The following is a 69,717-nucleotide window of genomic DNA, read 5'->3' on the forward strand; positions in this document are numbered from 1 at the left end:
TGCCTTGGCTGTCTCAGTCTCTCCGAGCCAAGGAGAGTTAGTTAACCGTTGTCGGTAATTAAAGGTCTGAAAAAACCCTGGAAAAACCTTGTGCTGTCAGGATGTGTTTTCAAGGCAACACTCAGCTAATGTTTAAGGTCTTCTTTGGAGGTTGTGTGGTTTTTAGACATCTCTCTGCGTATCCCCTCCCCCCAACAACGACCCTCTTTTTCACAAAATAACTAACAATGACCTTCTGCAAACAAACATGCGTTACTGAGATATCCCAGATTCCTGCGCTGCTGCGGTAAACACACACAAGCGGCTGCTGCCGAGACGTTCATTCAGTGCATTGTGAACACAGCTCGGTGTTAATTGCACAGATGACGGTTGGCTTTGAGCCGTGCTGGCCTGCCAGGATGGAGGCTTTTCTTCAGCGAGCCAGCGAGAGGTGCAATTAGAGCCTGATCGATACCGATGCTTCCTTCAGAATTTCTCTATCAATTTCCAATGGAATACACACAAACACAGCAGCCTTGAGCTGTCAAAAGAGGCCCGTTCACTCACACCACTCCAGGCGAAGTTGTTTACGTCACGTAATTGATTTTTTATTGTCTTTCAGTAGAAAGTCTGTAGAAGCGACTTAAGTGGACCATTTCACAAAACAACACAACACTGCTGAACATTACACATATACATGGTGTTGGTGCATAAAGGACTCAGAGAAAAAGTATCTCAAGTCTGTCTATTCATATTTAAACCTTTTCACCAAACTAAAACAACTCAGTGAAAAAAAAGAAAACCCTTCTAGCAATGGAGGCTGTGCTTTTAGACGGACACAAACACATATTCAATGCAGAGTGGCTTTCGTCCATGGCAAGAGGTCAACTTCTACTGTGGTCTAAGTGGGGATCATGTGCCTATATTATTATGACTCACTCTAACTCTTGGTGTTGTGTGGTCCAGCCACAGTGTGTAGTACTACATACAGTGCATTCAGAAAGTATTCAGATCCCTTGACCTTTTCCACATTTTGTTAATTAAGTTACAGCCTTATTCTGAAACGGATCGAATAGATATCAATCTACACACAATGCCCCATAATGACAAAGCAAAAACTGTTTTTTAGAAACTTGCATGAACATGTTTAAAAATAATAATTAAATAGCAAATTTTACATAACTATTCAGACCCTTTACTCAGTACTTTGTGAAGCACCTTCGGCAACGATTACAGCCTTGAGTCTTCTTGGGTAGGACGCTACAAACCTGGCACACCTGTACTTGGGGAGTTCCTCCCATTCTTCTCTGCAGATCCTCTCAAGCTCTGTCAGGTTGGATGGGGAGCGTCGCTGCAAAGATATTTTCAGGTCTCTCCAGAGATGTTCGATTGGGTTCATGTCTGGGTTCTGTCTAGGCCACTCAGAGACCTATCCTGAAGCTACTCCTGTGTTGTCTTGGCTGTGTGCTTAGGGCCATTGTCCTGTTGGAAGGTGAACCTTCCTCCCCGTCTGAGGTCCTGAGCACTCTGGAGCAGATTTTCATTGAGGGTCTCTCTGTATTCCGCTTCGTTAATTTTTCCCTCGATCCTGACTAGTCTTCCAGTCCTTGCTGCTGAACAACATCCCCACAGCATGATGCTTCCAACACCATGCTTCACCATGGGGATGGTGCCAGGTTTCCTCCAGATTTGATGCTTTGCAATCAGGTAAAAGAGTTCAATCTTGGTTTCATCAGACCAGAGGATCTTGTTTCTCATGGTCAGAGTCCTTTAGGTGCCTTTTGGCCAACTCCAAGCAGGCTGTCATGTGCCTTTTAATGAGGAGTGGCTTCTGTCTGGCCACTCTACCATAAAGGCTGGATTGGTGGAGTGCTGCAGAGAAGGTCATCCTTCTATCTCCACAGAAGAACTCTGGAGTTCTGTTAAAGTGACCATCGGGTTCGAGGTCACCTCCCTGAACAAGGCCCGTTTCCCCCATTGCTGTTTGGCCGGACGGCCAGCTCTAAGAAGCGTCTTGGTGGTTCCAAACTTCTTCCATTTAAGAATGATTTTCCCCCAAAAAAATGTACCTCTTTTTAACTAGGCAAGTCAGTTAACAACACATTCTTAGTAAATGAGGCCATTGGGTTTTTGGGAACCTTCAATGGTGCAGATTATTTGGTACACTTCCACAACAGATCTGTGCCTCGACACAATCCTGTCTCGGCATTCCACTGACAATTCCTTCGACCTCATGACTTGATTTTTGCTCAGACATGCACTGTCAATTGTGGGACGTACAGTGCCTTGCGAAAGTATTCGGCCCCCTTGAACTTTGCGACCTTTTGCCACATTTCAGGCTTCAAACATAAAGATATAAAACTGTATGTTTTTGTGAAGAATCAACAACAAGTGGGACACAATCATGAAGTGGAACGATATTTATTGGATATTTCAAACTTTTTTAAGAAATCAAAAACTGAAAAATTGGGCGTGCCTAATTATTAAGCCCCCATAAGTTAATACTTTGTAGCGCCACCTTTTGCTGCGATTACAGCTGTAAGTCGCTTGGGGTATGTCTCTATCAGTTTTGCACATCGAGAGACTGAACATTTTTCCCATTCCTCCTTGAAAAACAGCTCGAGCTCAGTGAGGTTGGATGGAGAGCATTTGTGAACAGCAGTTTTCAGTTCTTTCCACAGATTCTCGATTGGATTCAGGTCTGGACTTTGACTTGGCCATTCTAACACCTGGATATGTTTATTTTTGAACCATTCCATTGTAGATTTTGCTTTATGTTTTGGATCATTGTCTTGTTGGAAGACAAATCTCCGTCCCAGTCTCAGGTCTTTTGCAGACTCCATCAGGTTTTCTTCCAGACTGGTCCTGTATTTGGCTCCATCCATCTTCCCATCAATTTTAACCATCTTCCCTGTCCCTGCTGAAGAAAAGCAGGCCCAAACCATGATGCTGCCACCACCATGTTTGACAGTGGGGATGGTGTGTTCAGGGTGATGAGCTGTGTTGCTTTTATGCCAAACATAACGTTTTGCATTGTTGCCAAAAAGTTCAATTTTGGTTTCATCTGTCCAGAGCACCTTCTTCCACATGTTTGGTGTGTCTCCCAGGTGGCTTGTGGCAAACTTTAAACAACACTTTTTATGGATATCTTTAAGAAATGGCTTTCTTCTTGCCACTCTTCCACAAAGGCCAGATTTGTGCAATATACGACTGATTGTTGTCCTATGGACAGAGTCTCCCACCTCAGCTGTAGATCTCTGCAGTTCATCATCTTCACAACAGTATCACGGGACTGCCTGGTGTGTTCCTTGTTCTTCATGATGCTCTCTGCGCTTTTAACGGACCTCTGAGACTATCACATTGCAGGTGCATTTATAGGGAGACTTGATTACACACAGGTGGATTGTATTTATCATCATTAGTCATTTAGGTCAACATTGGATCATACAGAGATCCTCTCTGAACTTCTGGAGAGAGTTTGCTGCACTGAAAGTAAAGGGGCTGAATAATTTTGCACGCCCAATTTTTCAGTTTTTGATTTGTTAAAAAAGTTTGAAATATCCAATAAATGTCGTTCCACTTCATGATTGTGTCCCACTTGTTGTTGATTCTTCACAAAAAAATACAGTTTTATATCTTTATGTTTGAAGCCTGAAATGTGGCAAAAGGTCGCAAAGTTCAAGGGGGCCGAATACTTTCGCAAGGCACTGTATATACAGTTGAAGTCGGAAGTTTATGTACACCTTAGCCAAATACATTTAAACTCAGTTTTTCACAATTCCTGACATTTAATCCTAGTAAAAATTCCCTGTTTTAGGTCAGTTAGGATCACCACTTTATTTTAAGAATGTGAAATGTCACAATAATAGTAGAGAGAATGAATTATTTCAGCTTTTATTTCTTTCATTACATTCCCAGTGGTTCAGAAGTTTACATCCACTCAATTAGTATTTGGTTGCAATGTCTTTAAATTGTTTAACTTGAGTCAAATGTTTTGGATAACCTTCCAAAAGCTTCCCACAATAAGTTGGGTGAATTTTGGCCAATTCCTCCATACAGAGCTGGTGTAACTGAGTCAGGTTTGTAAGGCCTCCTTGCTCGCACATGCTTTTTCAGTTCTGCCCACATATTTTCTATGGGATTGAGGTCAGGGCTTTGTGATGGCCACTCCAATACCTTGACTTCATTGTCCTTAAGCTATTTTGGCACAACTTTGGAAGTATGCTTGGGGTCATTGTCCATTTGGAAGACCCATTTTTGACCAAGCATTAATTTCCTGACTGATGTCTTGAGATGTTGCTTCAATATATCCACTATATTCCTACCTCATGATGCCATCTATTTTGTGAAGTGCACCAGTCCCTCCTACAGCAAAGCACCCCCACAACATGATGCTGCCACCCCATGCTTCACGGATGGGATGGTGTTCTTCAGTTTGCAAGCCTCCCCCTTTTTCCTCCAAACATAATGATGGTCATTATGGCCAAACAGTTCTATTTCTGTTTCATCAGACCAGAGGACATTTCTCCAAAAAGTACAATTTTTGTCCCCATGTGCAGCTGCAAACCGTAGTCTTGCTTTTTTAATGGCGGTTTTGGAGCAGTGGCTTCTTCCTTGCTGAGCGGCCTTTCAGGTTATGTCGATATAGGACTCGTTTTACGTGGATATAGATACTTTTTTACCTGTTTCCTCCAGCATCTTCACAAGGTCCTTTGCTGTTGTTCTGGAATTTACTTTCACTTTTCACACCAAAGTACGTTTATCTCTAGGAGACAGAACGCCTCTCCTTCCTGAGCGGTAGAACGGCTGCGTGGTCCCATGGTGTTTATACTTGCGTACTATTGTTTGTACAGATGAACGTGGTACCTTCAGGCGTTTGGAAATTGCTCCCAAGGATTAACCAGACTTGTGGAAGTCTAGAATTTTTTTCTGAGGTCTTGGCTGATTTCTTTTGATTTTCCCATGATGTCAAGCAAAGAGGCACTGAGTTTGAAGGTAGACATTGAAATACATCAACAGGTACACCTCCAATTGATTCAAATTATATCAATTAGCCTATCAGAAGCCTTTAACATCTTTTTTTCTGGACTTTTCCAAGCTGTTTAAAGGCACAGTCAACTTAGTGTATGTAAACATCTGACCCACTGGAATTGTGATACAGTGAATTATAAGTGAAATAATCTGTCTGTAAACAATTGTTGGAAAAATGACTTGTGTCCTGCACAAAGTAGATGTCCTAACCGACTTGCCAAAACTATAGTTTGTTAACAAGAAATGTGTGTTGTGGTTGAAAAACAAGTTTTAATGACTCCAACCTAAGTGTATGTAAACTCCGACTTCAACTGTACATTCAGATGTGTGCCTTTCCAAATCAAGTCCAATCAATTGAATTTACCTCAGGTGGATGCCAATCAAGTTGTAGAAACATCACAAGGATGATCAATGGAAACAGGATCCACCTGAGCTCAATTGAGTCTCATATCAAAGGGTCTGAATACTTATGTAAATAAGGTAGTTCTGATTTTTATTTTGAATACATCTAAAAACCTGTTTTCTATTTGTCATTGTGGGGTATCGTGTATAGAATGATGGGGAAATGCTTTTATTGAGTCCATTTTAGAATAAGGCTGTAACATAACAAAATGTGGGAAAAGGCAAGGTCTGAATACTGTCCGAATGTACTGTATATCTATACTATTGTGTTGTATGCCAAGTGGATGAGTAGGGAACAATACAGAGTGACTGCAGTAAAATAACAATTCATCCGGCCTGCCAGCAAGAAAGACATACAGATATACAACTCAACCTGCCTGCCGGCAAGAAAGAAATACAGTGGGGCAAAAAAGTATTTAGTCAGCCACCAATTGTGCAAGTTCCCCCACTTAAAAAGATGAGAGAGGCCTGTCATTGTCATCATAGGTACACTTCAACTATGACAGACAAAATGAAAACAAAAAAAATCCAGAAAATCACATTGTAGGATTTTTAATGAATGTATTTGCAAATTATGGTGGAAAATAAGTATTTGGTCAAAAGTTAATCTCAATACTTTGTTATATACCCTTTGTTGGTAATGACAGAGGTCAAACGTTTTCTGTAAGTCTTCACAGGGTTTTCACACACTGTTGCTGGTATTTTGGCCCATTCCTCCATGCAGATCTCCTCTAGAGCAGTGATGTTATGGGGCTGTTGCTGGGCAACACAGACTTTCAACTCCCCCCAAAGATTTTCTATTGGGTTGAGATCTGGAGACTGGCTAGGCCACTCCAGGACCTTGAAATTCTTCTTATGAAGCCACTCCTTCGTTGCCCGGGCGGTGTGTTTGGGATCATTGTCATGCTGAAAGACCCAGCCACGTTTCATCTTCAATGCCCTTGCTGATGGAAGGAGGTTTTCACTTAAAATCTCATGATACATGGCCCCATTCATTCTTTCCTTTACACGGATCAGTCGTCCTGGTCCCTTTGCAGAAAAACAGCCCCAAAGCATGATGTTTACACCCCCATGCTTCACAGTAGGTATGGTGTTCTTTGGATGCAACTCAGCATTCTTTGTCCTCCAAACACGACAAGTTGGTTTTTACCAAAAAGTTATATTTTGGTTTCATCTGACCATATGACATTCTCCCAATCTTCTTCTGGATCATTCAAATGCTCTCGAGCAAACTTCAGACGGGCCTGGACATGTACTGGCTTAAGCGGGGGGACACGTCTGGCACTGCAGGATTCGAGTCCCTGGCGGCGTAGTGTGTTACTGATGGTAGGCTTTGTTACTTTGGTCCCAGCTCTCTGCAGATCATTCACTAGGTTCCCCCGTGTGGTTCTGGGATTTTTTCTCACCGTTCTTGTGATCATTTTGACCCCACGGGGTGAGATCTTGCGTGGAGCCCCAGATCGAGGGAGATTATCAGTGGTCTTGTATGTCTTCCATTTCCTAATAATTGTTCCCACAGTTGATTTCTTCAAACCAAGCTGCTTACCTATTGCAGATTCAGTCTTCCCAGCCTGGTGCAGGTCTACAATTTTCTTTCTGGTGTCCTTTGACAGCTCTTTGGTCTTCGCCATAGTGGAGTTTGGAGTGTGACTGTTTGAGGTTGTGCACAGGTGTCTTTTATACTGATAACAGGTTCAAACAGGTGCCATTAATACAGGTAATGAGTGGAGGACAGAGGAGCCTATTAAAGAAGCAGTTACAGGTCAGTGAGAGCCAGAAATCTTGCTTGTTTGAAGGTGACCAAATACTTATTTTCCACCATAATTTGCAAATAAATTCATTAAAAATCCTACAATGTGATTTTCTGGATTTTCTTTCTCATTTTGTCTGTCATAGTTGAAGTGTACCTACGATGAAAATTACAGGCCTCTCATATTTTTAAGTGGGAGAAGTTGCACAATTGGTGGCTGACTAAATACTTTTTTGCCCCACTGTACAGATATACAGCTCAACCTGACTGCCGGCAAGAAAGAGACACAGATATACAACTCAACCTGCCTGTCAGCAAGAAAGAGACACAGATATGCAACTCAACCTGCCTGCCGGCAAGAAAGAGATACAGATATACAACTCAACCTGCCTGCCGGCAAGAAATGCAGACAGATATACAACTCAACCTGCCTGCCGGCAAGAAAGAGATACAGATATACAACTCAACCTGCCTGTCGGCAAGAAAGAGATACAGATATACAACTCAACCTGCCTGTCGGCAAGAAAGAGATACAGATATACAACTCAACCTGCCTGTCGGCAAGAAAGAGATACAGATATACAACTCAACCTGCCTGTCGGCAAGAAAGAGATACAGATATACAACTCAACCTGCCTGTCGGCAAGAAAGAGATACAGATATACAACTCAACCTGCCTGCCGGCAAGAAAGAGATACAGATATACAACTCAACCTGCCTGCCGGCAAGAAAGAGATACAGATATACAACTCAACCTGCCTGCCGGCAAGAAAGAGATACAGATATACAACTCAACCTGCCTGTCGGCAAGAAAGAGATACAGATATACAACTCAACCTGCCTGTCGGCAAGAAAGAGATACAGATATACAACTCAACCTGCCTGCCGGCAAGAAAGAGATACAGATATACAACTCAACCTGCCTGCCGGCAAGAAAGAGATACAGATATACAACTCAACCTGCCTGCCGGCAAGAAAGAGATACAGATATACAACTCAACCTGCCTGCCGGCAAGAAAGAGACACAGATATACAACTCAACCTGCCTGCCGGCAAGAAAGAGATACAGATATACAACTCAACCTGCCTGCCGGCAAGAAAGAGATACAGATATACAACTCAACCTGCCTGCCGGCAAGAAAGAGATACAGATATACAACTCAACCTGCCTGCCGGCAAGAAAGAGATACAGATATACAACTCAACCTGCCTGCCGGCAAGAAAGAGATACAGATATACAACTCAACCTGCCTGCCGGCAAGAAAGAGATACAGATTTACAACTCAACCTGCCTGCCGGCAAGAAATGCAGACAGATATACAACTCAACCTGCCTGTCGGCAAGAAAGAGATACAGATATACAACTCAACCTGCCTGTCGGCAAGAAAGAGATACAGATATACAACTCAACCTGCCTGTCGGCAAGAAAGAGATACAGATATACAACTCAACCTGCCTGTCGGCAAGAAATGCAGACAGATATACAACTCAACCTGCCTGCCGGCAAGAAAGAGACACAGATATACAACTCAACCTGCCTGCCGGCAAGAAAGACATACAGGTATACAACTCAACCTGCCTGCCGGCAAGAAAGAGATACAGATTTGCAACTCAACCTGCCTGCCGGCAAGAAATGCAGACAGATATACAACTCAACCTGCCTGTCGGCAAGAAAGAGATACAGATATACAACTCAACCTGCCTGTCGGCAAGAAAGAGATACAGATATACAACTCAACCTGCCTGTCGGCAAGAAAGAGATACAGATATACAACTCAACCTGCCTGCCGGCAAGAAATGCAGACAGATATACAACTCAACCTGCCTGTCGGCAAGAAATGCAGACAGATATACAACTCAACCTGCCTGCCGGCAAGAAATGCAGACAGGTATCATTATACAATTAAACCCAGTTCAATCCAAAAGCTTTTAGTGTCCATGTTAGAGAGATATTGGAATTTGTCTCCGATTTGCACACACAGACCCAGAACACAAGGGGATTCAGCTTCTTAATGCTGTCCTCCATCATATGTAGTATGCCCTGATGACTGAGGTATCTCTGCCCTCTCTTCTTTAGCAAGCCAACTAAATAGGCTAGCCTTAGTGTAGAACAGGGATTCCAGTTGTACATTTTCCATTTGAAAAGCAACAGAACACCACATTGAAGGACTATCAGCCCTGCAATGGGATTGACTGTTCACCTTCAGTAAATATCCTCAATAGCTCATAGTAAATCACACAAGTAAACAAGACAATGCACTTATTTCAGAGTATCTAATTGCCAATTAGTAACCCAATTGCAAAATGCTACAGTTTTTGCCTAATTGATAGCTTTTACAGCAATAACCTTCCTGGTAGGCTGCCTTTACCCTGGCGGTCCCTCGCAGCAAGCCACATTTTACCTCATTAGATTACTGCAAATTGCAGAAAATGGGAAATGGGTTCATCTACCTCAGTGGTGTGATTGAATGTATGTTTATGAAGCTTTTATGAAAGCAACAATTCTTTTCGCCATGTCTGTTTCTCGTTGATTTCCAGACACAGTGGGAAACCACTATGCTAATTACAACGTGAACAGAACAGGGAAACCTTTACACAATATACAAACTCAGATACAAACTTTGATCAAGTCTAGCTAAAGTACAATCTCAAAACACTGGTGACTATTAAAAACACATTAGGGATCTTGGTGTGATGTCAACTTTACTTATCAACTTCACAAATAATCAGACCTCTGTGATCTCTATTGGTATTACTGCTAATGTATCCATTTCAATTACTAGTCAAAGGAATCCCTACTTTATTTCCCACCATTGGTGATTATAAACTCTCAGTGGAACGATGTGACGCAGTGTACAGCAGTAGACCTCCTCAGAGAAGTGGGCGGGGGGGTATATATGACAGAGAAAGGTGTGAGCCACGATTCTGACACTTTGCGGCGCATCATATTTGTAAACATCGTTAATCACAGATTAGCAGATTACAAAATAACAAGACCCAGGGGATGATTCTATTGATCGACTTCCTCTGTTACGGATAAGGGCTGGGCTGGAAGGGTGTGTGAAGGGATGCACATTGCCTGAGGAAGAGAGGTCTGAATTTGAATAAACCAACACTCTTTTGTTGCCACCCACCCACAATCCAGTGTTGCTCCAAACCCCCAACCGAGGCCATACACCATCACCAGAGCTACTCTCCTACCTGACAGTTACCAGCAGTACCAAGTCCACACCCCCTGCTCCCAGTACCATACACTCCCATTAATATTACATCATAACATCTCTCCCTCGATCACACGTCTTAAAAATAACTAAAAAGCTTAAAAACATTGATAAACTAGACATGCACACACAAAATGTTACATACTCACAAACCAATATTGTACTCTCTCTATACATTTTATAGTATGCATAATGCCCAAAGAAGGCGATCATAAATGTTCAATGGGTTCAGTTAGGTCTAATAAGCGTCCCTGACATGGCATGATGCTAGCATCATCTCTTAACATAAACAATTGGACGTCTAGGTTCTGAGGTGTGATAAATATAGAGCATATTCAGCAGAACAACAGCCAGAGTAACACATTGCCTCAGCATAAGGCATCCATCCATGGTAGATCTGAGGAACTTATAAAAGGCAGACAGTAGCACGCATGCATGTCAAGAACTCAGTCTTTTGTCACTTCAACGTGGCCCCTGCAGTTGCCGAGGAAACCGCTGCTCTGCGTTGCCACGGCGCACATACAGAGTGATGTGGATGCCACGGTTCAGTGATCCAGGGGCCGTCCACTACTCTTCCTCATCCTACTCCTTCCTTCTGTCCTGAATGCTCTGCCATAGAACAGACCACACCACACATCCACCACTGCCCAGATATAACAGTACCTTCTGTCTTTGTGTTTATAGATTTGCTGAGCACCCTGTGCAAGGTTTCCACCAGTTATTTTCGAAAGACAAGAGCAAGAGAAAAAATAAATGTTTTTTTACACCAAAACATAAAGTTGTCTTCTCCCCACCATTGTCATCTTTTTTGTAATGCATTTTATATTGTATTGTCTTCTGAAAATAACAGATGCACTCAGTAAATCAGGCCTGTAGTATGTAAATCAATCAGGGCCCTCTATGTTAATTGATAGCTAGCTAATTGAAGCACTAATCCAGTCACTAAGTACTGTACTGCCTACTGGCCTCTGCTTGGGAGTATGTCCACAGTAAACAGCAAGAACAGAGCAGGTCATCAATGCCTCGTTTCTTAACCCATGGAGGGGAGAGGGTGAAAGAATACCTATCAACTCTAGAATACCTATCAACTCTAGAATACATATCAACTACAGAATACCTATCAACTACAGAATACCTATCAACTACAGAATACCTATCAACTACAGTATACCTATCAAATACAGAATACTATCAACTACAGAATACCTATCAACTACAGAATACCTATCAACTAGCTGCAGATCTGAGACTAGGAGGAATAATATTACAGACAGACCACTCTGTTAGAGGAGAGCAGAGTGTAGGACAGGGGTCTCCTGCTTCAGTCCTGGAGAGCTACTGGGCAGGCAGGTGTTTGTTACAGCTTGGCACTTAAATACCTGATTCACATAATTGCAATTGAAAAAGAATGCCACTGAATGGGACCGAGAGCACGACATCACTAGATAGGCCTATAAAAAATAGAAATGTGTTCAGGAACTGCCTACTTGTGTTAATTATTCTGTGGACTGAGATAGTATAGTACAGACTGTAGAGAGGGGCTTGATAACTATTGGATCTGAGGTGAACAGAACAGGAAGTTCACCACTGTGCCAGTCTGTCGTCCCCCACTCTATTCACCTGAGAAAGGAGAGGGACAGTGAGCGAGCGAGCGAAATCGATAGTAGGTACATGTCTCCCCACACATAACAGAGGTGAAAGTTGAAGCCTGCACCAGAGACTGTCCTCCTGAATAATTACATGAGCGAAGCTCTTAACATACAAAACTGACCTCGCTTTCAAGTGTACCAGTGTTAATAATCAGTGTTCATAATGAACATAATCCATAGGTCAAGGTCCTCGACAACCTTGCTCCAAGCAACAACTGCAAGGAAGGAACAGCATGGTAAATGGCAGTTTCTACAAGAGCAGTGATATGCTACTGCCCCCTGGTGTACAAGGAAAACATGACAGCCACACAGGGGCATGAACACCACCTACCTGTTCATTGTACACACAGACATACACACATACTATGTTTTCAGTCAGAAGCAGAAAGACTATTTGCCATTCTATAAAATTGTTGGAAGATTATCATTTTTGTATGTATATCATTGATAGATTGAAATGTGTAATATATTCTGTTGTGATCTAAAAACAAAAAGTATTTCAAAAAAGAAATGTGTAACATACTGTATCTTCACAATTCACATAGTTAATGGAAAACTAAAGATTAGATAAAGCCTGTAAAAGTTGTGTGTTTCAACAGAAATGTATACATAACACTTGTGTTTGTTTAATAAGTAACCTCCAAAGAAAGTCCATCCTTATAATCTGTATGGAACCCAACCCAAGTAGTACTCCTATCTTTTGCTGAACACATGGCGTGTCATAATGACCGAGCAGAATGACTGGCAGTTCCTTCAGTTTCTGCAAGTTCATGGTGAGTATGTAAGTGTAGCTACCCAGTCACAGTGAATGTTATGAATGACCTGACTGACAACTGTGGGAAAGTTCAGTCATTAGTCATCAATCCCTAATCTATGACATTGTGCCACAAAACCAATGTAAATCTTTCTCATTAAAAGCACACAAGTATAAACATATATCAGTACAGCACTTTCTTCTTCAGAAAACATTCCTCCACTGAATATTGTGAGACAAGCACATGGTATAAGTCCATCTTTGGACCTGTATTAAGGCCTCCTTCAAAAAGGCACATCAGTCATCCGAAAGTGACTTTGTTCACTGGATGTGTTATCCCTCTGTGCTGTTAGTTCACTGGAAGAGTTATCCCTCTGTGCTGTTAGTTCACTGGAAGTGTTATCCCTCTGTGCTGTTAAAGGTGTTTGTTCACTGGAAGTGTTATCCCTCTGTGCTGTTAAAGGTGTTTGTTCACTGGAAGTGTTATCCCTCTGTGCTGTTTGTTCACTGGAAGTGTTATCCCTCTGTGCTGTTAAAGGTGTTTGTTCACTGGAAGTGTTATCCCTCTGTGCTGTTAAAGGTGTTTGTTCACTGGAAGTGTTATCCCTCTGTGCTGTTAAAGGTGTTTGTTCACTGGAAGTGTTATCCCTCTGTGCTGTTAAAGGTGTTTGTTCACTGGAAGTGTTATCCCTCTGTGCTGTTAAAGGTGTTTGTTCACTGGAAGTGTTATCCCTCTGTGCTGTTAAAGGTGTTTGTTCACTGGAAGTGTTATCCCTCTGTGCTGTTAAAGGTGTTTGTTCACTGGAAGTGTTATCCCTCTGTGCTGTTAAAGGTGTTTGTTCACTGGAAGTGTTATCCCTCTGTGCTGTTAAAGGTGTTTGTTCACTGGAAGTGTTATCCCTCTGTGCTGTTAAAGGTGTTTGTTCACTGGAAGTGTTATCCCTCTGTGCTGTTAAAGGTGTTTGTTCACTGGAAGTGTTATCCCTCTGTGCTGTTAAAGGTGTTTGTTCACTGGAAGTGTTATCCCTCTGTGCTGTTAAAGGTGTTTGTTCACTGGAAGTGTTATCCCTCTGTGCTGTTAAAGGTGTTTGTTCACTGGAAGTGTTGTCCCTCTGTGCTGTTAAAGGTGTTTGTTCACTGGAAGTGTTATCCCTCTGTGCTGTTAAAGGTGTTAGTTCACTGGAAGTGTTATCCCTCTGTGCTGTTAAAGGTGTTAGTTCACTGGAAGTGTTATCCCTCTGTGCTGTTAAAGGTGTTTGTTCACTGGAAGTGTTATCCCTCTGTGCTGTTAAAGGTGTTAGTTCACTGGAAGTGTTATCCCTCTGTGCTGTTAAAGGTGTTAGTTCACTGGAAGTGTTATCCCTCTGTGCTGTTAAAGGTGTTTGTTCACTGGAAGTGTTGTCCCTCTGTGCTGTTAAAGGTGTTTGTTCACTGGAAGTGTTATCCCTCTGTGCTGTTAAAGGTGTTAGTTCACTGGAAGTGTTATCCCTCTGTGCTGTTAAAGGTGTTAGTTCACTGGAAGTGTTATCCCTCTGTGCTGTTAAAGGTGTTAGTTCACTGGAAGTGTTATCCCTCTGTGCTGTTAAAGGTGTTTGTTCACTGGAAGTGTTATCCCTCTGTGCTGTTAAAGGTGTTTGTTCACTGGAAGTGTTATCCCTCTGTGCTGTTAAAGGTGTTAGTTCACTGGAAGTGTTATCCCTCTGTGCTGTTAAAGGCCACTGGACCCGAATAGGCAAAGTGAGAGCGAGGACTCCTTCCATCCGTGCAAAAATACAATTGTGAAGTAGTGGTGTAGGAGGACATTATATTAATCACCTGGAATCATTTGTTTATTAACAAAGTCTATTAACTGACATTGCTGACTAAGATCAAGAAATGGTCATTAGAAACGGAACGTAAGTGTTTAATAACATTGTGAATTAAATTAATTCCAATATACAAAGCAAAATCATAAGTTACAAGGCATCATTGGTGATAACAAGGCATTAGTCAGAGAGAGAGAGAGAGATATATATATATATATAACGGACATTATTTACCATTGTTAGAGTGGAGAGTTCAATATCTTGTCAGTATATTCCAAAATCTTTTCCATGGCTAGAATCCCAGTCTCTCAGGATAGGTTGGATAGCCTCTCACTCACCTCCCACAGCTTCCTAGCCAAAGCATCGTCCCGCCCCTTGGCGCCTACTTCCTGTAGAGCACATGAAGAGAAGTAGCGTCCACTCAGCGGCTCGATCCCCTCTTGGAGGGCACAGTGTAGGGTAGTCTGGGCTCCCCTCTCAGCATCCATGAAGAAAAGCTTAGAGATGGGCTCCAGAAAGAGCCTCTGCCATAGTTTCAGGTTGCGACCAAACTCAGTGTGAATGACCCCTAAATGACAAATGGTAATTTAGTATGGGATAGGATGGAATAGAATAAACCACATTGTCTGCAATGTTTTGAAAACACAGTACTGCTGTGTAAAAACACACTATACAATACACACTTAACACATACTAGCCATCTGAAACATCAAACAGTCTGCATATAGATTACAGAAAAGCTCAAATGTAAAACCAAGTAAGAAGGATCCCTTCTAGGTTCTCCAAGGCAGAGCAACTGACCTGGGTGGAGGCTGTAGGTGGAGAGAAACTGACCTGGGTGGAGGCTGTAGGTGGAGAGAAACTGACCTGGGTGGAGGCTGTAGGTGGAGAGCAACTGACCTGGGTAGAGGCTGTAGGTGGAGAGAAACTGACCTGGGTGGAGGCTGTAGGTGGAGAGAAACTGACCTGGGTGGAGGCTGTAGGTGGAGAGCAACTGACCTGGGTGGAGGCTGTAGGTGGAGAGCTACTGACCTGGGTGGAGGCTGTAGGTGGAGAGCAACTGACCTGGGTGGAGGCTGTAGGTGGAGAGCAACTGACCTGGGTGGAGGCTGTAGGTGGAGAGCAACTGACCTGGGTGGAGGCTGTAGGTGGAGAGCAACTGACCTGGGTGGAGGCTGTAGGTGGAGAGCTACTGACCTGGGTGGAGGCTGTAGGTGGAGAGCAACTGACCTGGGTGGAGGCTGTAGGTGGAGAGCAACTGACCTGGGTGGAGGCTGTAGGTGGAGAGCAACTGACCTGGGTGGAGGCTGTAGGTGGAGAGCAACTGACCTGGGTGGAGGCTGTAGGTGGAGAGCAACTGACCTGCGTGGAGGCTGTAGGTGGAGAGCAACTGACCTGCGTGGAGGCTGTAGGTGGAGAGCAACTGACCTGGGTGGAGGCTGTAGGTGGAGAGCAACTGACCTGGGTGGAGGCTGTAGGTGGAGAGCTACTGACCTGGGTGGAGGCTGTAGGTGGTAACGCTGGTCCCCTCCAGGCGGTTGGCCAGCTCCCGGGTGAAGAGCACGTTGCACAGCTTGCTGTGGCAGTAGGCCCTGAAGTTATGCCAGGTGGACTGGCCTGACACCAGGTCCTTGTGGGTACCCAGGAGGGCAAAGTTGACAGAGCCTAGTCGGTGTAGGAGAGCCGACACGTTGACAACACGACTAGGGCCACACTCCTTCAGCCGGTCCAGCAGCAAGCAGGTCAACAGGAAGTGGCCTAAGTGGTTTACCCCAAACACCATGCCGAACCCATCCTCAGTGTAGCCAGGCCCCAGCATTCCTGAAACAAATCACATTTTATTGGTCACATTCGCCGAATACAACAGGTATAGAGAGTACCTTGAAATGCTTACTTATGAGCCCATTCCCAACAATGTAGAGCTAAAAAGTAAGAAAAATATTTGCTAAATAAAAAAAGGAAATAGTAACACAAAATAACAATAACGAGGCTATTTAAAAGGAGTACCAGTACTGAGTCAATGTGGAGGCTATTTAAAAGGAGTACCAGTACTGAGTCAATGTGGAGGCTATTTAAAAGGAGTACCAGTACTGAGTCAATGTGGAGGCTATTTAAAAGGAGTAGCAGTACTGAGTCAATGTGGAGGCTATTTAAAAGGAGTACCAGTACTGAGTCAATGTGGAGGCTATTTAAAAGGAGTACCAGTACTGAGTCAATGTGGAGGCTATTTAAAAGGAGTAGCAGTACTGAGTCAATGTGGAGGCTATTTAAAAGGAGTAGCAGTACTGAGTCAATGTGGAGGCTATTTAAAAGGAGTACCAGTACTGAGTCAATGTGGAGGCTATTTAAAAGGAGTACCAGTACTGAGTCAATGTGGAGGCTATTCAAAAGGAGTACCAGTACTGAGTCAATGTGGAGGCTATTTAAAAGGAGTACCAGTACTGAGTCAATGTGGAGGCTATTTAAAAGGAGTAGCAGTACTGAGTCAATGTGGAGGCTATTTAAAAGGAGTAGCAGTACTGAGTCAATGTGGAGGCTATTTAAAAGGAGTACCAGTACTGAGTCAATGTGGAGGCTATTTAAAAGGAGTAGCAGTACTGAGTCAATGTGGAGGCTATTTAAAAGGAGTAGAAGTACTGAGTCAATGTGGAGGCTATTTAAAAGGAGTACCAGTACTGAGTCAATGTGCAGAGGTATGAGGTAGTTGAGGTCATTCAAGGTGACAGACAGTGAGACCAGAGACAGGGAGTAAGGCTACACATAATGTCCAAGTATTTCTATATTTGTCTTAAAATGTGTGTATTATTTTATCCATAGGGTAAGAAGAGATGTTAATTCAATAGGGTTCACTGAATAGAGAAAGTGTGTTTTATGTATTGGGAATGAATGTTTACATTCCCTCTTTCTCTGCCATACCTGCATTGTTGATGAGCAGGTCCAGTCTGAGTTCAGTCTTCAGGAAGGTTTCAGCAAAGGAGCGAACAGACTTCAGACTGCCCAGATCCAGATGCATGAACACCACCTCATTGCTCCCACTCTCCTATAGAACAGAGGAGGAATCAAACAGTGGATTTCCAACACCATACATTTTCACACAGGGCAAACAAATCCCTGATCAGTATGTATTGAGATGGCTATGCCACAACATAATATTTGGATTATTATGTTATCAATAAGGCTCCTCTAACCCTTCTGATATCATAGACAGCAGCCTCAGCTTTCTGTTTGCTGCGGCAGGCAAGGATGACCCTGGCACCTCTCTTGGCCAAATCCAAAGCAGTAGCCTTTCCAATACCAGTGTTACTCCCTAGGGAACAACAAAACACATGTTAATGTAAAGGTCTTCCACGTGAAACGTGCGCACACTAAATCAGTCCCCATCACACAGTAAGGCAGTAAGGCAACAAAATGTGCCTAACTAACCAGTTACAATAGCAGTCTTTCCTTTAAGTGTCACAGAGCTCGTGCATCTTGATCCTCTGATCACATTGTAATAAAGTATCAAATACAACGCAATTCCTACTGCCAGAATAGATAGCAAAACGGACATTATTACAGTACCGAGCGTTGTTTCCGAATTCGGGAATGTAATTTAGTTTGAAAGCTATCAAAGTTCAGCTGGCTAACATACGGCATGTGTTGTTTTTGTTTTTATTACGCCCTCAACAGCTTCCGGGTTTAATTTATACCTGCAGTATGGAAGTATTCCACCAGATGTCGTTTTTGTAATCTACATGAAAATCGGCTCCATATTGAGGGCATAGATCAACTTTCGGAGTGAAAATGGAATCCGAGATCAACATCTCAGATTTTAAAAATAAAAATAAAAACATTAATTAAAAAAACATGCCAATACATGATCACTACATATTAACTACGCTTGAATTGCCCTGCCAATGTTGTTCTTCTCAGGCCATTTTTAAATTTTAAAAATGTAGGTAGGCCTATATGATCACACTAGTAATATATAAGTTGTGGTATTGCTTGTGAGCCGAGTGAGCATAATAAATCGGTGTTTTACTGTACAGATGGCCAGCATTTGATGGTCAGTCTGGGGGGAAGGAGGGAGCAGCCGTGAAGCTGCACCTCACCCGACTCACCGTCCCTCCTCTCTTCCTCCCTCGACCGAGGAAATCGGACAGTCTTCCAGTTCCAGTTGATGACTCAACTGCATACATTTTGCCTCATGCAGCAATTAATGTTGTTACTCCTATGACCAGAGAAATTGTACTATTCCTCGATATTAAAAAAGACAAATAACCCCGAAAGCCTATCGAAACGCACATTTTATGGCTTATAAAACTGTTGAACAAAGTCTTGACAGTGCTAACAATTTAAACATGAATTTACTAATTAAAAACTATATTTGCTCTATTCGTTTAGTCTCTAGTCAATGGCACAAGAAAAGTGCAGACACGGTGATCTGAGCTATGTTTGGCGAGCGGTAGATAATAGGTCCACTTGATATGCTCTCTGGGCCTGCCGGGTAAACGGAGTTATATCTTGAGAAACATGAAATTGTTCAACATGGGAACATTTTGCCTTCCGGGCGCAAGCCTTTTTCATAACAAATGTTTGGTGATCGACTAGGAATGGTTTGGTGACCACTGTAAATCTAAACCATTTATTGGCACTAGTAGTTTACTTCCTCTTTAGGCCTCTCAATCACAAATGATTCATACATTATTACATATTTTGCAAGCCTGTTTTTTAAAGGTGTAAAGTAATTAATTGCAACTACTCTCGTTACTGTAATTGAGCAGTTGTTCTGAGTACTTGTACATTTTAAAGTAGTTTTAAAAGTTAGTAATTTTACCTCTACTTGAGTAAAATTGTATTAAACTGTACAACTACTTGAGTAGGATATTTCAGTACTCTTTCCACCACTGATGACGAATGAGTGAAAGAGGGAGTTTGTGCAGTGAGTTTGGGTGAGGGAGTGAGTGAAAGAGGGAGTTTGTGCAGTGAGTTTGGGTGAGGGAGTGAGTGAAAGAGGGAGTTTGTGCAGTGAGTTTGGGTGAGGGAGTGAGTGAAAGAGGGAGTTTGTGCAGTGAGTTTGGGTGAGGGAGTGAGTGAAAGAGGGAGTTTGTGCAGTGAGTTTGGGTGAGGGAGTGAGTGAAAGAGGGAGTTTGTGCAGTGAGTTTGGGTGAGGGAGTGAGTGAAAGAGGGAGTTTGTGCAGTGAGTTTGGGTGAGGGAGTGAGTGAAAAAGGGAGTTTGTGCAGTGAGTTTGGGTGAGGGAGTGAGTGAAAGAGGGAGTTTGTGCAGTGAGTTTGGGTGAGGGAGTGAGTGAAAGAGGGAGTTTGTGCAGTGAGTTTGGGTGAGGGAGTGAGTGAAAAAGGGAGTTTGTGCAGTGAGTTTGGGTGAGGGAGTGAGTGAAAGAGGGAGTTTGTGCAGTGAGTTTGGGTGAGGGAGTGAGTGAAAAAGGGAGTTTGTGCAGTGAGTTTGGGTGAGGGAGTGAGTGAAAGAGGGAGTTTGTGCAGTGAGTTTGGGTGAGGGAGTGAGTGAAAGAGGGAGTTTGTGCAGTGAGTTTGGGTGAGGGAGTGAGTGAAAGAGGGAGTTTGTGCAGTGAGTTTGGGTGAGGGAGTGAGTGAAAAAGGGAGTTTGTGGAGTGAGTTTGGGTGAGGGAGTGAGTGAAAGAGGGAGTTTGTGCACTGAGTTTGGGTGAGGGAGTGAGTGAAAGAGGGAGTTTGTGCAGTGAGTTTGGATGAGGGAGTGAGTGAAAGAGGGAGTTTGGGTGAGGGAATGAGTGAGAGGGAGTTTGTGCAGTGAGTTTGGGTGAGGGAGTGAGGGGCAGCAGGGTAGCCTAGTGGTTAGAGCGTTGGACTAGTAACCGAAAGGTTGCAAGTTCAAATCCCTGAGCTGACAAGGTACAAATCTGTCGTTCTGCCCCTGAACAGGCAGTTAAACCAATGTTCCTAGGCTGTCATTGAAAATAAGAATTTGTTCTTAACTGACTTGCCTAGTTAAATAAAATTAAAAAAGAGGGAGTTTGTGGAGGGAGTGAGTGAAAGAGGGAGTTTGTGCAGGGAGTGAGTGAAAGGAGTTTGTGCAGTGAGTTTGGGTGAGTGAGGAAAGGGTGAGTGAGTGAATGTCAGCCGGTCCCATTAACAGTAATAGAAGGATGAATGAGGGACTCTGAATGGTTGAAAGAATTAGACATGTTTATTTCTGGAGGCTGAAATATATTGACATCTGGAAACTTTGTTTATGCACTTTATTTTGTATAGTTAAAAAAAACAAATTCAATACATTTGAATTGCTTTGAATGTTTGTATTAAAATGTTAATCATTTTACGTACATATGTGACTTATAATTCAGAAAATAAATTAACTGAGTTCCTCCTCTACATTCATTGCCTCTATTCCTTTTTCAATTGAATGCAAGGAAAATGTGTAACAATATTCAGGTAACCTTAGCAAAATTAGATAATGATCATGGTCAATGTTTATATTTTAAAAGTAACTCAATTCATTTGACTTGAAGTCGTTTTTTTACACCATTCGTTTGACTTCAACTTGAGTAGAAATTGTACTAAAGTAACAGTACTTCTACTTGAGTGAGATATATCTGTACTCTTTTCACCCCTGGTTTTTAATTCAAATGCACATGATCAAGGCAACAAACAGCATCAGCTCCTCGGCCATGTGCACATGATCTTTAACCACGGGGTAACATTATCTAAAATATGAATGGATGCACTGTTCAGTGCTGGCACAATTATTATACAACTAACGAATATACAACAGCCTCATTGAGGAACACATACTTTATTTCCATAAGTCTTGAATTGCCCAGTAGGCCTATGCTTCTTCATCCTTTTTGCCACTTCATGGTTTAATTCATTCCAGCATGCACAGTTTTGGGTGGGTCGTTTAATTATGTTCCAGATATATCTACTAGGGCAGAGTGGAACACCCTAAGGAACCTATGGTAAGAACTTAGAAGTTAATGCACAAGATCAGTCCTATATACTAATCACACGGAGTAAGCACTTTTAGAATTTCTTTGACATGGTTGAATGATTTAAAGGGCAAGTCCACTCAAATGTCAAAAATCATCTTGCACACTGAGGAGAGCTTGAATCACAGTGGGAGGCTTTCACAGGAGTCCACACAGACTCTCACTGACTTCCCATAGCTTCTTGGCCACCGCATCATCTCTGGCCTTAGGATAGACGTTCCTGACTGTACAGTTAGAGAAGTAGCATCCAGACAGGGGCTCCAGGCCCTCCTGCAGGGCACAGTGCAGGGTGGTCTGAGACCCCGCCACAGAGTTCTTGAAGAACAACATTGAGATGGGCTTCAACAGCATTAAAAATGCAGAGTTGGCGTAACGGCCCAGCTCAGTTTCGATTATACCTAGGAGAAAAAGACACAAGCACTAGAGTTAAGTTATTCATCAATAAAAAAATATATATATTTTAGTCAATTAGCAGACACTCTTATCCAGAGCAACTTACATTAGTGCATTCATCTTAAGATAGCGAGGTGAGACAATAACATAATCGCTTAAAAGAGACAGGTTTTAAGACTTTGTCGGAAGATGGCCAAGGAGTCCGCTGTCCTGGCATTATGGGGAGGCTTGTTCCACCATTGGGGTGCCAGGACAGAGAAGAGCTTGGACTGGAACATTAGTCATCTTATTCTACTTTAAATTAAACCAAGAACTAACTTGAAAACTGCATATACCATTACATTCAAAAGTTTTATACATGGTCAAATGAAATTGGACGCCTGACTTAGCAGCACTGACCAGGGTGGAGGCTGTAGCAGGTAACATTTGTGTCCTTCAGTCTCTTGGCCAGCTCATGGGTGAAGACAACGTTACACAGCTTGCTGTTGCAATAGATGTTAAAGACGTCCGTGGCAGACTCGCCAACACCTAACTCCTTGTGAGTGCTCAAGCAGTTGAAATCAATTTTGCCAAAATTATGGCCCAAGGACGCCACGTTGACCACTCGACTCGGACCGCACTCCTTCAGACGGTCCAGAAGCAGGTTGGTCAACAGGAAGTGACCGATGTAGTTGACACCAAACATCATCCCCAAGCCGTCTTCTGTGCTGCCCTGCATGTAAATACCTGAGAGGAAACATGGAAACGAGCCATTATTCATCCATAATCACTTCTATGGGAGGTTGATGGGAGTTCAGGGTGCATCTTAATAGTGTTTAGTAGCCTCATCTCCTCACAGCCTTTCCTTCATCCTGCATTGATGCAAAGGAACAGGACAGGTGTATTGCTTTCACCTGTCATGCCAGTGCAAATAAAGGATAGAGTAGAGGGAAAGGAAGCCGTTTGGGACCATTGAGATACACCCAGAGAGAGAGAGAGAGAGGTCCAACAACACCTCCTCAAGCCTACTTTACCTGCATTGTTGATGAGCAGGTCCAATCTGCGTTCAGTCTTTAGGAAGGTTTCAGCAAAGGAGCGAACAGACTTCAGACTGCCCAGATCCAGATGCATGAACACCACCTCATTGCTCCCACTCTCCTACAGGACACACATTTCTTTGTTACTCAGTCCAAATTTCATTGAACATTTTCCAAATGTCCTCTTTTCACAGCCACCACATGAAGGTTGTGATGAAATAACAAAATCTGCTAATGTAAAGTAGGTCAGAGATTGTTGAATCTCTCCTCACCCTCTTGATGTCAGCGAGCGCAGCCTCAGCTCTCTGTTTGTTGCGGCAGGCCAGGATGACCCTGGCACCTCTCCTGGCCAGATCTAGCGCTGTCATCTTCCCTATGCCTGTGTTACTTCCTGTAGAATTAGTATTATTAGGATTAATGCAATGTAGGGGAGACCGGGAGGAAGAGTAAAAAATATATATATTTATAAACATATTTTACTCTATTGCTCAGAGACCACTTGAACTACGGAAGTCATTTTTTGATATAAGAACTTACATCAGTCTCCTAAACATTCATACCATTTATAGGTCTGTACATAAAACGGTCAGATTACAGATTTAAAATCGGGATGTTACATTTGCCACTGTGCCAGGGGCAATTGTAACACTAGCTAGGGTGAAATGTAACACCAAATAAATAAACCAAATAAACTCCATTAACTTCAAATACATTGTTTATGAATGATTATATACATATAGTATCTAATGATTTTGCAACAAACAATTATTTCTAAGTGCATAACCAATATTTACAGTAACACCCCTATTTGTGGATGGCCATTCGGTTCCTCTCAAAACATCTGATTAGTCTGATTGTGTCCAAATGATACCTGTTTACAGCATATTTACCACTCTACAGGACGACAAGGTGATTTAATGTTAGTTTTGAATAATTGTGGGATAGAAAAAACACACTTTAACCCTAACAAATATTGAGATATTTGCCTGAAACTCTTCAAGCAGGGAGAGAACCTAAATGGGCATTTACTGAGAGAGTTTCATCACTCGTTTGTTTCTGTTTGGAGAAATTCAAGGTGTTACAATTGCCCCCAGTCTCCCCTACAGCTTGCCGCAGAAAGAGTCATTTGTTGAGTTCTATAACCAGGGAAAATGTTTTAAAAAAGGAATAATAATAATAAACAAGTTAAATGAATTTAACAACACTATATATATTAAATTATGTACAGGCAAAGAACATTACATCTACTCAACATTATTACATTACAGTGCCATTAACTTTCCTCCGGTGTCAATGAAGGGAAACACAGAAAGCAGACAAAAACAGGCTCACCTGTTACAATTACAGTTTTCCCGTGCAGTTTCACATTGCTCTTGCAAACTGCCCCTTTGACAAAGATATTATGAAAAATCATATAGCCCACCACTACCATTCCAGCCAAAAGAAGAAACACAGCCATTGAGCTCAGATCCTGTGCAACACTCAGTAAAGAGAATTAATAGAACACACTGCTCACTCCAGAATTTCTTACTGCACACTTATTCTCATGGTTACTCTATTGCGCAAAGAGCTCTACTTCCTGTTGAGTTCCGAGAAAGCCTAAACCACACCCCTTTGGACTGCACAGGCACATTTGAGTTTTTTTCCCCCTTCTTTTCTTTGTTTGGATTCTTCTACTGAAGCTTTCATGCTGAAATCTCTCTATTTCTGCAGGGCAGGCATAAGTGCTGCCTTAAAATTCTCATTTAGGCTGACAAATTGTTAGGAGGATACTTAGGCAGAAGATATGAATTGTACAGTTTGAGCCATCATGAAACAATCAAGAGCAAACATTCTTAACAGTTTAGGTTTACTTACTGTTTTGTAAGAAATATGAATATAAACATGTCCATAAATGAAATGTCCCATAAATCAATGCTAGGTTCATTCATATATGGTGCATTCAGAAAGCATTCAGACGCCTTGACTTTTCCTACATTTCCTCATTAATCTACACACAGTATCCCCATAATGACAAATCAAAACTTTTTTATTTTAGCAAATTTATTAAACATTAAAAACATATTCAGACCCTTTGCTATGAGACTCAAAATTGATCCTGTTTCCATTGATCATCCTTGAGATGTTTCTACAACTTGATTGGAATCCACCTGTGATAACTTCAATTGATTGGACATGATTTGGAAAGGCACACGTCTATATAACAAGTTCCTGTAATGGACATTTTAATGTCTGTGCTTTTCTTATAACAAATCTCTTTTGTTCTATTCATGTGCTATTCTACAAATCAATTTCTGTGTTCATGCAAGTGGCTGACTGAACGAATCCTCACTATCAGTGGCTTCAATTTTGCAGTAGGCCCAGACCTTGTTTTGAGAATGAAAGAGATCTCCATTTCAAGGTCTCAGCTTAGAGAGAAGAAGCCTTGAGGTATTGGTCGGTCACATGAATGAAACAAAACGGTAATGATTCATTGATTATCCTAAATCATGCAAATATAACTTGTCTGTGAATACCGTATATAAGACAACTGCCTAAGCAGAGATCCTGATGGAGATGTGTACTATGGTGTATTGAGTTGGTTAGAAGCTCTCCAGCGAGCTGACAAATAAAAGACGATTAATTTAGATTGACTTTGAGTGTCTCTGTGTAAAAATTTCAGACAGCCCCACAGTTGACAGTGCATTGTCAGAGCAAAAACCAAGCCATGATGTCGAAGGAATTGTCCGTAGAGCTCCAAGACACGATTATGTCGAGGCACAGATCTGGAGAAGGGACCAACACATTTCTACAGCTTTGCAAGGCCCCAAAGACAGTGGACTGAATCATTCTTAAATGGAAGAAGTTTGGGACCACCAACACTATTCCTAGAGCTGGCAGCCCAGCCAAACTGAGCAAATCAGGGGGAGAAGGGCATTGGTCAGGGAGGTGACCAAGAACCCGATGTTCACTCTGACAGAGCTCCAGAGTTCCTCTGTAGTGATGGGAGAACTTTCCAGAAGTACAAGCATCTCTGCATCACTCTACCAATCAGGACTTTATGGTAGAGTGGCCAGACAGAAACCACTCCTCAGTAAAAGGCACGATAGCCCGCTTGGAGTTGGCCAATACACATCTAAAAGGACTGATTGGTGGAGTGCTAAAGGAGAAACAAGATTCTCTGGTCTGATGAAACCAATATTGAACTATTTGGCCTGAATGCCAAGCATCATGTCTGGAGGAAACCTGGCACCATCCCTGCAGAGAAGCATGGCGGTGTCAGCATCATGCTGTGGGGATGTTTTTCAGCGGCAGGGACTGGGAGACTAGTCAGGATCGAGGGAAAGATGAACGCCTCAAACTAGAGAGATCCTTGATGAAATCTTGCTCCAGAGCATTCAGGACCTCAGACAGGGCAAAGTTTCACCTTCCAACAGGACAATGACCCCCAGCACAAGGTCAAAACAACGCAGGAGTGGCTTCGGGACAAGTCTATGAATGTCCTTGAGTGGCCCAGCCAGAGCCCAGACTTGATTAAGCTCAGAACATGATTAAACATCCCTGGAGACCTGAAAATAGCTCTGGTGACACTCCCCATTCAACCTGACAGAGCTTGAGAGGATCTGCAGCGAAGAATGAGAGAAACTTCCCAAATACAGTTGTGCCAAGCTTGTACCGTCATACCCAAGAAGATTTGAGGCTATAATCACTGCCAAAGGTGCTTCAACTAAGTACTGAGTAAAGGGTCTCAATACTTATGTAAATGTGATATAATGTTTTTTATTTTTAATACAGTTGCAAAAAAATCTACAAACTCGTTTTTGCTTTGTCATTTTGGGATATTGTGTGTAGATTGAGGGATTGAGGGGAAAAAACAATGTAATACATATTAGGATGTGACGTAACAAAAATGTAGAATCAAATCAAGTGGCCTGAATACTTTCCGAATGCACTTCTATGTACGTACATTTTATAAAGGATAACCCAAAAAAGTAGTTTGGAAAAAACACAGGATATTGGATAGTAGCTTGCAGTCCAGTTAAAACTGCTGAGTTAGAGTGAGTTTCTTAAGATGATAGCCCACTCAGACTCTCACTGACTTCCCATAGCTTCTTGGCCACCACATCATCTCTGGCCTTAGGATAGAGGTTCCTGACTGTACAGTTAGAGAAGTAGCATCCAGACAGGGGCTCCAGGCCCTCCTGCAGGGCACAGTGCAGGGTGCTCTGAGACCCCGCCACAGAGTTCTTGAAAAAGAACATGAAAAAAGGCTTCATCAGCAACATGGCCACCTTGTTGATGCCGCGAGTCAGCTCAGAGTTGATGGCTCCTGAAAAACTAAATAATGTCCCTGTAGGTTAAAACTTTGCATGCCAATACATTTACTATTCAGCCACCTGGGGATGCAAAAACAAATACTGCATTTCAACAGATCAATACAGGACAACTCATTCTAATCTATACTTGGGCAATCTTTCATACATACGGAGGTGTAGTGTACTGACCTGGGTGGAGGGTGTAGCAGGTAACGTTTGTGCCGTGTAATCTCTTGGCTAGCTCATGGTTGAAGAGAACATTACACAGCTTGCTGTTGCAGTATGTGGTGAAGACATCCATGAACGAATCACCAACCCCCACCTCCTTGTGAGTGTTCAAACAGTTGAAGTCAATGGTGCCGAAGTTATGACCCACGGACGCCACGTTGACCACTCGACTCTGACCTCACTTATTCAAACGGTCCAAAAGCAGGTTGGTCAACAGGAAGTGACCAATGTGGTTGACACCAAACATCATCCCCAAGCCTTCCTCTGTGGTGCCTGGCATGTAAATACCTGAGACAACAGGGAGGAAAATATTAACATTTTACTTTCCAAAAATGATACCAGCTGCCTCACTTCCAAAAATGTTACACTGGTGTCAGAATTGTGATATTACATGAGTAATATTGGACAGGTGCCATGGTTGGCAGGCTTGGGCAGTTGAGAAAGCAGTCCAGCAAGCTCTTTTGGCTGGATCATAATGTGTAGCCTACAACACCATGGCTGCATGTGAAGGTCTCTGTACACAGGCTCTTGTGAAACTTCATTTAGCACTAACTTCAAGTCCCCCCGGAAAAGGCTGTCTGTACATGACTAAAAGCAATGTCATGGTAGTGTTGTATAAGATCAAGTGTATTGAAAGCTGGTCGTAGCGTTGCTGCAAACAGCCAGTACAAGCCACACCTGCATTGTTGATGAGCAGGTCCAATCTGCGCTCAGTCTTTAGGAAGGTTTCAGCAAAGGAGCGAACAGACTTCAGACTGCCCAGATCCAGATGCATGAACACCACCTCATTGCTCCCACCCTCCTACAGGACACACATTACTTTATTATTTTCATACACACAAATCATAATGAATAAATCCTAAAACTGCTGTAGAAAAAAACAAAAATAACTAGCCATAAACTACTGGTCATTATTATTTTATGGTCAAAGAGTGTTCATTCTCCTCCCACCCTCTTGATGTCAGCGAGCGCAGCCTCAGCTGTTTGCTGTGGCAGGCCAGGATGACTCTAGCACCTCTCCTGGCCAGATCTAGTGCAGTCATCTTCCCTATGCCTGTGTTACTTCCTGCAGTAAGTGGGCATAAACAATTAAAGAAAGGACATGTAAGGGTGAATAATATAAGTTTATGATAGTCTTTAATTTATGCAGAAGATCAAAAATAAATGCAATCCCCGACTACTACACAGAGAACAAACAAAAAGGCATCCTTGTCTCCCGTGTGAAAACACCTTTGCTTTCAAGAGTGTGCGCAAACTAATTTGTACTCATGGGAGAGCCCCTGTGAAAATATCCCACCCCTCTTATCAGCTACAAGATCAAGATGCTTTGAGTTTCTGTAGTGATTGTGCAACTGGATAAACCAGTCTCTACTCTCTCAGGGCAAGGGAACAGTTCAAAATAGTCTAATAGGAGATTGTTTTACCATTAGACCTACATAAATTGCAACTGTTACCTTTGACATAGAGCTGTACACGACCACCACCTTCTGGATAGTTCACTCACAACACATTACTGAAAGAAAAGCATTTTAGATCATTGACACCAGGTCTCAAAGTAATACAAAATAACAGCACAAGGAGGCATTTTTAAGTGTGTTCTTTAAAAAAATCTTTCTGTATTTACATTGTTTTAAACAGACAGGAACAAACAACACTTATTTACAGCGTACAATAATGTTAAACGAGAGCTAAAACAATCTGACACCATTTACACCATTCAGCATGGAAGACACAGGACTCAGAACAGGTGTGTAATAAACATTTCTGCAAAACTACAAAATATCACAAAAGGAGTCCATGGGAGGTACTGTACACTATACAAACCAACCACAATGGTTTATGTCCATCAGTGTAGGCTGGTGGGAGGAGCTACAGGAGGACAGGATCAATATAATGGCTAGAATGGAATGGTAAACAAGCAAACATATGTAAACCACACTCCTATTTACATGAATATACTGTACATACAAATGTGTGTATAAGCATGTAAGTGTGCTAGCTACCTGTGGAGCAAACGTAGCAACAACAAATAGTGCCAGTACTACAACTTCAATATCACAAAATAAAATGTTTGGGCTACATGAGCTGTCTGAAAAATAAGAAAATGTTAAGTGTACCAGTCATAGGTTTAGACACACCTACTCATTCAAGGGTTTTTAATTGTTTTTCTATTTTCTACATTTTAGAATAGTGAAGATATCAAAACTATGAAGTGACACATATGTAATCAAGTAGTAACCAAAATAATTGTTAAACAAATAAAAATATGTTTTAGATTCTTCAAAAAGTAGCCACCATTGGTCTTGATGACAGCTTTGCATGCTCTTGGCATTCTCTCAACCAGCTTCATGGAGAACCAACAGTTCTGGAGGTCCAACATATGCTGAGCACTTGTTGGCTGCTTTTCCTTCACTCTGCGCGCCAACTCATCTCAATTGGGTTGAGGTTGGGTGATTGTGGAGGCTAGGTCATCTGATGCAGCACTCCATCACTTTCCTTGGTCAAATAGCCCTTACACATCCAGGAAGTGTGTTGGTCATTGTCCTGTTGAAAAACAAATGGTCCCACTAAGCGCAAATCAGATGGGATGGCGTATCACTGCAGAATGCTGTGGTAGCCATGCTGGTTAAGTGTGCCTTGAATTCTAAATAAATCACTGACAGTGTCACCAGCAAAGCACCTCCATGCTTCTCGGGGGAAACCACACATGCAGAGATCATCCGTTCACCTGCTCTGCTTCTCATAAAGACACAGCGGTTGGAACCAAAAATCTTAAATTTGAACTCAGGCCAAAGAACAGATCTAATGGTCTAATGGCCATGTTTCTTGGCCCAAGCAAGTCTCCTTATTGGTGTCCTTCAGTAGTGGTTTCTTCACAGCAATTCAACCACAAAAGCCTGATTCACGCAGTCTCCTCTGAACAGTTGATGTTGAGATGCGTCTGTTACTTGAACTCCAAAGCATTTAATTGGGCTGCAATTTCTGAGGCTGGTAACTCTAATGAACTTACCCTCTGCAGCAGAGGTAACTCTGGGTCTTCCTCTCCTGTGGCGATCCTCATGAGAGCCAGTTCTTGAAATGTTCAGGATTGACTGACCTTCATGTCTTAAAATAATGAAGGACTGTCGTTTCTCTTTGCTTATTTCAGCTGTTCTTGCCATAATATGGACTTGGTCTTTTACCAAATAGGGCTGTCTTCTGTATACCCCCTTTACCCTGTTACAACACAACTGATTGGCTCAAACGCATTGAGATGGAAAGAAATTTTACAAATTCATTTTTAATTAAGAATGCCAAGAGTGTGCAAAGCTGTCATCAAGGCAAAGGATGGCTACTTTGAAGAATTTGTTTTGGTTACTACATGATTCCATGTGTTATTTCATAGTTTTGATGTCTTCACTATTACTTTACAATGTAGAAAATATTAAAAATAAAGAAAAACCCTGTAATGAGGTGTCCAAACTTTTAACTGGTACTGTATATACATGTATAACTAGACTGGCAAACATAAGTGACAAATACTCTTCAGTAAGTCAATCTAAATAAACAGATTTGAGATACTTAATTTCATGCAAAAGTATAAACAAAATAAATTAAAATAGCTATTTTTCCTGTGTAACAACCTGCTCCCCTTAGGTTTGACTGGAAATAGATGAGAAAGGGAGAGTTTGGGCTTTGGCACAGAGTTGCAATTGGTGGAGTTTGATAGTCTGTTTGTCTGCCCCCTCTTGGTTGGGGGTAGTATTGGCAGGGGTGGTATTGGCAGGGGTGGTATTGGCAGTGCCAGTGGATCCCTCTTCTTTAGGCTGCTTACTGGCGAACTCAACAATGCTGAAGACAAACTGCATGCAGCCCAGTTTGATGTAGCTGCCATGGTGGAGCAGCGCTGTGCCCTCCCAGCCAGCCCCGCTGCCACCGATCAGGCTGGAACTGCTGGCTTTGCAGTTGCAGGAGAGCCTGGGTCCTCCCTGGGGCTGGCAGCTCATCACTCCCTCCAATGGCATCATAACAGTCCTGTGCCCAGCCTCGGTCCCCTCCTCCTGCTGCTGCTCCCTCATCTTACAGCGGCCTGAAGAAAGAGGGCACCATCACTCAAGTCTCCTATAGACACACAGGGCTGGTCAAACCACACACACACCAAGCCTCTACAGGGTGAATGTGATGGGGCGTACACCCACCCACATGTTGCGCAAAGGAGGTATGGGGGGGTTCAAAATCAGCTAAATTGCGAGTGTGTGTGTGTACATATGATGAGGTGTGTGTGTGTTACTTACGGACAATGCCCTGCACTTTGGACACCAGGCCACTGGCCGGGCAGGGCAAAGTCTTCTCAGAGAAGTCACAGGAGTAGAGCACGTTGTCCACCGTGGTCCCATGCTCACTGTAGTTGAGCAGCTCGTAGTGTTTGGTGTTCTACACACAGGTACAAACCAACAGTCATGTCTGTAGTGCTACCGTTATTTCAAATAGTACTCACAGATCAGGTCATAGCAATGGGAAAAATATGTTTTTGTCAAGCTTTGTGTCTCGAACAGGACAGACGACCTACCCCGTCGTAAAAGATGCAGGCGTGTTTTCCAGATACATAATTACAATGACCATAGTTTGTAAGGCACACATCCATGTCAGCACCTACAGTGGGTTGTCAGAGAGAGAAAGACTGATGAGACTTTGTTCCATGTTGAGTAAAGATCAGTCTTTTGTAACAGCATGGGCAGTCCTTACCAGCTCCTATGTACAGGGTCCTATAAGACATGTTGATGGCTCCTCCCTTCCCCATGAGTGGATAGAACGTTGCTCTCGCCTGCACCTTCTGTTCTTCTGTGATGGGGACAGAATATGGAGGAATGACATTTTATAACATTCCTATGGCACAAATTAAACTGCCGCACGTCCGGTTCTGGGGGCTTACCCTCTGTGCACGGCGCGGGAGTGGGAGGAGAGGAAGCAGCTAGACCGCTGCCTTGGGGGACTGGGGGCTTACCCTCTGTGCACGGCGCGGGAGATTGAGGTTTGAGGGCGACGGCGGGAGGAGAGGAAGCAGCTAGACCGCTGCCTTGGGGGACTGGGGTTGCTTTGTGGGGGAACAACTGCTGTATCCTCTGCCAGGCCAGGAGTTTCACCAACTCCTCATCCAGTTTACTCAGTTCGATCTCTGTATGAACAACATCAGCATGTTTCAACGTCATCATAGACTTCACGTGAAGCAATCCTGTATCACAGCCATCATCTGTCAGCAGCATTACAGGCCATTTAATCATCACTATTTTTGAAGACCAGCATGGCCAAAACAATAATGCAATATTTTAACTTTATTGTTGTTGAATAAAGTACCCATTTTTAAACTGGACAGAGAGAGGTGCTCATCACAGAGGCCTAATTATGAACAGTGGTACCGGTAGAATGGTGTTGAGGTAGCTACTTACCTCCATCCGCTTCCATCACAGCCTTCATGCCACCAGACAGGTCTGCTATTAAGGGGAAGAGAGAGCTGGGGAACATGGAGCTGCCCTTAAGATCTGTCCCTGGGGAGAAACCGGGAGGTGTGGTGGTCGGCTGTTTTGCTGTGCTGGAGTCTTTGACGGCTCTGGGTGGGGTGAAGACATGGACACCTGGGGTGGGGCTGGGGCAGAGCTTCAGCTCACTGCAGCAGCTCAGAGGGTTGGCCTGAGTCCCTGCCATGCCTGAAGGAGTCCCGTGGGTCTGGCTCTTTATGTCCTGCCCTGTGGCTGCACACATCAAAGAAGGTGGACAACCTTTCTGGGTGCAAGACTCTAGGTGGCTGCCCTTCTCAGTTTTAACCTCCACCCCTCCTCTCAGGTGGTTTGGCATCCCCAGAGCAGAGGTTGGGAGTGGGGCTGGGGAGGTGAGTCTGTGCAGCTGGAGCTCTGTCTGTTTGCAGGCGTCAGAGGCAGCGTTACACACTACTGGTCCGTTGGCTTGCACAGGCTGCTCAGTCAGGGGCCCGTTGGGTTTCCTGCACTTCAGACAGTTCTGACATGGCCTCACCGGGCAGCTGCAGCTCTCCTGACCTTGCGAGAGACCCTTCAATACCTGGGCCCCCTGGGGGCCATCAGATGTACTGCAGGGCTTAGAGCAGGGGGCAGGCAGGGCTGAAGCTGTCCTTTCTGCAAGGGGCAGAGAGCTGTTCTCCTCTAGGGCCACACAGAGCTTAATGTCTTTCTTTTCCCTGTTTGTCTGTTCAGAGTGCCAGTCTGACGAGGACTTCTGCTTGCCAGATAAATGTCGCATGATGCTGCACTGCAGCGAGATGACATCTCGAAGCCACTGAATGACAAAGGGAAAAAAACAGTTTGGTGAAAAGAAAAAGCACCTTCACCAGTCCAGTATCTCAAATAAATACATTTACAGTTATTACACATTAAATAATTGGCAGTTAATCCCCATCATGTCTGGACCATTGTCTCCTCGCTGGGCCAGATCCCATTGATTTGTTTATCACAAAAAAATATAAGCACTTTAGATGTTTCTCAGGCACAGCCCAAAGGAACCACTGAATCCCAGAGTAGTAGACAGATACTTGTACGTGTGTGTGTGTTTCTGCCATGCTTACCTCCCGTTGCTCCGCTTGGCTGGTAAAATGCTGAGGGGAGCAATCCTGGGATGGGACACCATTACAGATCAGCTCCCCGTTACGCACCCCTGCAGGAGCCAAAATGGCCGGGGGGTTCTTGTACTGGGACTTAATAGCGTCGGGCACCTGGAGGGACAAACAAACATTTACAGGAGCAGTGAACTCCCACTGTGGTTCCTAATTCTTAAGAGGAAAAATATTTGGATATATTTTTTCCTTTATTAATAAAAAAATATATATATATATATATAGTGAAGCAGCTTAATTGACAAACGAACACTTTGTCTTTTCATCACCATTTCAAAGTGAAGACTAGCAAAAACCAATTTCATAACATATTTTACTCTGGGACAGACTTGAGCTACCTTGAGCACCTTCGTCTTGTGGTGGACACCACTGCGGACAGGGGGATTCTGTCGGTGGACCCGTCGCAGGAAGCCCACCTTGACAGCATGCTGGGATATCCTATCCTGGAACTGGTCTAAGAGCTGGCAGCGGCTGGTAAAGGACAGGCTCCTCTGGTTCAGCTGGAGAACAGGACAGGAGGTCATGTCAAGAACAAAGCGACGTATAGCCCTGAATCAACCGCTAGCTTGACACCCTACGCAATTGTAACAAGTCTACATACCCTAAAGCTCAGCTGGAGAACAGGTCATGTCAGTAATGGAACAACTTCTACATACCAGGGTTGAGAGATATCACAATATTATCGCATATCGGTGAAGCTTGATATCGCCCAAAGAACTACAAACCCTATTCCATTTACAGAGCCATTCCTGTCTAAAAATCACCATATCCTTATTGTTTAGGCCTGCCGAAACACAAACCCAGTTCCATGCATAAGGATACAGGGGGGGGAGCTGATCCTCTTACCACCAAGTGCTCCATATGGTTGGGGCACATCCACCTGCCTGTGGGCATGGCAGTAAGTGGGGGGTCCAGGCAGTCCATGTGGAAGAGCAGGGGGCAATAGTCACACTGAACCAGGGGCGCCATTCTGCAGCTCCTATAGAATAGACAGGAGGACGATAGAGAGGAGGACAAAGAGGCAGTGAGCTTGGACTAGCAGTCAGCCAACCAACTAGATTCCCAAAGGTGTGTTGATATTAGGGCTGTGGCGGTCATGAAATTTCATCAGCCGCGATTGTCAAGCAAATAACTGAGGATCTCACCGTAATTCACCGTTAATTAACAAAAACACATTTAGCATCTCCTGGCTTCCACGCATAGCCTACCATCCACTGATGCAGACCTTTGGAACATTACATTTAAACAAATTGAATAAATCCATTATTATTTTAGATAGGTCTAAAGAAACATGATATGAAGAGAATGTAGTCTATTTCAGAAGAACGGAATAGCATCGTGCATTGTCCATTTAGCAGACAAGATTTGCTTAGAATTATGTGGCATTATTTTATTGTATGAAGACTACAAATGAACGTGAATATTAAAAGAAAATTATATTTTCTCCAAACAGTGGCCGATTTGTCCTTGGGCTGAACATAATAATTAGAATTCCCTTCTCCCGACTGAGAGTTCTGAAGAACCTCATATGGCTCTCCGCCACGTGATTGGGCATTTCTCATAGACTACAAGTGAAGACAGACACATTGAGGATGAAACTGCGCGTGTCATCCAATTCCGAGGTGCATATTGAAGACATTACCTTGCACATTCTTCCACTGCAAATCTACCATTCCAGTGTTTTACTTGCTATATTGTATTTACTTCGCCACCATGGCCTTTTTTGCCTTTACCTCCCTTATCTCACCTCATTTGCTCACATTGTATATAGACTTATTTTTCTTTGTATTATTGACTGTATGTTTGTTTTACTCCATGTGTAACTCTGTTGTTATATGTGTCGAACTGCTTTGCTTTATCTTGGCCAGGTCGCAATTGTAAATGAGAACTTGTTCTCAACTTGCCTACCTGGTTAAATAAAAGTGAAATAAATCAAATATTGGAAGATCTGTCCATATTTACTTTCCTCAACCAACATAAAGCAAAAGCACTAGACTACGGCAATCTACTATCCCCCATAGTACAAAAGTTGACCTATTGTAGAGTGGCTTGCAAAAGTATTCACCCCCCTTGGCATTTTTCCTATTTTGTTACCTTACAACCTGGAATTAAAATAGATTTTGGGGGGTTTGTGTCATTTGATTTACATAACATGCCTACTACTTTGAAGATGCAATGTTTTTTTTTTATTATAGTGAAACAAACAAGAAATAAGACAAAGAAACAGAACTTGAGCATGCATAACTATTCACCCCCCCCAAAGTCAATACTTTGTAGAGACACCTTTTGCTGCAATTACAGCTGCAAGTCTCTTGGGGTATGTCTCTATAAGCTTGGCACTGGGATTTAGCTTCTGGGATTTTTACCCATTCTTCAAGGCAAAACTTCTCCAGCTCCTTCAAGATGGATGGGTTCTACTGGTGTACAGCAATCTTTAAGTCATACCACCGATTCTCAATTAGATTGAGGTCTGGGCATTGACTAGGCCATTCCAAGACAATTAAATGTTTACCCTTAAACCACTCGTGTTGCTTTAACAGTATGCTTTGGGTCATTGTCCTATTGGAAGGTGAACTTCCATCCCAGTCTCAAATCTCTTGAAGACTGAAACAGCTTTCCCTCAAGAATTTCCCTGTTTTTTGCACCATCCATCATTCCTTTAAATCTGACCAGTTTCCCAGTCCCTGCTGACGGAAAACATCCCCACAGCATGATGCTGCCGCCACCATGCTCCACCGTGGGGATGAGAGGTGTTGGGTTTGTGCCAGACATAGCGTTTTCCAAGATGGCCAAAAAGCTCAATTGTACACTCATCTGACCAGAGTACCTTCTTCCATATGTTTGGAGTCTCCCACATGCCTTTTGACGAACACCAAACGTGTTTGCTTATTTCTTTCTGGCCACTCCTCCGTAAAGCCCAACTCTGTGGAGTGTACGGCTTAAAGTGATCCTATGGAGAGATACTCCAATCTTCGCTGTAGAGCTTTGCAGCTCCTTCAGGGTTATCTTTGGTATCTTTGTTGCCTCTGATTAATGCCCTCCTTGCCTGGTCCGTGAGTTTTGGTGGGCAGCCCTCTCTTGGCAGGTTGTGGTGAGATATTCTTTTCATTTTTTAATCATGGATTTAAAATGGTGCTCTGTGGGGTGTTCAGTTTTTTCAAACCCAACCCTGATCTGTACTTCTCCACAAGTTTGTCCCTGACCTGTTTGGAGAGCTCCTTGGTCTTCAAGGTGCCTCTCTGCTTGCTTGGCGGTGCCTCTCTGCTTTGCTTGCTTGCTTGGCGGTGCCTCTCTGCTTTGCTTGCTTGCTTGGCGGTGCCTCTCTGCTTTGCTTGGCGGTGCCTCTCTGCTTGCTTGCTTGGCGGTGCCTCTCTGCTTGCTTGCTTGGCGGTGCCTCTCTGCTTGCTTGCTTGCTTGGCGGTGCCTCTCTGCTTGCTTGCTTGGCGGTGCCTCTCTGCTTGCTTGCTTGCTTGGCGGTGCCTCTCTGCTTGCTTGCTTGGCGGTGCCTCTCTGCTTGCTTGCTTGCTTGGCGGTGCCTCTCTGCTTGCTTGGCGGTGCCTCTCTGCTTGCTTGCTTGCTTGGCGTTGCCTCTGCTTGCTTGCTTGCTTGCTTGGCGGTGCTTCTCTGCTTGCTTGCTTGCTTGGCGGTGCCTCTCTGCTTGCTTGCTTGCTTGGCGGTGCCTCTGCTTGCTTGCTTGCTTGCTTGGCGGTGCCTCTCTGCTTGCTTGCTTGCTTGGCGGTGCCTCTCTGCTTGCTTGCTTGCTTGGCGGTGCCTCTCTGCTTGCTTGCTTGGCGGTGCCTCTCTGCTTGCTTGCTTGCTTGGCGGTGCCTCTCTGCTTGCTTGCTTGCTTGCTTGGCGGTGCCTCTCTGCTTGCTTGCTTGCTTGGCGGTGCCTCTCTGCTTGCTTGCTTGCTTGGCGGTGCCTCTCTGCTTGCTTGCTTGCTTGGCGGTGCCTCTCTGCTTGCTTGCTGGTGCCTCTCTGCTTGCTTGCTTGCTTGGCGGTGCCTCTCTGCTTGCTTGGCGGTGCCTCTCTGCTTGCTTGCTTGCTTGGCGGTGCCTCTCTGCTTGCTTGCTTGGCGGTGCCTCTCTGCTTGCTTGCTTGCTTGGCGGTGCCTCTCTGCTTGCTTGCTTGCTTGGCGGTGCCTCTCTGCTTGCTTGCTTGCTTTGCGGTGCCTCTGCTTGCTTGCTTGCTTGCTTGGCGGTGCCTCTCTGCTTGCTTGCTTGCTTGCTTGCTTGCTTGGCGGTGCCTCTCTGCTTGCTTGCTTGCTTGGCGGTGCCTCTCTGCTTTGCTTGCTTGCTTGGCGGTGCCTCTCTGCTTTGCTTGCTTGCTTGGCGGTGCCTCTCTGCTTTGCTTGCTTGCTTGGCGGTGCCTCTCTGCTTTGCTTGCTTGCTTGGCGGTGCCTCTCTGCTTTGCTTGCTTGCTTGGCGGTGCCCCTCTGCTTTGCTTGCTTGCTTGGCGGTGCCCCTCTGCTTTGCTTGCTTGCTTGGCGGTGCCCCTCTGCTTTGCTTGCTTGCTTGGCGGTGCCCCTCTGCTTGCTTGGCGGTGCCCCTCTGCTTGCTTGGCGGTGCCCCTCTGCTTGCTTGGCGGTGCCCCTCTGCTTGCTTGGCGGTGCCCCTCTGCTTGCTTGGCGGTGCCCCTCTGCTTGCTTGGCGGTGCCCCTCTGCTTGCTTGGCGGTGCCCCTCTGCTTGCTTGGCGGTGCCCCTCTGCTTGCTTGGCGGTGCCCTCTGCTTGCTTGCTTGCTTGGCGGTGCCCCTCTGCTTGCTTGCTTGCTTGGCGGTGCCCCTCTGCTTGCTTGCTTGCTTGGCGGTGCCCCTCTGCTTGCTTGCTTGCTTGGCGGTGCCCCTCTGCTTGCTTGCTTGCTTGGCGGTGCCCCTCTGCTTGCTTGCTTGCTTGGCGGTGCCCCTCTGCTTGCTTGCTTGGCGGTGCCTCTCTGCTTGCTTGCTTGGCGGTGCCTCTCTGCTTGCTTGCTTGGCGGTGCCTCTCTGCTTGCTTGCTTGGCGGTGCCTCTCTGCTTGCTTGCTTGGCGGTGCCTCTCTGCTTGCTTGCTTGCTTGGCGGTGCCTCTCTGCTTGCTTGGCGGTGCCTCTCTGCTTGCTTGCTTGCTTGGCGGTGCCTCTCTGCTTGCTTGCTTGCTTGGCGGTGCCTCTCTGCTTGCTTGCTTGCTTGGCGGTGCCTCTCTGCTTGCTTGCTTGCTTGGCGGTGCCCCTCTGCTTGCTTGCTTGCTTGGCGGTGCCCCTCTGCTTGCTTGCTTGCTTGGCGGTGCCCCTCTGCTTGCTTGCTTGCTTGGCGGTGCCCCTCTGCTTGCTTGCTTGCTTGGCGGTGCCCCTCTGCTTGCTTGCTTGCTTGGCGGTGCCCCTCTGCTTGCTTGCTTGCTTGGCGGTGCCCCTCTGCTTGCTTGCTTGCTTGGCGGTGCCCCTCTGCTTGCTTGCTTGCTTGGCGGTGCCCCTCTGCTTGCTTGCTTGCTTGGCGGTGCCCCTCTGCTTGCTTGCTTGCTTGGCGGTGCCCCTCTGCTTGCTTGCTTGGCGGTGCCCCTCTGCTTGCTTGCTTGGCGGTGCCTCTCTGCTTGCTTGCTTGGCGGTGCCTCTCTGCTTGCTTGCTTGGCGGTGCCTCTCTGCTTGCTTGCTTGGCGGTGCCTCTCTGCTTGCTTGCTTGGCGGTGCCTCTCTGCTTGCGGTGCCCTCTGCTTGCTGGCGGTGCCCCTCTGCGGTGCCTGCCCCTCTGCTTGCTTGCTTGCTTGGCGGTGCCCTCTGCTTGCTTGCTTGCTTGGCGGTGCCCCTCTGCTTGCTTGCTTGGCGGTGCCCCTCTGCTTGCTTGGCGGTGCCCCTCTGCTTGCTTGGCGGTGCCCCTCTGCTTGCTTGGCGGTGCCCCTCTGCTTGCTTGGCGGTGCCCCCTGCTGCTTGCTTGCTTGGCGGTGCCCCCTCTGCTTGCTTGCTTGCTTGGCGGTGCCCCTCTGCTTGCTTGCTTGTTTGGCGGTGCCCCTCTGCTTGCTTGCTTGGCGGTGCCCCTCTGCTTGCTTGGCGGTGCCCCTCTGCTTGCTTGGCGGTGCCCCTCTGCTTGCTTGGCGGTGCCCCTCTGCTTGCTTGGCGGTGCCCCTCTGCTTGCTTGGCGGTGCCCCTCTGCTTTGCTTGGCGGTGCCCCTCTGCTTGCTTGGCGGTGCCCCCCTTGCTTGCCTCTCTTGCTTGCTTGGCGGTGCCTCTCTGCTTGCTTGCTTGGCGGTGCCCCTCTGCTTGCTTGCTTGCTTGGCGGTGCCCCTCTGCTTGCTTGCTTGCTTGGCGGTGCCCCTCTGCTTGCTTGCTTGCTTGGCGGTGCCCCTCTGCTTGCTTGCTTGCTTGGCGGTGCCCCTCTGCTTGCTTGCTTGGCGGTGCCCCTCTGCTTGCTTGCTTGGCGGTGCCCCCTCTGCTTGCTTGCTTGGCGGTGCCTCTCTGCTTGCTTGCTTGGCGGTGCCTCTCTGCTTGCTTGCTTGGCGGTGCCTCTCTGCTTGCTTGCTTGGCGGTGCCTCTCTGCTTGCTTGCTTGGCGGTGCCTCTCTGCTTGCTTGCTTGGCGGTGCCCCTCTGCTTGCTTGGCGGTGCCCCTCTGCTTGCTTGGCGGTGCCCCTCTGCTTGCTTGGCGGTGCCCCTCTGTTTGCTTGGCGGTGCCCCTCTGCTTGCTTGGCGGTGCCCCTCTGCTTGCTTGGCGGTGCCCCTCTGCTTGCTTGGCGGTGCCCCTCTGCTTGCTTGGCGGTGCCCCTCTGCTTGGCGGTGCCCCTCTTGGCGGTGCCCCTCTGCTTGCTTGGCGGTGCCCCTCTGCTTGCTTGGCGGTGCCCCCTCTGCTTGCTTGGCGGTGCCCCTCTGCTTGCTTGGCGGTGCCCCTCTGCTTGCTTGGCGGTGCCCCTCTGCTTGCTTGGCGGTGCCCCTCTGCTTGCTTGGCGGTGCCCCTCTGCTTGCTTGGCGGTGCCCCTCTGCTTGCTTGGCGGTGCCCCTCTGCTTGCTTGGCGGTGCCCCTCTGCTTGCTTGGCGGTGCCCCTCTGCTTGCTTGGCGGTGCCCCTCTGCTTGCTTGGCGGTGCCCCTCTGCTTGCTTGGCGGTGCCCCTCTGCTTGCTTGGCGGTGCCCCTCTGCTTGCTTGGCGGTGCCCCTCTGCTTGCTTGGCGGTGCCCCTCTGCTTGCTTGGCGGTGCCCCTCTGCTTGCTTGGCGGTGCCCCTCTGCGGTGCCCCTCTGCTTGGCGGTGCCCCTCTGCTTGCTTGGCGGTGCCCCTCTGCTTGCTTGGCGGTGCCCCTCTGCTTGCTTGGCGGTGCCCCTCTGCTTGCTTGGCGGTGCCCTCTGCTTGCTTGGCGGTGCCCCTCTGCTTGCTTGGCGGTGCCCCTCTGCTTGCTTGGCGGTGCCCCTCTGCTTGCTTGGCGGTGCCCCTCTGCTTGCTTGGCGGTGCCCCTCTGCTTGCTTGGCGGTGCCCCTCTGCTTGCTTGGCGGTGCCCCTCTGCTTGCTTGGCGGTGCCCCTCTGCTTGCTTGGCGGTGCCCCTCTGCTTGCTTGGCGGTGCCCCTCTGCTTGCTTGGCGGTGCCCCTCTGCTTGCTTGGCGGTGCCCCTCTGCTTGCTTGGCGGTGCCCCTTGCTTGCTTGGCGGTGCCCCTCTGCTTGCTGGCGGTGCCCCTCTTGCTTGGCGGTGCCCCTCTGCTTGCTTGCGGTGCCCCTCTGCTTGCTTGGCGGTGCCCCTCTGCTTGCTTTGGCGGTGCCCCTCTCTGCTTTGCCCCTCTGCTTTGGCGGTGCCCCTCTCTGCTTGCTTGCTTGGCGGTGCCCTCTCTGCTTGCTTGCTTGGCGGTGCCCCTCTGCTTGCTTGCTTGGCGGTGCCCCTCTGCTTGCTTGCTTGGCGGTGCCTCTCTGCTTGCTTGCTTGGCGGTGCCTCTCTGCTTGCTTGCTTGGCGGTGCCTCTCTGCTTGCTTGCTTGGCGGTGCCTCTCTGCTTGCTTGCTTGGCGGTGCCCTCTGCTTGCTTGCTTGGCGGTGCCTCTCTGCTTGCTTGCTTGGCGGTGCCCTCTGCTTGCTTGCTTGGCGGTGCCTCTCTGCTTGCTTGCTTGGCGGTGCTCTGCTTGCTTGCTTGGCTCTGCTTGCTTGCTTGGCGGTGCCTCTCTGCTTGCTTGCTTGGCGGTGCCTCTCTGCTTGCTTGCTTGGCGGTGCCTCTCTGCTTGCTTGCTTGGCGGTGCCTCTCTGCTTGCTTGCTTGGCGGTGCCTCTCTGCTTGCTTGCTTGGCGGTGCCTCTCTGCTTGCTTGCTTGGCGGTGCCTCTCTGCTTGCTTGCTTGGCGGTGCCTCTCTGCTTGCTTGCTTGGCGGTGCCTCTCTGCTTGCTTGCTTGGCGGTGCCTCTCTGCTTGCTTGCTTGGCGGTGCCTCTCTGCTTGCTTGCTTGGCGGTGCCTCTCTGCTTGCTTGCTTGGCGGTGCCTCTCTGCTTGCTTGCTTGGCGGTGCCTCTCTGCTTGCTTGCTTGGCGGTGCCTCTCTGCTTGCTTGCTTGGCGGTGCCTCTCTGCTTGCTTGCTTGGCGGTGCCTCTCTGCTTGCTTGCTTGGCGGTGCCTCTCTGCTTGCTTGCTTGGCGGTGCCTCTCTGCTTGCTTGCTTGGCGGTGCCTCTCTGCTTGCTTGCTTGGCGGTGCCCTCTGCTTGCTTGCTTGGCGGTGCCTCTCGGTGCCTCTCTGCTTGCTTGCTTGGCGGTGCCTCTCTGCTTGCTTGCTTGGCGGTGCCTCTCTGCTTGCTTGCTTGGCGGTGCCTCTCTGCTTGCTTGCTTGGCGGTGCCTCTGCTTGCTTGCCTCTCTTGCTTGGCGGTGCCTCTCTGCTTGCTTGCTTGGCGGTGCCTCTCTGCTTGCTTGCTTGGCGGTGCCTCTCTGCTTGCTCTGCTTGGCGGTGCCTCTCTGCTTGCTTGCTTGGCGGTGCCTCTCTGCTTGCTTGCTTGGCGGTGCCTCTCTGCTTGCTTGCTTGGCGGTGCCTCTCTGCTTGCTTGCTTGGCGGTGCCTCTCTGCTTGCTTGCTTGGCGGTGCCTCTCTGCTTGCTTGCTTGGCGGTGCCTCTCTGCTTGCTTGCTTGGCGGTGCCTCTCTGCTTGCTTGCTTGGCGGTGCCTCTCTGCTTGCTTGCTTGGCGGTGCCTCTCTGCTTGCTTGCTTGGCGGTGCCTCTCTGCTTGCTTGCTTGGCGGTGCCTCTCTGCTTGCTTGCTTGGCGGTGCCTCTCTGCTTGCTTGCTTGCTTATAATAATAATAATATATGCCATTTAGCAGACGCTTTTATCCAAAGCGACTTACAGTCATGTGTGCATACATTCTACGTATGGGTGGTCCCGGGATTGAAGAAATAGGCCTTTACATGTGGTAATTTTATATAAACTATTTATTCATTGAATTTACAGAAAATGTGCTATATCGTGATATGTATCCTTATCGGGATATGAGAGTTTGGCCATGTCGCCCAGCCCTATGTCCATTACATGAAATCCAAATAAAAATCCATTTAAAATTACAGGTTGTAAGACAACAAAATAGGAAAAATGCCAAGGGGGATGAATACTTTTGCAAGGCATTGTATTCTATGCAAGAAATAAATATTGCAAACTTAGTCTGGGACAGTTGTGGGATGGGATAGAGCCCAAATTATTACCCCCAAATTTTTTTTTTTTACAGAAAGAGGCTGATGCAACAGATCAGAACATTTAGCTTAAAATGTTGATAAACTTTTAGGCTATTTCTCCAGATACATGCAGCAATACGCGCACTGCAGTAAGTGCAAATATTCCATTAGCGGGAAAACACCATGAGCAAAAGTGACCACAAATGCAATTATACATGTAATGCTTTTATTATAAATAGGCATATGGTCAAAAGTATCTTTCCTAAACTCAAAACACACACGCTGCATATGTATGCCAGTTAGGATCTTCACCCATTGTAAAGCGGATTAATGTGCTTACATTTTCTAGTTATTTGGCCACTTTAGTTGTGATACAGACCTTTTTAAAACATATAGGCCTATGGGCTAGGCTACATGAGGTGTGATACAAACCTTATTAAAACATATAGGCCTATGGGCTAGGCTACATGAGGTGTGATACAAACCTTTTTAAAACATATAGGCCTATGGGCTAGGCTACATGAGGTGTGATACAAACCTTTTTAAAACATATAGGCCTATGGGCTAGGCTACATGAGGTGTGCGAATAGGATTTGAAAAAGTTGCAAAAAAAAGGCATGCAATGTTTCTTGGCTTTCTTGCCTTACTGCATACAAGCTGGGCATCATTCACAAGTGATAGGCTAATGGTCACACATGACACTATTCTTGATTTAATATTTTCTTTACATATATTAAATAATAGAAAGCAGAAAGCTCTTTTTAATAGAGGCCATCACTGTGTTTTCTCTTCACAATTGCATAGCCTTTAGAAATGTTGTGTAACATGAGCTATCACAAAGTGTTTGATTATTTTTTTTTTATACATTTGCATTGATGTCAGAGTGATTAGAGGGAAAATAGAGTGCTGAGTACAAGGCAGTTAGCAAGTTTGGTAGGTTACTAATGACCATGAGCAGCATTAGAGCTTGGAGATGCCCAATTATCGTGACTAAACAGTAATGTGGAATTTGACTGCCGTTATGACTCGTGACCACCGGTGTGGCAGTAATACAGTCACCATAACAGCCCTAGTTGATATAATGTGGAATGACAAAATTGTGGGTTTGATTGACTAATTATTGGTAGGATAGGTCATACCTGGTGCAGGAGAAGCACACCCTGACTGGCAGAGGAACGAGGCCGTTGGGGTCCATCTCATGCTGTGGCCTTCTGAAAGTCTTCATGATCAGCTCCTCTTTCCTCCTCCGTTTACTGCTGCCTGGCAGTGCTGTGGTGCAAGTGAGTTCGTTGGGCAGCTGGAACTGCGAGGGGTTCTGCTCCATGGCGGCGGCGATGAGAAGCTGGAAGGGCCTCTTGAGGAGCCGTGGTGTGGAGGTAGGGGTGGTGGTGGCTTGCTCAGATTCTGAGCCCTGGACCTCCACCTCCTCTGCCTTGGCCATCTCCTTGCCTACCTCGTTCTGCTCCTCCGAGGGGGTGTCCGTGGAAGAGGTGTTGGAAGTGGGCGTGCCAGGGCAGCTGCTGGCCCGCCTCTCAAGGCGATCCAGACGCTCGAGATGCACGGCAGCCACCCGCAGGCCGGGTCCAGCTGCTCCGACCCCGGGGGGCAGCCTGTCCAGACGCAGCATGGTGGTGGTAATAGTGGTGGTGCCCCGCTCCAGTTCAGCTGCAGGGGAGGAGCGCTTGGAGAAGAGCCTCTCCCTCTCCAGCAGGCCATTTGTCCTCTCAGCCTTCTGCTCCCGCTTCTGGGGATGAGAGTCAAATAGCAGAGTCAGGGACCAGCAAGGATCAGACCGTATTCCCCACCACCAGGGTTGTTTAAATAGTTGGACTCGTATTGATACATTGAAAACAGATGTTAAAAGAGGTTAATACATTTGAAGCATAAAAACATCTCTCTGTTGTGAGCATCCTCACATATTCTTGAACACTCACCTTTCTACGAACATTGCAGCGATGACACATCCAGTCACCAGGGGGCAGCATTTCTTCACTCAATGGTGGGTTACTGTGGGAACCACAAAGAAACAGCAATAAAAAAGGACATTCATGCTACAGTCATTTCATTTATAGGTCAACAGTGGATCAACTGCCATGTAAGCTTTATAAGGCCTAATGCCAAACTCACAATACAGCCTGGATGCTCTGACCAAACGTGTATCACAACGGGCCGTGATTGGGAGTCCCATAGGGTGACGCACAATTGGCCCAGCGTCGTCCGGGTTTGGCCGTCATTGTAAATAATATATTTTTCTTAACCGACTTGCCTAGTTAAATAAATACAGAATATGCACTTTTGAGGCATAGGCTATAATAGGGGTGTAGGGGACTGATGATGTAATTGACCTGGACTGTAGGACTGTATTGAAATACCACAACAATGTGTAAAGCACACTAAAATGCACATTTTAACACTGAATGCCAAAACCTACTTTCAGGCTTGAGTGTTTACTGTTAGAATGTCTTCTTTTCCAAATGCAGTTTTTATTTTAAGACTTAAATCACTAATGCCTGGGAAAGTAAGCACAACTAACATGGCCCACAACCATGTTGTATTCGAGACCGGTGTCAGATACATTTTGAATCAGTCTCTGACAATGAGGACGCAATTTCTTCCCGAGACCAGTAGAGTAAAAAATAATAATGACCAACTTCTATTCAGTCAACGCATAAAGCCACTTCACCAGGCCAAAAACCGACACTCCTTTCACATCATGTATTATTGCCTATTGAAACCTGGGCTTCTTACTTTACTTCTTACTTTACTGTCCTTTATTTTCAACTTTGTCGCACTCAGAATTTCCTTAGGGGTGAAGAGTGAGGGAAATGATTTGAAAGTGGCATGCTTACTGTTAGTAAGGGGAAACCGGGGAAGTTGTAACATACTTTGTATTTTTATCTATTATAGACATGGGTTACAGGTAATATGCAGAGTGGCTCTCCATTTGCCCTCAGCATGCATTTAGTTTCACCATTCTGAATCAATATGTTCTTTAAATTTGAACAAAGAACATTTTGAACTTTTATCTTGGTGATTTCATACAATTACAATCATGGCCTTCAATTAGTCTCGCTTTAGGTGGTCTCAAACACAACACCTGGCTGTGATGCTCATAACCTACATTATATCACCCAGTTAATACAGGCTGCCATCATAATGAATTGTTGAAATGCTTTCAGATGTTTCTAATCTAGAAAATATTCAAATATGCAGCTACTACTTTGGCAGTTGTCAAGGTGATTGTAGTATGTAACTTAAATCACGTGTCAAATTTCACAGTCAATGACTACCCAAGGGGATATGCAAATGTTCAATTGGCAAAGACTGAGCTTATCCGTCTTGTAGGTGGAAAGCCTTGCACTGTAGCTACCAACCAACATGATTGTTAGTCAGATCTTGCACAGCTGTGTGGTGTAATACCTGAATGGATGAGTCCCCGAAATACAAAGAAAACTATGTTAATCTCAAATCGTGTTATAACCGCGTTTCATCACCTGTATTATCATAATTATATTCCTGTTAAAACCCAGAGAAATGTCCGTAAAATGGCGCCGCTGAAATAAAACGTTTTTTTTTTTCAAGGGAGGTCGCCATATTGTAAACAGAGGCACACGAGCGAAGAGCAGCCTCGACTCCATTTTTTTGCCAGCGTTTCCCAGCGCTCTCAGTTAGAGCGGGTGAGTGACGATGCCTGGAGACATGCAGACCGAGGCGGGGGCGGTTGCAACCATTCGGCGGCAAATTTTAACCAAGTACTCGTTGCTGTGTCACAATCATCTTCCCAGTATGGTTGGAAGAAACACCCCCCCCCTTCCCGTAACGAATCTCATGTGTGACATTTTGCACAGCGGCATGGTTCTGTAAAGATGATGGACTGTCTAGACAGGAGAGCCACAGTCATTCTGAATCCAGTAAACCATGTATGATCCTTCCCAAGCTAACGTTAGTGGGATACTTTTCACACATACCAGCATTGTAGATGGAAGGCGGCTGGACAATGGTCACAACACAGAAGGTCCCCTCCCTCATGACAACTATCACAGGTATCGTGGTTGGTGGCCCTGCTCTTTCTCCGAACGTCCCTTTCACTCCTCCGACTCCTCTTTTCGCCATCCTCTGACTTGGGTGGTGCGAGCAGTGTTTGAATTTGCTGTAACAAGTTGAACATGTCAGAAATCTGGATCGAACTTTCTTCACTCCCAATTTAGGCTTGTTTACTTGGTTGCTAGCACATCAAACGAATAAAGCTAAAAACAGTTTATGATTCAATATCATGTCAGTAACATATGTTTTATACTAGCTAGTTAAGGGCAGTAAACTATAAATCGCCCCCAGCTGGAAGCTAGGGCCTTTACTGTAACGTTTAGTCTGCAGCAGTGATAACTGCTGGCAACTAAAATATGGCTTTAAATGTTAGTTACGCTATAACTAGAGTAATAGCACAGTGTTTGCCATAAACTAGCTAGCTACACATTGCAAACATGGGTGTTTTGTCTTCAACTTCATCCTAGCCAACGCGGCGTTAGGACAAAATGACTGCCTCAAACTAGATAGCTAACGTTATTTGCTTCCATCTTGCTACAGTATCTGCTAACATGTCAATTTATCTGGCTAGTTAGATATCTAACAAACTTAAATGGCTGCATGTTAACGGACATAAGTAACGTTGTGTGGTGACATGCCTCACCTCCATTAAACCCCCAGAGGTATCCAAATCGTACACAATCGTTGGCGTCTCCATTTTGTCCCACATTCACCCAGCAGTCGACTTCTTGCAAATAATCCTATGGAACCAGCTACTGTAGCTAACTAGTAGTGTTGTTCCACGCCCAGTCCCACTGGCAGTGACAGGCGACCCCCCCACACACGCACGTTTGACTAAAAATCGCCTTTCTCTGCCTATTACTGTATATTGGAGGGAATAACGGAATCAGCCAAGGTTAACAGTTAACTAGCCGTACGTAGCGACCTCGTATGCAAGTTGGCAACCGATAGCTAGCTGCTTTATCTGAATGTGATACAGGCACACACACTAGACTGATATCTAGTTACCTATTTAGTCAACTGTAGCTAGCTAACGTTAATTAGCAACACCATCCATTAAGCAATGTTTGCTTGCTAACTGCTGGCAAGAATATGACGAATGTTACGAGTTTCTCACAAACCTCAACTTTGTGCCTATTCTAAACTGTATTGTTGTCAGGTTGCTGAACGACTGAATGTATCTGCGAGGCCTAGCCATGGTTCTTGTTTTTGCTCCTACTGCTCCTACTAGCTGAAATTAGAAGACGCTTGAAAATTCTGCAAACCCGCTCGCTTCCACTTTGCAATGTCAACAGTCAGAATACACTAAATGTTAAATTCTCGCAACGTTGTGTTCCTTCCAATCAAGGGTTGCAAAATGCGTTGTTGTTGTTATTCGTCCAATAGTGCCGGATCCTCAAGAAATATATTTTTGTTCTGAAAAAGCCTATGCATCAATGCTGCTAGTGGCAACATCCTATCCGAGTTGGCGCAACCGCGAACGAAATTACGTTTGAGCATGCGCATTTCAAGATTGTTGAAAACCATGGCCGCCACAGCAGAGAAACGCTTGTCACTAGTCAACACAGCCACAAAATCTGCATTGGGTATATCGTAAAAATTCATGAAAAATAAAATGTCATTTTTGGTCTTAATTTAATTGTACGGTTAGGCATAAGGTTAGTAGTGTGGTTAAGGTTATGTATAAATTTACATTTTAAGAAGATACATGTTAGAAAATGGCGGGGTTTAACCATAATTACAACCTTGTGACTGTGGTAACTTGAGATGACGACGTCAGAAAGGAATACAAACGTTATGCTGCTGGAGAAGCCCCCTAGCTCGATTGTCTATTAAATGTTTGTAATCTATGTGTGCTTGTGTTCCCTCATGTGCTTTATGTATTGATTTGTTGTTAATAAACTAAATAAATAAATGTTTTTAAAAAAGCTAGAGAAGCCCTCAAAGACAATCTTTGGTTGCGGGTTTCATTCCGTTTTTTGATAGATAGCCATCACCTGGCTAGCGAACGTTATTCATATTAGTTAGAGCTGCTAAATTGTGAAATAACATCTAGCTAACATTAGCTATTAGTTAAGTTAACTACACCACCGTTTGCCTAGCTTGCATCATGTTCCCGCTTCAACGAGCTATCTCCCCCTCTATTGATGAATGACCACCGACGAAGCTTGCGAGCAAAACTACGCTCCTCATTTCAATGTAGCCTACGCTATGGTGCCCTCCATCTAGTTGGACAGTTAGATCAAAGTTTTGCCCAACCTGCCTTCTGACAGCAGTATTATTCATTTTATTTCGTTAACGCCGCCATTTGCTATTAGGCTACAACATTTTAGTTTGAATGAGGACAGATAGTACTGTACATAATGTTGTCTTTTTTGGGGGAGTATTTGTCAGGATATTTTACCATAAGCACTTTTTGTCCAGTCCCACCCCATTTTAGTAAACCGGATGCCAGTGTGTCTTGTCTGCTCTTTTGTCAAATGTTTTATCTATATCGATGCTTCCTCGCCTAACTATATTTGGTTAGAAGTGGCAGAGGAAACGGTGGGACAATACAAAACTGGATCAACATTCTGCTTATTTTCTCACCGATCAGGAAACCACTAATTGCAATACAGGTTTCTGTGCCCCCCAAAATAATTTGTTACGAACAGAGTCCACAACATTTTCTAGACTTGACTCATTCTCAATCATTCAAGTTAAACCGCTCCCTGGTTGCAGTATTTTTGCAGACCAGTAGATGGTGCTGGTGCACATGACAAGACAATAGTGTGAGCCACAAGTATACAGCGAGTCACAGTTTCCCCAGCAGTTATTAATATAGATGTGCCAGTTATTCCCAATCGCTGTCTATTACAAATGTCTGCTGATATCAGAAAATGTTAGACTAGTGTTCATACATAAATTGCTTGGCTATAGATGGTACCAGACCACGGTGCATGTTGATGGTCTTGTCTACACTGGTAATCTTACCGAGGGTTGGTATAAGGGCCTATAGGGGCAAATATAATGTATAGGGAACAGTATACATTTATGTAGCCTATACGGGAAGACCACCTCTTCACCACTACACTGGGCGTAAGTCTGTTACACTCTGAACTACACACTAGTACACTACACCGGGCGTAAGTCTGTTACACTCTGAACTACACACTAGTACACTACACCGGGCGTAAGTCTGTTACACTCTGAACTACACACTAGTACACTACACCGGGCGTAAGTCTGTTACACTCTGAACTACACACTAGTACACTACACCGGGCGTAAGTCTGTTACACTCTGAACTACACACTAGTACACTACAACCTACACCAGACACAAGTCTGCTACAGCTACAGCTACAGCTCCAACCCCAAACCCAAACCCTCTACACAAGGGCTGCCCAACCCTCTTCCTGGAGATCTACTGTCCTGTAGGCTTTCAGTCCAACCCTAATTTAGGGTATCTGATTTAGCTAGTCAAGGTCTTGTTGAGCAGCTAATTAGTATAATCAGGTGTGTTAAATTAGGGTTGGACTGAAAACCTACAGGACAGTAGATTTCCAGGAAGAGGGTTGGGCAGCCCTGCTCTACACTGTCAGAGGAAGCTCCATTCATGTATACTTTACTTACTTTGACTCATTAAGGAGCATAGGTCATCTGACAAAAACTTCCTCCAGTGTGCTCTGTTATGCAGTTTTCTCAACTTCTTTCTCGTGTTATGCAGTTTTCTCAACTTCTTTCTCGTGTTATGCAGTTTTCTCAACTTCTTTCTCGTGTTATGCAGTTTTCTCCACTTCTTTCTCGTGTTATGCAGTTTTCTCAACTTCTTTCTCGTGTTATGCTGTTTTCTCAACTTCTTTCTCGTGTTATGCTGTTTTCTCAACTTCTTTCTCGTGTTATGCAGTTTTCTCAACTTCTTTCTCGTGTTATGCAGTTTTCTCAACTTCTTTCTCGTGTTATGCTGTTTTCTCCACTTCTTTCTCGTGTTATGCAGTTTTCTCCACTTCTTTCTCGTGTTATGCTGTTTTCTCAACTTCTTTCTCGTGTTATGCAGTTTTCTCAACTTCTTTCTCGTGTTATGCAGTTTTCTCAACTTCTTTCTCGTGTTATGCTGTTTTCTCAACTTCTTTCTCGTGTTATGCAGTTTTCTCAACTTCTTTCTCGTGTTATGCAGTTTTCTCCACTTCTTTCTCGTGTTATGCTGTTTTCTCAACTTCTTTCTCGTGTTATGCTGTTTTCTCAACTTCTTTCTCGTGTTATGCTGTTTTCTCCACTTCTTTCTCGTGTTATGCAGTTTTCTCCACTTCTTTCTCGTGTTATGCAGTTTTCTCAACTTCTTTCTCGTGTTATGCTGTTTTCTCAACTTCTTTCTCGTGTTATGCAGTTTTCTCAACTTCTTTCTCGTGTTATGCAGTTTTCTCAACTTCTTTCTCGTGTTATGCAGTTTTCTCCACTTCTTTCTCGTGTTATGCAGTTTTCTCCACTTCTTTCTCGTGTTATGCAGTTTTCTCAACTTCTTTCTCGTGTTATGCAGTTTTCTCAACTTCTTTCTCGTGTTATGCTGTTTTCTCAACTTCTTTCTCGTGTTATGCAGTTTTCTCCACTTCTTTCTCGTGTTATGCAGTTTTCTCAACTTCTTTCTCGTGTTATGCAGTTTTCTCAACTTCTTTCTCGTGTTATGCTGTTTTCTCAACTTCTTTCTCGTGTTATGCTGTTTTCTCAACTTCTTTCTCGTGTTATGCAGTTTTCTCAACTTCTTTCTCGTGTTATGCAGTTTTCTCCACTTCTTTCTCGTGTTATGCAGTTTTCTCAACTTCTTTCTCGTGTTATGCTGTTTTCTCAACTTCTTTCTCGTGTTATGCAGTTTTCTCCACTTCTTTCTCGTGTTATGCTGTTTTCTCCACTTCTTTCTCGTGTTATGCAGTTTTCTCAACTTCTTTCTCGTGTTATGCTGTTTTCTCAACTTCTTTCTCGTGTTATGCAGTTTTCTCAACTTCTTTCTCGTGTTATGCAGTTTTCTCAACTTCTTTCTCGTGTTATGCAGTTTTCTCCACTTCTTTCTCGTGTTATGCAGTTTTCTCCACTTCTTTCTCGTGTTATGCTGTTTTCTCAACTTCTTTCTCGTGTTATGCTGTTTTCTCCACTTCTTTCTCGTGTTATGCAGTTTTCTCCACTTCTTTCTCGTGTTATGCAGTTTTCTCCACTTCTTTCAAGGAAGTTCTTGCTTCTTTCAGCTCTGCTTTATTCATGTATACTTATCAGGGCAATTCAGATGAACGACTCAGAGGGAAAAACGGTAAACTGCATCTTGAAGTGAACCAGTAATCCTTAATAAATTAATGAATAAGATTGTGTCAAAAAACATTCTGAATAGTAACTTTATTGAGGATGTGTTTTGTTCATGAAGTTGGTTAATCAGTATATATAGAAAGCATCAAAACTAGATTATATAATTATAATATTGTCATCATATCTATTTGTATGGATAAATATTAAAATGTGACAATGATAAAAATAGAGTTTGAATGGTGATGCATTCTCCTACAGAATCAGCTACATTATTTTTGGCAAATACATTGCATCAGTTTTTGAGAATTCCCCAATCCACAAAACTGACTTCTTAAGCTTAACCTTCCCAGGTTTTCATCACAAAACAAATGGCACTAGAACTTACATACACTTTGCCACAGACTTTTCAGATGTTTGCCAATCCAATATCATTAATGAATACCTTTTAATCAGCATTTTGAAGACATACATACAATTGTGAACAAAAACGTGAATGAGAAGAAACATTTTCTTTGCATTACTATATCTCTATTTTATGATCCATATGAAATCAACAATGTAATAATCTAAACTGAACCAATGACGTATCAGAAATACACATGTTATGAACATAGCTTAAAAAGGGCCTTTAATTTAAGGCACATTCTGATGTTTTTAATCATATGAGGTTGCATTAAAAAAAAGAGGTGTGTTTACATGTTTTTGAGAGGGTCATCTTTGCAATTTGGAGATACTGTACAAAAAAATGAAAATATGTTTCAATTGTCCAGTGTATTTGAAAGGTTTAAGAGTCCATCAAGTTATTATGATATCCCTCCAATCATCACTTGAATAATCTAGCTCTATTGTGATTAGCCTTCTCTCAAAATAAAAATAACCTACAAGCTGTGTGAAAAACATATCCTGTTGTATTTACACATTGTATTTTTCGGACTACATACATTTTTCGGACTAGATACAGCATTTCCCATTTGTGAGGTTCCACATTGGACTGACGTCTTTAGGGTTTGGTCATATCAGGATACAAACTGTACAAACACTGCTGTTAGGCCATTGCTGTTGAAGCTCTACAAAAATAATCATGTTTTCAAGTCTTTGCAGTGATGGCCAATTTCCACTGTGGGCTGGGCAGAGATGTGTTCAGCAGACAGAGGAAAAGGTGGAGGCAAGTAAAGAGCGGTGTGTGTTATCGGACAGTGGAGTGTAGACAAAATTCCACTAGGCAAACCGGCTTGAGACCAGACCTCTCAATGCTGAAACACATAGTCGTGCCTCTAGATGGAAACCTCATACTCTCTTGTGTCCTGTGAAATGAGGACAGAGTTCTGAATTAGGAACAAGCTTGTACACAAGAAGGTATAGGGAGACTGAGAAGTACAGTAGACCATATTTCTACTATGATCACAAACGCCATTCCTCTTTTTGTGAACGAGCCATGTGATAGCAGACATCTGTTTGTAGACTATGATAGGGACATCACAGAGATACAATTTGTGTGTGGAGGTGGTCAGCCCAAACTGTGAGGCTTTTGCATTTTCTCCTGGGAAGAGACAATGACTTTGAATGGTCTATACACACCATTCACATACATCCAGTATATATTTATTTATATTCCAGACTCTGACATTGCTCATTCTGATATGTCTTAATTTCTTGTTCGTTCTAGTAATTGTTTTCACTTTTAGATTGTGTGTGTATTGTATATTATTGCTAGATATTGTTGGAGTTAGAAACATAAGCATTTCGCTGCACCTGCGATAACATCTGTAAAACTGTGTATGCGACCAATACAATTTGATTATATTTTTTAGTTGATTTGAGAGGTTTGCCCCTCTCCTCCTAACCCATTTTTAAATGTACTCAACCTACTGTGGGCTTTAGGTTAATAAGCTCGCACTGTGTAATAGGTTCAGGCTGCAGAATCAGTGTGGAATTGATGAAGACTGACTGACAGACACACTGGAGGCTTAATAAGCAGGTTGTAGCGTAGCGCTTGGGCTCACCTCGTTGTTCTTCAGGAGTGCAGTCAAGGAAGTACAGAGAAAGAGACAGACAGACAGACAGACAGACAAACAATCATTATTTATAGCATGAAAGGATCAAACCTTTGTAAAATATTTGACCTCTTTCAAATACTATTTGAACCCATGTCTGAAAACCATGTCATAGCACTCTGTCAAATAATGTCAAATTAACTAGTTAACCTTTTGTCTGTATCAGGTGTAATGAAATGGCCTTTATCAATGACTGAAGGTGAATGGAGTATAGCTTTACACCCCTCATCCTATTGCTATAACATCACTTAACGGGGAATTCAATTTGGTGAATGAACCTGCAATACGTCAAACCAGACAGTGCTTTAAGTGCATCATCTCAACACAAATGACAGTGTGCCTGAATTCAACCTTTTTGGGGGCTTATTAATTCCAACAGGCATCTTAAAGAACCAGTGAATATCTCTATAACATAACGTACTGTAGTCTCTGTTTCGTAGAGGGAGTTGTCGAAGGTGGACTCTCCTGGGATGTGGTCATATGGTAAGGAGGTGGACATGGGAAGACACATAGGCTTCCCCTGAACCCTAGAGAACACAGACATAGTGTCATAAGGGCAGCATAGTATACTTACAACATTATTACAGAGCCTGTTCGGTCTTGGTTAGACTCAGTGCTTGACTTGGGCAAAAGTTCACCGGTGCGGAGTACCGGCACCTGAAATGTTCTACTGCTTGAGCTTCTGTTCTTCTTATAGAATATTAGTTAAAAAGCATTGTGGAGCACCTACACCTAAATATAAACAGTACCAGCACCCAAAACGAGTACCAGAACCTATTTCAGTCCAAGTCAAGCACTGGTCAGACTACTACAGTAAGTACTATGGATGATGATAGCTTTCATACTTTCAAAGTATTTTGTTTATCTATATAAAGTATGCATACTAGACCTACTTAGAGAAGTAAAGGTATATTCCGATGATGAAGACCATGATGAGGGCCACTGGTATAAAGACTGTTAGAGCTATGTTGGCTCCCTCCATGCTGTAGTCGGCACTGGCAACTGGTGGTAGAGGAATCAACAGGGACACACTCAACTGCTATGATAACCTAAAGATGCATTCTTCAATGTAGCACACTTGAATTTGCTGTGAAGTATTTTATTTCGTTTCATTATTAGGTCTTGATTTTATGTATTCATTTGAATGATGATCTAACATTTACTGTGCAAATATGACGACACTTACTGTCTAACCTGCGTTCATTTATAAACTCCATTGAGGAGGCTGTAAATAAATGAAAAACATCAGAACACAGATGTTAAAACATACAGACATATATATTGTTCATCATGAACTACTGTGAACTAAGTCTGTGTGAACTACACAAAGGAGAGTACATGTCCGCAGTTCCTACCTCTACAGACAGGGGGCAGGCTGCTCCACTGTGAAGGGTGTCCAGGGACACAGCGGAGGACAGGCTCCCCTAGCAACTCATGGCCTCTAAGGCAGGAGAAGCGCAGCGTCTCCCCGGCCTGATAGATAGGCTTCTCTGAGATCTGGGTGCTGTATGACGGGGTGCCAGGGTTCCTGCAAGGCTCATAGTTCACTGTTGAGAAAGGAGAGGACAGGACACACACACACACACACACACACACACACACACACACACACACACACACACACACACACACACACACACACACACACACACACACACACACACACACACACACACACACACACACACACACACACACACACACACACACACACACACACACACACACACACACACACACACACACACACACACAAAGGCATCATATCATCTAGTAAAACTGCCAATCTAGCTAGTATATAACGTTCTGAGTAGTATATAACGTTCTGAGTAGTATATAACGTTCTGAGAACCATGTGTTTCTTAGAGCTTGGTGAGAGTGTGGTTGTCCTATGGTTATACAACCTTCCCACAATATTCTGGGAATTGTGCAGGACAGCCAGCTTGCACATAACTTTCTGAAAAGCAGGTGGAAATGTCTGTATTTCAGCATAGCTTTTCCTCATGGTTCTATTTAAAGTAATGTTCTCAGAACGTTAAGAAACAACTTTCTTCTGTGGGAATTTCAGTACTTCAGCACAACATTTTCTACAGGTTTCCTCATGGTTCTATTTAAAGTAATGTTCTCAGAACGTTCAGAGAATGTTAAAGGTGCAATATCCAGAAATCGCACGGCCAATTCCTGGTTGTTAAAATTCTAATATTTTGCATAATTTGAGTTTTTGTGACAAAACAAGCAATGTATTGTGTAGAGAATCATCGTACCATCTAAACAGCTGTGAAATATATGTTCAATTACCAAAAATACTGTATTTTCAGTTGTTTGAAGCAGGTGTACAAAATCAAAAGTAAAATATGCAAAAACAATGTAACTTTTTGGGGGCGACCTGACCAAATGTATATAGAAATGTGAGTTATAGATCTGTCATTCTCATTGGAAGTATGTCTAAAAGCGGTAGATCAGTTCTATGTGCGCTATTTCTATGCTTTTACATTTTTGTATTTAACCTGTTTTTAACTTCCCATTCTTAAGTTTCATTTTTGCATTTACTTTAGGTTTTGTACACCAGCTTCAAACAACTGCAAATACAGTTGGTACAATGATTCTCTACACTCTGAGGGCTTGTTTTGTTACATAAACTGAAATTAGGCAAATTATTCGAATTTTAGCAACCTGCAATTCCTGCATATTGCACTTTTAATGAAGTACTTGTTTCCTTTGAAATGGGGTCTGTTTGAATAGACTAAAAATAACAGCTTTGTATTTATTTAGAATTTTTATTTTTATTTAACCTTTATTTAACTAGGCAAGTCAGTTAAGAACAAATTCTTGTATAAGTAAAATAAAACATAGCATGCTGGCTCCATCCTGGTGACGAGGTACTAATTCCATGGATAGAGAACAGAAGATCATAGGTTTGAATCTCACTGACACCATGTCAATACATTTTCTTGAATGATTAATGCTTAAAGGGACTGATAGAAATGTACAGAATGGTTATCTGCAGGAAAATGGGGGAGGGTCATGTTTTTTCAATTTCAGTATTTTTTAAATCTAGTCCAGGGGACGATCATGTACTTTGTAATTGATGAAATTTCAATATTTCTCAGTGTTTTAGTATTAGTTGCTTATTAGGCTACATATCGATGTGTGCTCGATGCTGCCCCTCATCTCTGATTCTCCGCTGGGCGCGCAATATCAATTATGCCTATAGGCTATTTAGTGTGGTCTCAATCAAATGATCCATAGCCTATAGGCTATGAAGTGCATGCTCAGAGAAGCACAGAGCAAAGCCGTATTTGTAAGATTGCTGCACAGCTTGCGCACAGACTAGCCTATAGCCTATGTTCTGTTCAGTTTGAGAAGGAGAGCGCGAAGGCCGGAGGTCAACTTTGATAGCTTCCTACTACCATATTTGATTTGAATAAAAACAATGTTTCTTGCCCAAGATGTATTTATGAGAGGTATTGACTTCACAATAAGCCATATTCAAGTAACTTACATTGTGGTGCTGAAACTTGAAGCAGCAGTAGCAGTACAATCAATTGGAAATGGACAGCTCATGGTGCTGAAAGTAGGCACATTTGAGTAGGCATAATTAATTTAAACAGTCTTCATTTTAATTAGACTTTACTAACAACAAGTGGGCTTTGTGTTGGAGCCTATTTCTTCCTAGATGACATTAGGCTCAAACTGAATAGGCTGCTATATCCATAGATTTGTCAGTCAATTCCTCCACCCATACACTCTTTAAATAACAGCCCTTCACTGACACGGGGGTAGGCTAAGTTAAAACAAAGACTCAAATTGAGGGGGTATGAGAGGGTATGCCATAGGCCTACCTTTTTATTTAATATAGATAATGGCAAACTTTGCTTGGGAAGTAATCTAATTCTGTCACTATCAACTGATTAAGCTATTAACTTTCTGTACAATAGTAGATGTTTAAACGCAGACAACTTTTCGGGAAATACTTGTATCCTGCGAACCCTCAACCTTCTAGCCCGCAGCCCTGTTTTCTTTTTATTTATTTAACCTTTATTTAACTAGACAAGTCAGTTAAAAACAAATTCTTATTCACAATGACGGCCTACCCCGGCCAAACCCGGACGACGCTGGGCAAATTGTTCGCCGCCCTATTGGACTTCCAATCACGGACGGTTGTGATACAGCCTGGAATCAAACCAGGATCTGTAGTGAAGCCTCTAGCACTGAGATGCAGTGCCTTAGATCGCTGCGCCACTCGGGAGCCCATCAAAATGTCCACTATCAAAATTCCTGCGTTGACATGTAATGCTTACAGGATGAAGAACCGTTTATAGAACTGCAAATAAGATAATAAAACCTCCCAGGAAAACTTTTAGGGAACCATAGCAAAACGTTCTCAGAATCTCCCTGCAACCTAAAATGTATGTTCCCAGAACGGGCAAAATTTCCACTTCCATTCTCAGAACGTTTAAAAAACGTTCAGTTTTACCAACGTCATTCCCAGAACCAATGGGAAACCAAAAATGTATGTTCCCACAACACACAAGGAGCCATGTGCTAGCTGGGAAGTGTGTATGATGGAGATGTGTTATCAGGCTTAAGTCCAGGGGGTACATACAGACACATTTGGGTAGCCTCTCACTCCACTTAGGTCCGGAGGAGCCGTGGTTGTAGCAGGAGAGCAGGCTGTTTCCAGAGAGGGTGTAGCCCTTGTTGCAGATGTACTGGACTGTGGAGCCTACAGTGAAACGCGGGCCGGACATCACCTTGCGACTGTGCTCCACAGTACCTGGGTCGGCACACAACAGCACTGGCACACAGACACACAGACACACAGACAGACAGACAGACAGACAGACAGACAGACAGACAGACAGACAGACAGACAGACAGACAGACAGACAGACAGACAGACAGACAGACAGACAGACAGACAGACAGACAGACAGACAGACAGACAGACAGACAGACAGACAGACAGACAGACAGACAGACAGACAGACAGACAGACAGACAGACAGAGGTTACTCATGTGCAGTGAATACAATTTTATTTTATTATATTATTAGTATTTGTCACTGCTTATTTGTGGTTATCCGATGTGGCCAGAGTGGTGCCTTTTTCTAAGTAAACCCTTCAGACACATAAACCCACCGAGCTGGAGAATAAAGAGATCATCTCTGTGTCTCAGTCTCTCACAGCAGCAAACCACAAACCCAATCCTAGGCCCAGTAGGATAGGGGTCAGTGTGGTAATAATGTTTATGTGACAGACGTCCAAATGAGGCTCCAAACCCCTGTGTCCTGTTACCGGTCAGTGATGCCGTGCCTGACCCTGTGTGGGACGGGATCAGGACCAAGGACACTCTGTCACACTATCCTGTCTCTACTCCACAGCATCCAGGTTATCTGGATAAAACAGGAGTAATGTGTGGAGGAGCTAGAACACAGACCCTATTCAACTCACTGATACATCGGTTTATAGAGAAAAAGGGTTGTGTTTTCAGGAAAGCAGTGAATGTTGTTACCCATCAGCCTCTGCTTTAGCCTGTCCTTAACTGAAACTGCCTCTCACACCTACAATGCACCTTTTGTATGCAGGTGTGTGTGTGTGTGGTATTCACCTCTCTCACAGCTGGGCAGGTCTCCGCTCCAGGTCAGGTCCCACTGGCACATGAGCAGCTCTGTGCCCACCAGCTGGAAGCCTGGGTAGCACTGGTAGGTGACCACTGTGCCATGGACCAGCTCAGGGTGGGAGGTGCTCTTCCATCCGTTGGTGATCTCTGGGAGCTCCGGACACGTGTCGTTACGAGGTACCTCTGTATCCACGAAGGAGGGAGAGAGAAAGAGAGCGAGAGAAAAAAGGCAACTACTTTACAGAGCGCACAGAGCTGGAGTGGTGTGGTTTTGCATTCAAATGAATGAACCTCTGGACAAACTCAATAGAGGACATCCATTTTGTTGGAATTTCAATCTAGTGTGAAAAGTATCACGCATGGGGAACTCTATCTGCCAGGCCCTGTTCTAGCCACAGCAGAAGCCAGAGAGGGCAGGGCACCCTGCAGATGAGGCTAATGTAGACAAACACACGCAGTAATTGTGTTTGGGCCTCTGACGGGCACAATACCAGACAGCTGCACCACTTGGCTGGGCCTTGCTTTCCCTCTCAGTTAGAGGCATGAACAGACTACAAAACCACCTCTCTCTCTCTCTCTCTCTCTCCCCACCCCTCTCTCTCTCTCTCTCTCTCTCTCTCTCTCTCTCTCTCTCTCTCTCTCTCTCTCTCTCTCTCTCTCTCTCTCTCTCTCTCTCTCTCTCTCTCTCTCTCTCTCTCTCTCTCTCTCTCTCTCTCTCACGTTTCTCTCTCTCTCCCCACCCCCTCTCTCTCCTCCCCCTCCCCTCTCTCTCTCTCCCTTCCTCTTCTCTCTTTCACTCACTCTTCTCTCTCTCTCGCTGCATCTTATCAGATGTCTGCTTTATGGGTTGGCTCCGCTCTGGTTTCGTGACGACCGTGCTGATGGAAGGGGCCCCTCTGACCATGGACGAGTGTCCTCCTGAACCCTCTAGAACTCTCCTCCTCCTTACTCATCTCCCCTCTTCACTGGCCGTCTATCTCTTCAACTCTCTGTTCACACACTCTCGTAACTCACTCCGGGGTCTTACCAAAGAAGTGCACCACAAAGCCGTTGCCGTAGCCGTAGATGTTGGTTGCCGGGTCAGACTGGAACTGGATGGTGACATCGGCCATGGAGGTGTAGATTTTGAAGTGTGGCCGTGAGCCACCGTACTGGCCCAGCACCGTAGCAGTCAGGTCATCTCCATCATAGAATGTCAGCAGGTCGTTCTTCCCTATATTGAGGCTGGAGCACCAAGAAGGAAAATGTATTTCACCATGCACAATGAATTGGCCTTCACGCACACTCTCACATTACTAGCTCATTTGTCACTGTTTCCTGTATCTGTTTTAAAAATTTGAATGCACCCTCACTAAAATACTTTTCTTGCTTTGAGACGTTCTGTTTCACTCTTCCATTTACTTTGGAGCACCATAGCTCTACTGACAAGAAAGTAGAGCTATGTGGTAATTTGTCGCTTAATTTCTTTTTACTATTGTTTTAAATGTGTCACCTGAGACAGAGCCCTCTCTTTAAGCACCAGGACGCACCAGGACGGGATGTGAAGTAGGGAGGAAATGAGTGTATGTGGATATTTTCTGTGTGCCTAGTGATATTTTCTGTATGCCCAGTGGATATTTTCTGTATGCCTAGTGGATATTTTCTGTATGCCCAGTGGATATTTTCTGTATGCCTAGTGGATATTTTCTGTGTGCCTAGTGGGTATTTTCTGTGTGCCTAGTGGATATTTTCTGTATGCCCAGTGGATATTTTCTGTGTGCCTAGTGGATATTTTCTGTATGCCCAGTGGATATTTTCTGTGTGCCTAGTGGATATTTTCTGTATGCCCAGTGGATATTTTCTGTGTGCCTAGTGGATATTTTCTGTATGCCCAGTGGATATTTTCTGTGTGCCTAGTGGATATTTTCTGTATGCCCAGTGGATATTTTCTGTGTGCCTAGTGGATATTTTCTGTATGCCCAGTGGATATTTTCTGTGTGCCTAGTGGATATTTTCTGTATGCCTAGTGGATATTTTCTGTGTGCCTAGTGGATATTTTCTGTATGCCCAGTGGATATTTTCTGTGTGCCTAGTGGATATTTTCTGTATGCCCAGTGGATATTTTCTGTGTGCCTAGTGGATATTTTCTGTATGCCCAGTGGATATTTTCTGTGTGCCTAGTGGATATTTTCTGTATGCCCAGTGGATATTTTCTGTATGCCTAGTGGATATTTTCTGTGTGCCTAGTGGGTATTTTCTGTGTGCCTAGTGGATATTTTCTGTATGCCCAGTGGATATTTTCTGTGTGCCTAGTGGATATTTTCTGTATGCCCAGTGGATATTTTCTGTGTGCCTAGTGGATATTTTCTGTATGCCCAGTGGATATTTTCTGTGTGCCTAGTGGATATTTTCTGTATGCCTAGTGGATATTTTCTGTATGCCTAGTGGGTATTTTCTGTGTGCCTAGTGGATATTTTCTGTATGCCCAGTGGATATTTTCTGTGTGCCTAGTGGGTATTTTCTGTATGCCCAGTGGATATTTTCTGTATGCCCAGTGGATATTTTCTGTGTGCCTAGTGGATATTTTCTGTATGCCTAGTGGATATTTTCTGTATGCCTAGTGGATATTTTCTGTATGCACAGTGGATATTTTCTGTGTGCCTAGTGGGTATTTTCTGTATGCCCAGTGGATATTTTCTGTGTGCCTAGTGGATATTTTCTGTGTGCCTAGTGGATATTTTCTGTATGCCTAGTGGGTATTTTCTGTGTGCCTAGTGGATATTTTCTGTATGCCCAGTGGATATTTTCTGTATGCCCAGTGGATATTTTCTGTATGCCCAGTGGATATTTTCTGTGTGCCCAGTGGATATTTTCTGTGTGCCTAGTGGGTATTTTCTGTATGCCTAGTGGGTATTTTCTGTGTGCCTAGTGGATATTTTCTGTATGCCCAGTGGATATTTTCTGTGTGCCTAGTGGGTATTTTCTGTATGCCCAGTGGATATTTTCTGTGTGCCTAGTGGATATTTTCTGTATGCCCAGTGGATATTTTCTGTGTGCCCAGTGGATATTTTCTGTGTGCCTAGTGGATATTTTCTGTATGCCTAGTGGGTATTTTCTGTGTGCCTAGTGGATATTTTCTGTATGCCTAGTGGATATTTTCTGTGTGCCTAGTGGATATTTTCTGTGTGCCCAGTGGATATTTTCTGTATGCCTAGTGGATATTTTCTGTATGCCTAGTGGATATTTTCTGTGTGCCCAGTGGATATTTTCTGCCGATGCATCTGTATTGCAACTCTAGAAAAAGCTACATCTGCAGTAATTCATTTACTTTTGAAAATGCATCTCACCTCAACAGAGCGGGACAGATTTAGAAATTGTATCAGCTTGCATAGAATTAGTTGTGATCGAGTTAAACAAGCCTTTGCATAGCTGTGCTGCCATATCTGCAGAGAAAATCAATCATGCTTTCTATTGTGTGGCAGTGATTTGATTTAGTGTAATTCAAACACAGGCTCAGATTGACTCGGCTCACAGGCCCACATGCCTGCCACCATGTTCCTTCACAGTGTGTTATCTCAGACAACTCCTCATCTGTACCCACATTTGCTTTTCTCCACCACTGAGAGAACTTGACATTTATGTCCAGTACAAGTTTCAAACTAGTTTGAGCAAAATTAATACCCCTCAATACAAATCACAATTAGACTAAACACAGTCATTTGGGTGTCATGATGGCTCCCCAATGGTCATTAGACCATTCTCCTTTTAGACCATTCTCCTTTTATCTCACCACTGCACCTCTTAGTTCCCAAACCTGAATGAACGTTCTGATGGAAGATCCTGTTTCTAGTTCTCTCCTCTCTGGCTTGTGAGATCTTGGCTGGACAGGGATCCAGATGCACTGCCCTTCACTCCGACTCAACTCTCAGTGCTAGGCTAACATACAGTATCCAGACTAGCAGGCTCAGAGTCAACACACTTATCAGCAATACTTGTGATGGAATAAGCCAATGAGTTCTCCTGCCAACTTCCAGCCCTGGGAGACAAACCTAATCAAGATAAGTGCTATAACTAATATTTGATGCATCGATGCATAAAATATCCTGTCGCTCTTTTCACTAAATTCTCACCAAAGGCAAAGCACACTTTAATGGAAGCTAATATGGAACTACCAGAATCACTGTCTATCTTTCAAATCCTATTTAATTGCAAACTATTTCAGTATGTGTGTGTATGTGAATGTATGCATGCACATTAACTAGAACTGCCGAAGGTCACATGCATGCGTGTTTGTGTGCAGGTGTTTATTCAGAATGTGTATTTCTGATAATCAAAGTTCATCAAGGCAGAGGCACAGCCTATTCTCATTCCCATACACTCCTAAACACTATTTAGGTGTTGGACCCCTCCGTCAACATCTGGAGCGTCTGAACTTAGGCTGCTGAACTACACCCCAGGTGTACCATCCTCCACACCTGCATGTCGTTCACAACCCCATCTCCTGCACCTGAGCTCTTAACGAGCGCCTAGCTAGTACTCCTAGTTGGTCGGGATTTACCAGTCGTCATTGGTAGTTCCCCTGAATGAGTGTCCCAGCCGTCATTAGGGCCCCTGGTCCTGTGTGATTGTGGGAGCGGTGAGCAGGACGCTGGGCCGTGATGAATGACTATAGAGGAATGAGATTGTTCTCATTATGGTGGTAAAGTGTTTCTAAACCCTGGTAACGAGCTTTAGGAAAGGCACACTGTGCAATGGTGTTTCAGAATGCTGGCGTGACTAGTAGGCCAAGAGGGAGGCATCAGGCATGGTATATGCAGGTTCATGGCACGAGAGTCTGTGTGTTCAGATTATCAGTGACTGTGCTCCAAGCACAATCACGCTTTGTGGAACCCTGGTTTCATCACTATGATCAGAGACTGAATGCGTTCTTTGAGGATATACTGAAGGATAACAGTGGTTTGAGTGATGTCGTTAAACTGAGATTGCAGATGTTAGGTTCTCATATTTCCCCTTGTTCACCTTTCAGTGTGTGCTGGTATTGATGTTCACATCAAAACTGGAGGAAACGGGGAGGAAATCCTGTAGATTATCCTTAGATAGCCTTCTCTCTGTCTCACCCACATGCACACTCAGGCTGAATTCTCATCACCGCTCCAAGGTTGAGCTGAACGCTCTTCACCAGTGTCCCTGAAAGTCATATCTGCCCAAATCGCATCCCCTCTAAATTAATAGGAAATTCATTATTTTGACAGCTTATTGTACCAAACATGGAGGATGCCATTTATTACAATGCTTCAGAATGTACAACCACAGTTGAGGCGTTCCGAAGAGAGAGGGAAGAGAAAAGAGCAAGAGAGACAACATATGCAAATGAGCCAGTTCTTAATTAAAGAATCCAAATGATTGTACGCATGGTTAATCTATCAAGGTCTGACACAGCAGGGTCTTCTGTTCCCAGCCTTCACCTGACATCACTATCAAGGAAAACTCTCACTCCTCTCCCCTGCTCTGCTCAACTCAACCTATCTGATTCAGCAGAACACACACACACCACCTCTGTCCGAACCCCTGTGAAATAATTAGTTTCCTTTCCAGTTGGTAATTAACCTTTGTCTGCTGCTACTTATGTTTCCCATCCAAGAGCAACATATTATTTTATCTTCAGCCCTTTTCTCTTTTGATTTGTTTAACCAGTCACAGTGGGGTAGTTTTTTGCACTGGCAGTTTCTGTTTGAAGTCAGGGCCGTGTTTGTACATCAGCAGTAAAGCTTCTCCTAATGATCTGAGTGTAGAGATCTGCTGTAGAGCTTGTGTGAGGGTCAATATCCTTACAAAGGTTAGAGCTATTCTGTGGTGGAGCGTCCTCCACTTGAACTGCTATGGGAAGGGGATGTGCAGCCAGGACGTTGTTTTAAAGGGTTCCCATAGCTAACATCCCTTTTCTGTGTCTACATAAAATGTTATATCTAATGTTCAGGATAATCTGTAGTGTAGAACGTAAGAGATAATTAAGATACGTACACTTGGATGTCTAGCATGATCCTCCTGTCTTCCTCCACGTGAATCCCCCAGATGCAGTCCTGGCCGCTATCGTAGGCCTCCGGCCAGTTAGGAGACAGGACCACTCCAGCAGAGTCAGTCATCTCTCCACTGCAAACAGCTGTAACACACACACACAGTAAGCAAAAATACTCTGTGCAACAATATCATATGGCTCATTTCCTACACAGAACCAAAACACACAGCATACCTCTGCAGGCGGGCTCAGTCTCGTTCCACTGGGGGTTGTTGTGGTCCATGCACTCAATGATGACAGAGCCCTGCTCCAGGGTGTAGCCAGGGTCACAGGTGAACTCTACCACCGTCCCCACTGCCCACGTGCTGTCATTACTGGTGAAGTTACCGTACTTGACAAACGTCTCATAGCAGTGGCCCACTGCAAACGCTGTGAAGGAGAGAATATGTGGATCAACCACAGAAAAAAGGCCAGACTGTGTCACTGAGCCCCTTGTCTGCCATAGGCAGCGGGCCATTGACTTTCCAGTTAGCGAGCCGCTCGCTAGCTCGCTGCCTAGCAGAGACGGAGCAGACCCAGAGGTACATTTAATTGGTGGTCTGCTGCTTCAACCCACTGACTGACATGTAATGGTTTCAGGATGAGAGGAGCACTATTAAAGCAGTTATACATGGTGTCAGATTGAACTGGGTAATGCTGTTAAAGACAACCCACACACGGCCCATTAGGATAAGCAGCGCTGCTCTCTTACATTTGCTACAGTAAATTGAAGCCCAATACAGATTAAATTGATCTGATTGGATAATGACTCCAGGACCTGTGATGTGGCTCTGACTCCAAGCTCTGAATAGCCCTTTGAACAACCATGTATGAATTGCCACATAAGTAGAGAGGAAGACTGGGGATGAGTTTAGAGAAAAATGTAACATTTAAAAGTTTGAAGCCCAACTGGTCAGAGCAGAGGACTTCAATTGTTATGTTATGTTTCACTTAATTCCATTCCAATTATTTATAGGAGGGAAAGAAGAGGGGAGGGCCTGAGGCAGTGTCTTTTTTCCACACCGGTGCCTGAAGGAGTCTGCGTGATGCATTTCTTAAACAACAGTTTTTATCTCCACTAATTTTACACTGCTGGACTGTATGTGAGGGAAGTTTGAGTATCCTTGAGTATCAATCAAATCAATGAAATATATTTATAAAGCCCTTTTTACATCAGCAGATGTCACAAAGTGCTATACAGAAACCCAGCTTAAAACTCCAAACAGCAAGCAATGCAGATGTAGAAGCTCGGTGGCTAGGAAAAACTCCCTGGAAAGGCAAGAACCTAGGAAGAAACCTAGAGAGGAACCAAGCTCTGAGGGCTGGCCAGTCCTCTTCTGGCTGTGGTAGGTGGAGATGATAAGAGTACATGCCCATTTAGGCCAGATTGTTCTTCAAGATGTTCAAACATTCATCGATGACCAACAGGGTCAAGTAATAATCACAGTTGTTGTAGAGGGTGCAACAGGTCATTACCTCAGGAGTAAATGTCAGTTGGCTTTTCATAGCCATGTACCCTTTCCAAAGACCTGAAGACTTGTGTTAAATACCCATGCCTAGTCGTGTGGCACACAGGGAACCTGCCTTCTACGCCAGTTAGTAACATTGGTGTCATGACCTGGATGGGTCTCTGTGAGATGGAGGTCAAAGGGGGGGCTAGGGGTAACCGAGACCTGAAGACTTGCGTTAGCTCCCTTGGGGATGTGTGTTTCGGCTCTCTTTGGGAGAAGGAGACCAAGGCGCAGCGTGGTAGGCGTACATCGTGTTTTCAGTGATGACACCAAAAAACAAAATAACAACGACATAACACGAAAGCGAACAATTCCGTCAGGCACAGACACTAAACAGAAGATAAGATCCCACAACTGAAAGTGGGGAAAAGGGCTACCTAAGTATGTTCCCCAGTCAGAGGCAAAGATAGGCTCCTAACCAAACCTAACCAAACATAGAGAATAACAAGGATCTCTAAGGTCAGGGCGTGACAATGTGTCTACCTTGGTATCTGATGGCGATGCCGGTGGAGGTGCCTGCACCGTCAGTGGTGAGCTCTATGAAGAGGGATCTGGAAGTGCTCACCAGGCCCTCGTTGGGCAGGTACTCCACCTCATATGAGTCATACAGCGGAGGAGAATCAATGTTGTTCCCATTTTTGATCAGAAGCCTGAAAGAGAGAATTGAAAACACATCAGTACCTGGTTGGATTTCTAAAACCTCGTAATATGCGTAGTGGCCACGTTCCTAATGAGATGAAGCAACAGGAAGGAGTGTGATATGGTCGTACAGCATCGGGCTTGACTGTTCTGCATATAAGACCAATGATATATTTCAGTACAGCTGAGGAGCTAGCCTACTTACCTCATTAAAAGTCCATTTGTTATTGTCTCCAGACACAGCGGCTACCACTCCTAAAAACAACATTATCTCAACTCAAATAAGCATGTCCTAGTCAATTCAATTAATTAATTTGAAGCCCCCTCTTGTGAGGTGTTATATTGCCTTACAAACATTCACAACAGCTTATAGATGCAGTCACATAGCATTATGATTCCAATAAGGAAAATAAATATAAATGCTAACATTTTCAAAGATTATACTGAGTTACAGTTCATATAAGGAAATCAGTCAATTGAAATATATTCAGTTCAGGCTGTTGATTCTGGCCTGTGGAATGTTGTCCCACTCCTCTTCAATGGCTGTGCGAAGTTGCTGGATATTGGCAGGAACTGGTACATGCTGTCGTACACTTCGATCCAGAGCATCCCAAACATTCTCAATGGCTGACATGTATGGTGAGTATGCAGGCCATGGAAGAAATGGGACATTTTCAGCTTCCAGGAATTGTGTATAAGATCCTTGTGACATGGGGCTGTGCATTATCATGCTGAAATATGAGGTGGCACGACAATGGGCCTCAGGATCTCGTCACGGTATCTCTGTGCATTCAAATTGCCATTGATAAAATGCAATTGTGTTCATTGTCTGTAGTTTATGCCTGTCCATACCATAA

General features: G+C 44.5%; 5 protein-coding genes across 6 annotated transcripts in view; 1 reads left to right on the forward strand and 4 right to left on the reverse strand.

Annotated features, from left to right (window-relative positions):
- The first annotated feature begins 12,756 nt into the window (after window positions 1–12,756).
- On the forward strand, window positions 12,757–14,590 carry LOC127909028 (uncharacterized). Its single transcript, XM_052468879.1, has 5 exons — window positions 12,757–12,805; window positions 13,140–13,249; window positions 13,325–13,870; window positions 13,913–13,954; window positions 14,375–14,590. Exons 1-5 carry the CDS (start codon window positions 12,757–12,759, stop codon window positions 14,516–14,518), a joined length of 891 nt encoding a protein of 296 aa, XP_052324839.1. The 3' UTR covers window positions 14,519–14,590.
- An 83-nt stretch (window positions 14,591–14,673) lies between these two features.
- LOC118370741 (dehydrogenase/reductase SDR family member 13-like) lies at window positions 14,674–18,276 on the reverse strand. Its single transcript, XM_052467783.1, has 5 exons — window positions 18,015–18,276; window positions 17,780–17,898; window positions 17,508–17,631; window positions 16,086–16,412; window positions 14,674–15,159 (listed from the first exon to the last, which is right to left on the reverse strand). The coding sequence occupies exons 1-5, from the start codon at window positions 18,139–18,141 to the stop codon at window positions 14,900–14,902; spliced, it is 957 nt and encodes a 318-aa protein (XP_052323743.1). The 5' UTR covers window positions 18,142–18,276; the 3' UTR covers window positions 14,674–14,899.
- A 2,456-nt stretch (window positions 18,277–20,732) lies between these two features.
- LOC118370740 (dehydrogenase/reductase SDR family member 13-like) lies at window positions 20,733–24,537 on the reverse strand. Its single transcript, XM_035755851.2, has 5 exons — window positions 24,295–24,537; window positions 23,235–23,353; window positions 22,960–23,083; window positions 22,346–22,672; window positions 20,733–21,951 (listed from the first exon to the last, which is right to left on the reverse strand). The coding sequence occupies exons 1-5, from the start codon at window positions 24,419–24,421 to the stop codon at window positions 21,692–21,694; spliced, it is 957 nt and encodes a 318-aa protein (XP_035611744.1). The 5' UTR covers window positions 24,422–24,537; the 3' UTR covers window positions 20,733–21,691.
- Window positions 24,538–29,077: 4,540 nt separating this feature from the next.
- Window positions 29,078–49,556, reverse strand: LOC118370739 (PHD finger protein 12-like). Of its 2 annotated transcripts, none has more exons than XM_035755849.2 (13): window positions 48,370–49,556; window positions 47,651–47,832; window positions 45,617–45,689; window positions 44,822–45,426; window positions 34,954–35,086; window positions 34,446–34,607; window positions 34,060–34,206; window positions 32,912–33,773; window positions 32,398–32,640; window positions 32,211–32,306; window positions 32,035–32,117; window positions 31,760–31,898; window positions 29,078–31,554 (listed from the first exon to the last, which is right to left on the reverse strand). In XM_035755849.2, the coding sequence occupies exons 1-13, from the start codon at window positions 48,433–48,435 to the stop codon at window positions 31,118–31,120; spliced, it is 3,228 nt and encodes a 1,075-aa protein (XP_035611742.1). In that variant the 5' UTR covers window positions 48,436–49,556; the 3' UTR covers window positions 29,078–31,117. The 2 variants fall into 2 exon arrangements, with proteins under 2 accessions (XP_035611742.1, XP_035611743.1); XM_035755850.2 differs by having other exon boundaries at window positions 32,470–32,640; window positions 48,370–49,554.
- Window positions 49,557–54,966: 5,410 nt separating this feature from the next.
- The window catches only part of LOC118370738 (seizure protein 6 homolog), a 193,194-nt gene continuing 178,443 nt past the window's right edge, over window positions 54,967–69,717 (reverse strand). Inside the window, exons 7-17 of the mRNA XM_052468880.1 lie at window positions 68,705–68,871; window positions 66,906–67,100; window positions 66,677–66,815; window positions 61,704–61,900; window positions 60,665–60,859; window positions 59,660–59,851; window positions 56,409–56,600; window positions 56,240–56,278; window positions 55,947–56,055; window positions 55,475–55,580; window positions 54,967–55,011 (exon numbers count right to left, since the gene is read on the reverse strand). Of these exons, the coding sequence (XP_052324840.1) occupies window positions 54,967–55,011; window positions 55,475–55,580; window positions 55,947–56,055; window positions 56,240–56,278; window positions 56,409–56,600; window positions 59,660–59,851; window positions 60,665–60,859; window positions 61,704–61,900; window positions 66,677–66,815; window positions 66,906–67,100; window positions 68,705–68,871 (1,576 nt within the window). The remainder of the gene's footprint in view (window positions 55,012–55,474; window positions 55,581–55,946; window positions 56,056–56,239; window positions 56,279–56,408; window positions 56,601–59,659; window positions 59,852–60,664; window positions 60,860–61,703; window positions 61,901–66,676; window positions 66,816–66,905; window positions 67,101–68,704; window positions 68,872–69,717) is intronic.

The sequence above is a fragment of the Oncorhynchus keta genome, chromosome 18 (assembly GCF_023373465.1).
Source record: "Oncorhynchus keta strain PuntledgeMale-10-30-2019 chromosome 18, Oket_V2, whole genome shotgun sequence".
NCBI lineage: Eukaryota > Metazoa > Chordata > Actinopteri > Salmoniformes > Salmonidae > Oncorhynchus > Oncorhynchus keta.

Excerpts from the sequence above, each read along its gene's own strand:
- LOC118370741 (XM_052467783.1), bottom strand. The coding sequence starts at position 18,141 with ATGTCCGTTTTGCTATCTATTCTGGCAGTAGGAATTGCGTTGTATTTG. Across the intron at positions 17,899-18,014 it reads AAAGACTGCTATTGTAACTG|GGAGTAACACTGGTATTGGA; the intron begins GTTAGTTAGGCA and ends GTTGTTCCCTAG. Across the intron at positions 17,632-17,779 it reads CTGTCTATGATATCAGAAGG|GAGAGTGGGAGCAATGAGGT; the intron begins GTTAGAGGAGCC and ends TCTGTTCTATAG.
- LOC118370740 (XM_035755851.2), bottom strand. The coding sequence starts at position 24,421 with ATGGCTGTGTTTCTTCTTTTGGCTGGAATGGTAGTGGTGGGCTATATG. Across the intron at positions 23,084-23,234 it reads CGCTCGCTGACATCAAGAGG|GAGAGTGGGAGCAATGAGGT; the intron begins GTGAGGAGAGAT and ends TGTGTCCTGTAG. Across the intron at positions 22,673-22,959 it reads CCTGCTCATCAACAATGCAG|GTATTTACATGCAGGGCAGC; the intron begins GTAAAGTAGGCT and ends GTTTCCTCTCAG.
- LOC118370739 (XM_035755849.2), bottom strand. The coding sequence starts at position 48,435 with ATGTGGGACAAAATGGAGACGCCAACGATTGTGTACGATTTGGATACC. Across the intron at positions 32,307-32,397 it reads TCCCGCGCCGTGCACAGAGG|AAGAACAGAAGGTGCAGGCG; the intron begins GTAAGCCCCCAG and ends TCCCCATCACAG. Across the intron at positions 31,555-31,759 it reads CAAAGTGCAGGGCATTGTCC|GCCGCTGTAAGATGAGGGAG; the intron begins GTAAGTAACACA and ends CTCTTTCTTCAG.
- LOC127909028 (XM_052468879.1), top strand. The coding sequence starts at position 12,757 with ATGACCGAGCAGAATGACTGGCAGTTCCTTCAGTTTCTGCAAGTTCAT. Across the intron at positions 13,871-13,912 it reads ATCCCTCTGTGCTGTTAAAG|GTGTTTGTTCACTGGAAGTG; the intron begins GTGTTTGTTCAC and ends GTGCTGTTAAAG. Across the intron at positions 13,955-14,374 it reads ATCCCTCTGTGCTGTTAAAG|GTGTTTGTTCACTGGAAGTG; the intron begins GTGTTAGTTCAC and ends GTGCTGTTAAAG.